Source organism: Ambystoma mexicanum, chromosome 4p, assembly GCF_040938575.1.
Source record: "Ambystoma mexicanum isolate Mex_15411 chromosome 4p, UKY_AmexF1_1, whole genome shotgun sequence".
In the NCBI taxonomy this organism is placed as follows: domain Eukaryota; kingdom Metazoa; phylum Chordata; class Amphibia; order Caudata; family Ambystomatidae; genus Ambystoma; species Ambystoma mexicanum.
Genome location: NC_090927.1, coordinates 972420067 through 972492155, shown reverse-complemented (window position 1 = coordinate 972492155; position 72089 = coordinate 972420067). Strand labels below are relative to the sequence as shown.

The 72089-nt window shown below is 48.0% G+C and overlaps 1 protein-coding gene across 1 annotated transcript; it reads right to left on the bottom strand.

The window, feature by feature from the left end:
* Nucleotides 1-27401: 27401 nt before the first annotated feature.
* Nucleotides 27402-60073, bottom strand: SESN1 (sestrin 1). The gene is made up of 10 exons (XM_069606544.1): nt 59863-60073; nt 50743-50808; nt 49657-49857; nt 47844-48026; nt 37139-37384; nt 36830-36974; nt 35801-35913; nt 33831-34021; nt 31866-32010; nt 27402-28601 (listed from the first exon to the last, which is right to left on the bottom strand). Exons 1-10 carry the CDS (start codon nt 59965-59967, stop codon nt 28515-28517), a joined length of 1482 nt encoding a protein of 493 aa, XP_069462645.1. The 5' UTR covers nt 59968-60073; the 3' UTR covers nt 27402-28514.
* Between the last annotated feature and the right edge of the window lie 12016 nt (nt 60074-72089).

Genomic DNA, 72089 nt, shown 5'->3' with positions numbered 1-72089 from the left:
AGGGGGGAAATCTGCCGAAAAGTCGCGCTCAAACCGCCGGCGGGAAATCCGCCGGCGGTATGAGCACGAAATTTCCCCATTGAGCCCAATGGGGAATGGGGCATTCCCGAATGGGCTCAATGGGGAATGGGGATTTCCAAATCCGCCAAACCCGTGATCCAGCGCTAATAGCGCCGGTGGGTTTGGCGGTAGGGCAGATAACGCCAGCGCTATTGGCGCTGGCGTTACCGCCCAACTCGTGATGAGGCCCTTTGTGGGGAGACCTGTCGGTGTTGATGTCCTCACATTCATCAGAGACCCAGCTAATTCTACGCAGATGAGCATGCTCTTGCATGGTATTGTGATGCAAGTAGAACTTTCTAACCACCAGAACTATCTGAGAAGATTTTAAACTTTCCACCGAGGGACAGATCGAGAGAATAGTGCAAGAGATTTCACTTTTTGTTATATCAGCATGTCTTCGAGAATGAAGCAGATTGGAGGCACTGATTGGGAGCTCGTATATTTTGAACATGAACAGTAAAGTGACTTGCTGAATTATTGCCTGATTTGGACACTTCCCATAGCCTAGCAAGAGAACTGTATCCAGAGATAACAGACAATCCATTGTTCAGACAAAGGGAGACAATTGTTTAGTACCTGCAACTCACAAATAGAACCTGCAGAATCCAGAGATAATATTGTTTAGAAGTTGTATTAAAAGTTAGCAAATTGAAAAGCCGGAGACAGGGTCAGCAGAGTATGAATGTAAAAAGGTTACTGACAACCACACACATGCAAACATTGAATGCACACACACCAGGCCTGGTGTCAATAACTGCAGAACCACAATCCGAAGCCTGGGAGAAAAAGAGACTGCCTACTATGAGAAGTTGCACTACAAGTGAAGTGAAAAGACAAATGGAAACAACTGAACTCCTGAAGAGACAAGAGGAGTTGGAGAATAAACCAACAGAGACAACATTAACAAGCACACATGATCCAATGAAGGGGACGAGTACACGTTTTACAATACAGCCATATACTGGACCAATGTCAGAGTGGATTATATGGGCATTTCTAAACAGAAGAAAAAAGATTTAAGAGGACAAGGAAAGAACTGCCAGACTTTTGTCTACTCAAATGGTACAGATGAGGAGGCCTGCACAATGGGCCAGGATACCTGAGAATCCTCCAGCAAGAAGAAGCCATACTGATGCATTCAGGGATGTAGTTATAGCAAACTACATGAAAACCTTAAGGATCAAGAGAAGCCTACAAGGAGATGACAGTGAACTACACGACTATTTGGACAGTACAGCACACTTGGGAAACAACATCTGGTACCAGCACATGAAAGAAGTTGGAAGACGAGGTTCAGAGGGGAAACGCTTTGTTTGTGCACTCCTACCGTACAGCATGGGGAAATCATAGATATTTGTAGCTGTAGAAATCGATGTCCAGACAGCACACTGTCTTTCACACGTAGTAATGTGCAAGAACCAGAGGCCAATTCATGGGTAATGATGCCTCACTGAAATGGGCAACTGAAGAAACGATCCAAATGAAGTTGATTATGTCCAGGACATAAAAACAAGAAACAATGGAAAGACAAAACACATTGTGATCAGATATAAGAAGCCTGGAGTTAAAGGAGCAGACATCAAAAGAGAAGCGAATAAGAAGCTAAATGTCCAAGGAAAAACTCCAGAAGAGGCTCAAAGTTGGAAGAACAAAGGCCAAATGCAGATTTGGGGAACAGTGCTTTCACCAGACGAATGGGAGAAAGGAGTAGTGATTTGCAGAGCATGGATGGTCATTGGAGCCTGCAAAGAAGCCATTGAAAATGCACAAAGGATATGCAAGCCATTGTGGCCAAGACTTGCAAAGCTGCTGACATGGGTCGAAGATAGAGGAGGACCCCTGCAGATAGTATCACTGGAATACTCAAAATTGTGCTTCAGGAATAATGGCACAAGGAAGATCGGAAAGAATCAGAACTGTGGACGATTTTTTGATGCTCCAGGAATGGTGCATGGAACTGCAGTAATTAAGGACCATTACTGGGCATGGGGATCCAAAGCATACATCAGACTGCTGAGAACCTGGGGAGGTATATGCACAATAGTGAATGTCCACATTCCGGCGTTGATTATCCTGAAGAGTGACCTGAACATTGACAGTTTCCCGAAAAGCAGATGTTCACCTGAGGAAGAAGAGATCTGTGGAATTGCTGACTTGAATGAAGAGAGAGAATTACTTTTCTGCCAAATCAGAAGAAGCTTTTCATGCAATCCCATATGAACACAGGCTGTTCAGCCTCACTTCATCAGTGTTCACGACAATCTTCATGCCGAGATTCCAAGTTGGAGCAAATACTTAATGGTTGCAGATAACCAGACTGGAGTTACTGCAGACCATCAACACGACAATAAAAGGATTCAATGCAATCAAGGAAGAGTTGAGGGCGATCCGACTTATGACTCTCCAGAACAGATATGTACTTGACATGATCACAGCTATGGATGGAGGTGTTTGTGCAAAAATTGAAGAATCATGCTGCACCTTTATACCATCTCACGATGAAGAAAATGGAACTCTAACAGAGGCCATAGGTATGCTGACGAAACTACAGAACAGATGATTGATGAAACTGACGAGGTTGACAATGACAGCTGGTTTGGATCACTATTCTCATGGGTTCCACAATAATGGCAGATGCATTCAAGGTACTAGGAGCCCTGCTAGTGATGATATTGCTAGGATTCTGTGTTATCAAGATAATAATCTCTCAGTGCCAGAAAACTGCAAAAAAAGCCATAGGGATGAAGATCATGTTTGATGTTGAGTCAGGATGGAAGCCCAAAGACCTCACTGATGAAGAAATAAGAGACTTAGTGAAGGCAAGCATTCATGCACCAGAAGGAACAAAGTTTCTGTATCCCAGGAAGAACCAAAATTATGTTGGAAGATGGGTTTACTGCAGCCCAAATGGACACAGTCAACTGATGACGTGGAACAAGGACAAACACGTGAGAACAGCAGGAAGTCTAAAAGGAGCATAAAGATATGGACCCCAAAAAGACATTTCTTCAGACCATCATGTATAGACCCAGAAAATGAAGAAAGGATGGACCCAGGCGATGAAGTGAAGGTGAATACAGAGAAACCAAAGAAGATGGATCCAAAGAAAGAGGTGAAAGTGGTCGATGAATCGCCCAGAGGGGGGAGTGCAGAGGAGGTCCCAAGTACAGCCCGCACTCCAACCATCCATTTTGAAGTACCAGGAATGGTCATGCCGAAATATGTGACGTATGATGAGCAAATAAACCAATAGAAAGCCGCAGTGGGGCTCTGTCAAGTACCCATCAGTAGAACAATGCTTATTGAAGTACCGATATCAAGGAAACCATGGACAGTCATGTACCCATTGAGAAAGCCATATCAACAAATGAAACAAAATGAAGATCGTCTGAGTACAGTCCCTGAAGAAACCAAAAAGGCCTTAATGGAAGACGAATGGTGACATCACGAGAACCCGGACTGACTCACATGTAGAAGATATGATGACCAGAGAATGACATGAAGAGACGAAACGCCATGGGCCAGGGACATCGTGAACCTAAGGTGAAAGGACAAGGTCAAATGTAAGAAATTTAAGCCATGAGCATGACGAAGATATTGGACCAGTTTACGCATGTACATATGCTTGGAACCGCAAGAAAGCTAATGAAATTGTGCAGCTTGCTATGCTTAGTAGAAAGATAGTGCGGCAAGCGCCATCTATACATATCTACCTCAAACAAAGCACTTTATATAAGTATACTTCAACTTTGCACAAGAAGCAGAATTAACCAAAGGTTACTAAAGGCCACACGAGAAGAGCTTCATATTTAGCAAAATCGAGAATAAGCGGCAGAAATTTAACTCAGCAGAGGCAAATTGTGCCAAGAAAGCCAAGGTCGTATCAGTATAATAGACGAACAGTAGCTGCAATTAATTGAAGCTAAGAACAGAATATCCTGTTTCAGGAAGGTCAAGATAAGAAACTGAAGGCAGGTGGTGGGTATAACGAAAATCAAATACACGAATTACACAAAGAAGAGGAAAATTCACGGTGTCTGAATCACGTGACCAGCCAAGCGAGAAGAAGCGAGACTTTCACACCTACGCATGGCAGCAGGCCAGGTGAAGATATCAGAACTTTTCCAGACAGGAGATGCGGTCTCGAGGCCAACCACAGTGAAATAATTGACACATGGCCACTAAAGTGATGATTGTAACAATAGTTGGAGGAAGGCCGGGGAGCTAAGGGGCACCCTGCACCTGGCCAACCATTCTGCGTGCTGCTAGGCAAAATGGAAAAGTATGAGTGGGGTTGGTGCCAACCCAATCACAATGGACCAAGTAATCTAGGGTCCTATAGTCAGTAGAACCAATGGTATGTCGTACTTTTAGTGACATCTACAGTAGGCATTTTGAAGGTAGGGCTTAGATGTCCCACCTGACAGTGTTTATCCAATCCCCTTACTCCGTTACCATATACAGATATAGTACCTATATTAAAGTTACCTTTTCTGAGCCAATAGAATTGCATGCCAACGTTTTAAGCGTTAAAATGTCAGTGATGATGAGTTTTCAGTATAAATGTTATGTTTTTTATGAAGTTCATTGGAGTTGTGAAGCGAGAGAGAAGATCACGCATCTGCTGATATTCATGAGACTCCCTGTTTTTTGTACTTGTCATTAAACGGACTCCCTTTGCCAAACAGTTGAGTTGTCATTATTGATTTGGTGTTGTAGTATTAATCTGCACCCCCATCCATCTCAAGGGTGCTGCTATCTTATCTTAAAGTGCTTCTGGGCTAACCCCGACTCTATGGGCCGGTTGGGGGTCCCAGAGTACACTGCTAATACCAAGCGAATCTCCCCCCCCATCAATACTCCCTCCCACCACTCTTCTGCCACTAGTGCACCGGTTTGTTTTACATGTCCTTCTAGGAATCTCGTTCTAACCCCTGTTATAGCTTTACAAGAGGTTATTAAATGAAAGAGTGTTTCCACACTCCTAGTTTCTCCACAGTATCTACAATGTGATTCTGACTCTTCGATCTGTTTCCTAGCCAATTGAACTTCCCTTGTTGGCAGGATATTTAGGTGGCATCTCAAGAGAAGGTCTCTGTAATGTGCTGATGGAAATCTTTGGAGATAACCTGGAGGTTGGTTTAAGCCTTTCCACTCCATGCTCAGTCTAGGTCGCAATCTATCTCTGCCTCTTGTCCCCATGGTTGCAATCCAATCGAGGGATTGCAACTTTTTTTCTCTTTTGTTGGGTTGGACATGGGTAGGTCCCTTGTATTGTTATACCTTTCAAGGTTGACCTCAAATTAATCCATCCACCGTCTCATTCTATTATCTTGGTCAGCCTCCCTTGATTTCAAGATAGAAAATGGGGCAGAACTGTCTGAGATCGTACATTTTCTATACAGTGATATGGTTTTCCACAGTGCTATTTATTCCATGGATTGAGGCTGCAGTTCTTATCTAAGGGCACACACAGGCAGCAAGTTTGGCAATCTCAAAACCTTCCACCAGAATACCCCCTCCAACAGTCCCCACACTTTCCATGATAGATTTAACAGAGATTCAGCTCTGTATGTCAAGATCTGCACCGCCTTCTGTTTATACAATATGAGTGGGAGAGTTGAATAACTCCCATATCTTCAATGCAGGGCTGCCCCCTGAGTTGCATGCTTTCCCAGCTTAACTCTTAGTATTGTGTAATGGCCTTTTCTATCTAGGTTTTTATTTACCCCTATGCCCAAATAAGTCATACGGTCCACTGTTTCCAGTTTTTGATCTTCCACCCTTCATGAGACGACATGATCAAAATGGTAAATTTTCCCCACATTAATTTTCATGCCATTCTCTTTCAGGTAGATATTGAATGCATTAAGCCTTCATTGCAGACCAATAGGTGTTTAGTCAATAAAGACCAAGTCGTCTGCGTACAGGATCCATGGAACCTCAGTGGAATGTATCTTTGGAGGGAAGGCTCGGATCTGTTTTTGAGATTCCTTCTGGTCTGAACTAAAGAGGCTAAAAAGCAGGGGTGCCAGAGTGCATCCCTGCTTTAGCCAGCAGTGGGTGTAGATTTTTCTTGACAGGCCCCCGTCAGCTGACAGTCTCACATGGATCGATGTTTCTGTATGTAGGGCTCTAATTGTCTCTTTCAGATCCACAGGACATTTCCAATCTGCAAGCTTAGACCACAGGCATTCTCTACTCACCCCGTCAAATGCCTGCTCCAGATCCATGAAGGCCAAGTAAACGGTGGTCTTGGACTCCATGGATCTCAACTTCAAAATATTGACTTCATGGATCTCAACTTCAAAATATTAAGTATAAACAGATTCAATGAGGTCCCTACTCCCCTTACAAAGCCCGTCTGTCTATGGTCCAATCGGCCTGCTTTCATTGCCCATGCACTCAGGTCTCTTAACAATACAGATGCAAATAGTTCCCCCATTGAATCCAGAAGGGCGATAGGGCAATAGTTCTTCGGATCACCTTGGTCACCCTTCTTGAAAATAGGCAATACAATGGCCTCACGCCATGAGGCCGGCACTTGCTTTTTCTCCAAGATCTGTCTGAACAATTTTACCACTAAGTCCCCCCAGGCATTTACATTCCCCTTTAGTACCTGGTTTGACAAAACGTCCGGACCTGCTGCCCCTGGGAGCTTAGCTTACCAATCATAGCTCTTGCTTCCTAAACATCAAATTCAAAAGACCATCTCTTCTCCCACCCTCATTTCACCCATTCCTCCTCTTTGATGCAATAAGGTTGTATAATGGTCTACCCATCGCTCTTTTAATACTTGCCCCATCTTGTGCGCTTGTCAAAAATTGCCCCCATTATTAATTAGGTCCTACAGATTCCTTGTGTTATTTTTACATACACCTTTCAGCATTTTTTCAGCATCTAATTGCATCCGTCTTGCCCTAGATTCCTGGACTCATTTATGGTAGCTCTGTTTACGTTTCCTTATCTTTTCATCTGTAGAGACCCATCTACCACTCTGCAGCCTTCTAATATCAGATCTGAGAGCTGTTCTCGCCATTACTAGATAATGATCATAGGCATGTTTTGGTAGCATGTTCATTTTACCAATTGGATTTATTTCTTTGTTGTAACTCTTTGAGGATCCAAGCATATTCCACCTTGCTTGGATTCTCAAATATGAAATGCTCATAATGCATGTCATTTCTGGGGACATTGGCTTGCTTAATTCTAAGCCTATACCCCCCCCCACCCCTCACACACATTAGCTCCACTGGAGCCATTACCTTCCTCTCCTTTATATGACCTGTAACATTCCAACTAATGGCTAATAGATCATGATCGCTTTGGGTCTGTTTTAATACTTCAAACCTCTCTACTGCTACGGCTGAAACAAAGCAGTAGTCCAAACAAGCTCTATAAGCCCCTCTTCCCCATGTGCATGCCCCTGGCCTGTCACCTTTGGTTTGTCAATTCACAGTTACCAGTCTCAATAGACCATCTTCGTCTCTTTTCTCCAGCAGAGTCTCACTTAGTGGCCACCCTTCCTTGTCCATTAGGCGAATATTCAAGTCTATGCATGTGATGATATGGGTTTTTCCATTGCAATCAGGGCCTCATCCACATGGCTCATTATTGATTTGATGAAGTCCTCTTCTCAGCACATATTGACACTCCAGTGTACGTTTATCAAGAGGAATTGGACTTTCAGCATGGAATTCCCCCTGCTCATTTTCACCACCTGAACAAATGGGTTTGGATTTACTATGCTTTCAACCATCAGCCCTTTATCAACCTTAGTCGTGGTCAAAGGTCCTGAGTAGGGCCTCCCCAATGGACCTTCACATGCTGTGTTTAGATGGATCTCGTAGCCTTCACATGATGGTTTGGGCCTTATTCAAGTCCCTTGGAGGCAAAGAATATCAAATTTTGCCAGGCTCCAGGATTTCTTTGAGAAAAGAGACCTAAATCCTCTTGTATTCCAGGAGCCGATGTGGAGACCTTTGTCTTCATATTTCCAGTAGGTCTATTGTTGTTGGAGATTCCACAGGGCCTCTGCTAACCAGTCTGAATTTTTCAACATGTCCTCTTGTTGTTGATGATCTTGATGTGTTATTGGGCTCCTCTTGTTTTGGGATGAGTTATCAATGGGGAATTTCAATGGCAGAAGGGATTTCCTTCTAAGTCTCACCTGATTTTCCTTTAGTGGACTATGCACGCTGTCTTTCTTTTTTGTGATTATTAAGTGGCTAGTCACATTTGATTCAATGTTTCTTCTCAATGCCACTCTCCCCTTCCTTTATTTATCAGTCTCCTCGCAATCACTTAGCTCATATCCCAAAGGTAGGAGTTGGTCACTGAATTCCAATAGTGCTTCTTTGATCAATTGGGATTTGAGGTTTAGCATGACCCATTCCATTCTACTCTCATTCACGAACTCGACTACCCGGATATCTTGAGTTGTTATATATCTCATCTTTGGGATGTGTTGGAGGAGCTTCATCACATTTCCGCAATTCAAGATAGGTGCATCAGATCCGGGTAGTATTCTCTCAAGGCACACACTCCTGTCTCGATTTCTAAATTAGAGGTCCACTTCTTTTTTTATTTGCAAAATCTTTGAGAGCAATTTGGTTGTTCTGCGTGTTTTTTTTTCTTTCATTTAATCCGAGATGGATTCTATCTCCTCATTCTCAATTGGAGGCCTCAAGGGTGTATTTGTTGCGGCCATGGGGTTCATTGATGTTTTCTCCCGGGGCACCGCCATTTCTCTTCTGGGGCGTTTCGAAGTTTGGGCTGTGTCGGGGGCATAGGAGTTCATATATTCCTCAAAAAAGCCCTGGATCAATTGGACTTTCTCTTACTCCCTGTTTTTATGTTCTTAGTTTTTTTCTCCGTTTTTGTCAATTTGTGCACGGGTTAGAACTTGCCCCTCTTGTCCCCCCGCGGCTTGTGTAGAGTGGAATATCGAAAAGATATTCACTTTTGTGGATGGACCTTGAGTCCTCCTGGCACTTTCCTGCCCCCTTCCCCCTTCTTGGATCATGCTTGATTCAAGCAATATTTGTGCCGATGGATTTGGCATCTCTGATACATTTCTGTCCTGAGATCCACTATTCCTTCTGGGTCTTTGTTCTGACCCCGTCTGGGTTCCTCCCTAGGATGTTTGATCGGACGATTCCACTCTCATTTTCCTCTTTCCACTGCACTCCTCCGTTCCAGGTCCACTACCTCATATTTCTCCTTTCTCATCGCATGATCTTTTTTCCATTGGGCCCACATCTATTTACAATCTTCCAATATTGCTTCCATTAGTAGAGATGTATCCGTTGTCTCTCTTCTTGTAAGGTCACACAGTCGATTTTGACACTTGATTGAGTATTATGCTTCTTTATCCTCTTTATTATTTTCCTCTTTCCACTGCTCTCCTCCGTTCCAGGTCCACTACCTCATATTTCTCCTTTCTCATCGCATGATCTTTTTTCCATTGGGCCCTCATCTATTTACAATCTTCCAATATTGCTTCCATTAGTAGAGATGTATCCGTTGTCTCTCTTCTTGTAATCTCACACAGTCGATTTTGACACTTGATTGAGTATTATGCTTCTTTATCTAAACTGTCTTGGACTTTGTTTACATAACTTTCCAAGAATGTAATTTTTGCTTGAGCCATCGCTATTAGTGTGGCTTGATCTTGCAGTGAATTATTGAGCGTCTCATAGAGCTTAGTGAAAGGGGCTATCGAGATGGTGAGCGTTGCCATCACTGTGTGCTGTATGTGGGTCATCGCCTCTCTCGATGGGTTCCATCCCCTATTCTGGTGCCCCTCCTCAAAACTGAGCTCCTCCTGGATGCTCCTCAGGGAAGAAGAGGACATACTGCAGCTGGTTGAAATTGATCTATTTCCAAATATAAATTTGTCTCCTTCAGAACGGGTCAGCGTATTGTTCCTATTTGCCTTTATCTCCTCGTTCGTGACCCTCTGGTCATGTTCATTTTCACTCCTTTGCTGTCTTAGAGGATTTGGTTTTTTTGGAGATTCCAAGCTTCCAATTTAATTATGAATTTTCCCGAGTTTGAAGTTGCATTGTTCCTTTCTCTCTAGCCTAATGGTATTTCTGGAAATTCTGCGGGCTCCACTTCTGTGTTACTCTTTTGCACATTTGGCATTTCATAATTCAGCACCACAAATAGATCATTTATGCTGGATAGGCTCTTGCGCTTCTGCAAGGAGATCTTTGCTCGAAGATCCAATAGATCCTTTGCGGCCTGCGCAGTAAGGTCACAGTTCTTTAGCTCTTGGTTTAGGGACTGCTGGAATGGTATTCAGGTTCACAGCTAAATGATCATTCAGTGACATGCCGCTTGTCTCTCCTTCCTCCTCTTGTAAACCTCCAGTTGCCCCCACTTTGCTCCTTTTATCCCCCCCCCAGGCCTGTGGCATCAGAGTCCTCCATGTCCAGGCTCTTTTTTTCGAGCCTCGGGTTTCCGCACTCTTCCCTCTCCATCCTCCTCTCTTCCGGGTTCTCACTTGTGTCATTTACTCGGGCAATACAGGGATGTTTTTGGAGAGGGGCGGAAGACAGATGGTTTTCTTTTCCCTCTCGACCTCTTCCGATCAGGGCCCCATTCTTGCCTGGGCTGATTGTAGGTCATCCACGTTTGACTTAGGGTACCCATCAACACAATTCAGGGCGGAGCTTGGTTGGCTCTCTCTCCCCCTTGCAGTGGTGCTAGCCACATTCCCCACTCTCCCTTCCAACACCCCGGCTGGCTGACCCGCAAACTCTCTCGGGATCTCTCCTGTGGAGTCGCTTAAGCAACGACGGCCGGCCACAGTACTTGCCCTATTATTAGGGATTGCTGCGCTCAACGGATTTGATTCTTGATCTAATGGAACTCGCAGCCTTACCAGGCTTTGCACATTCCCTGCAGGTTTTCACAATCGCTGGTCTAACAGGCTGGTCACACCTCACTGACTCCTTAGATCGCCAAGGATTCAACCCCATTTCCGGTACTCAAGGGATTTGCAGGACACCACCTGTGTGTTACAATTTCTCTTACCAGAACTGTTTGACCCCGTCCTGGGGTATGGATTAAGCACAGCGCTGGTCCTCGAGTGAGAAAGCATTGGGAGACGGGACCACGGGTGACTGAAGGTTCCAGTAGGCAAGCGCTGCTGCAGACCGTAGGATCCCAACAACCACCTGCAAATACTGACAAACACCACTTGACTCCACTCGACAAACAACACTTGACAGCCCCTCAATGTATGAGCACTCTGCGTGCCCATCACTGAAGTCCTTCTAAAAGGACCATTGGCAAAGCCAACAGTCTTGGCTTGGGTATAAGTATTAGACATTTTCCAGGCACTGCTATTAGATGATTGGGTATTCCACAATGTTGCACCTGCTGCCATCAATGGCCAGTTAATAACACCATGGCTGTGCCTGGCAAGTGTTGTTTCCATGCCTATGCAAAAGCTCAAACTGTTGGCATTGCCTATGCTTGTTTTATCACATTGTTGATCCCAGCTATGATCTCATGAATGCGGTCATGGCATGAGAGATGGGAGTGGAGGGGACTCTGAGCTAAGATTGTTGTCACTTCCCACATCCACTAAATTTCATGGAGTTTGTTGGGATAAATTGGTTTATCTTAATTGTCTCTTTACTAACATTTACACTGATGATTTTGAAGGGTTTTGTTATGCCATATCTTATCCAGGGCCCCCTTGCTGTGGCCATTGTCCATTCTGCAACAATTAGGATAAAAGGCATTGGCAACCAGGTCCCACGGCCTTGGGCCATGGCCAAAGTCACATTAAAAAAAATTAGCCTAAATGGCCATGGCCTTCCGAAGTGGCTGATACCTTCTTCAATTTTAAATGACTATGTCCAAACTGCCACTTTGCATTAATTAGGCTGACAACAAGTAACCCACCAACCCTAGCCTTCAGCAATGGGACCCCATTTTCCTCCCCACTTCATTCATTTCCACAATATTTTCTCCAGAAAATGTCACGCGCAATCATAATGATCATTGTGGTGCCCCCTTGTATTGCCACGAGAATGGTGCTTGTGGAAACGCAGCATTTTCGGATTACAGCAATAATCCACAAAAATGCTTGAACATTTTAAATGTTCCCCTCCTCCATTGTCACCCTACATGTGCACCCCTACTCCTCTTTATTTCCTAGCACCTCCCCTCCACTGTGAAAATCCTTTCTGACTCTTTCCAGTTATCCTCTTCCCCCGCTCTTTCCCGGGATGCACTTTTCTTACCGATCACGTCTTGTGATTTTCCGACGCGATTGCTGTGGTTAGACGAAAACGCCCTCTCCACGTTGCCCACAGCCCACATTACGATGTGGAGCTCTTTTACCCTCTCTCCCCTAATATGAAACCTCCCGTTGGGATGAATCAGGGTGTTCTTTTCACACTAAAAATACCATTTCTCGGTATAAAGTTCAAACTGACATAATTAAAGTTAGACTGCTACAAAGTGGTTATTTACTTTCATAGCTAAAAAAGCATAGAAGACAGATAGATGCATAGATCAGGAAGGAAGAGTCTTCTAATAAAGAGCTGAATGGTGGTCCGACGGGCTGCATGACAATATTATGCAAATATAGCAATGAACTAAGAAGAACAGGGCTAAAACAATTGGCCCATTGTGCAAGCAGCCAATTTTGAATTTTCCAAACATTTATTTGCGTTTCAAAAAGGCAAAATTCTGCCACAATATTTAGTCCAAACTGTTTCAACAGAGGCATGGATTTTGGCTCCAGTAATTGATCATTGGCCATGTACAAATGGTGTGGCTTGATAGTTTACGATAAAAATTGCATAGTTTGAAACTAATGGAAATGGATAAACATAGAGGGGCTCATTACGACCCGTGCGGAATGGGTTAACGGGTTCCGCTAATGGATGCGGATCCGGTAACACCCTTCTGCACGATTAAGGGTTCCCCTCGCGGGACTCGGTAAGGACGCCTGGTAAAACCAGGCGTCGTTACCGGGTCCCGCGAGGGGAAGAGGGAGCTAACAACGGGCCGGTCGTAATCGGCCCATTGTTAGCTCCCTCTCCCATTCCCATTGAGCCCTATTGGGTCCGGGTTCCCAGAGGGAGGAATTACCGGGCCCTCCGAACTCGGAATAGCCCGGTAATTCCCCATTCAGGGAACCTGGTAAAGGAGCCCAGAATCTCCATAGACGAACTAATTTGAGGAGCGTGAATGTCATTTATGTGATTTGATTAGTCTAGCAAAGTCCTTATGTAGGGAAAACAAAGCGGCAAGTGGACACTGCCGATGACTTAAAATGGTTGGTTGTTGAAAAGTTACTTACAGGAGCAAAAGGTGGATCATCAGCCCATAAGATGTCACAACGAGAGCAATACTGGATATACATTTTATGGGGGTTCGATGAAGGCCTTAATGAGAAGGTGGAATGGATAGCATTAATATGGGCATATGTTTATTTATGTTATTTAATCCTGGTTAAAATCCTTATTTAATTCCTTAAATGGCTTCTGTTGAAATTCAAGATGGCATTAAGAGGTTGTTTATATTTTCAGAATGATAACTAAGATTCAGCCTTCCAGTTGTTGTATGTTATGAGTCACGAGATGTTTCAATAGGTACTGCATTGATTCTGGTGTTTCAATAATGGCTCAGATGTAGGAAGCGGTTGCTCTTGGAATTGAGGTAACTTATGTTCACTCTGTGATAAAAAAAAACCATGTGAGTGATTCAGTGAGGCTTTTTGAACTTCTCAGGGATATTGTTTAGCCTAGAGCCGCAATGTGCATGTATCCGTTCCTCTTGAAGAAATACCTCAGAAGTTATACTATGGATCATAGAGCCAAGGTGATCACTGTTGGTATGTTAGCATATGGCCATGGTAGGAAGCAAAGCAAAACAAAATGTTACCTAACTCGCCCAACCATGTGCCCAAGGTGAAAAGCCAGGAGAGACAAGTCTAGAAAGATTGGAGCTCAAGAGAGATGTCTTCCAGCGATTCAAAGGAAGAACTACACAGATCCCCAATGACCAGTGGTAAATCACAGGGCAGGACATGGTTCACACAGGAGGCCCTTGCGTAACGGGCAACTTATTTCTCAAACTACCGATACCACGACAGGGCCCTCTAATTGGCAACATAAGGGGGAAACAGACAAACAAAGGGAAACCCCATCCCTTAGGAAGTCCACACTCAAGAAGAGCACAAGAGAGAGTTTCATTTTTTGGTGAACAAAACGAATTCCAGTTTCTGGAGTATGCCATAAACACAGCAGGTTACCTGGAGTTTTGAATGGCAGCGCCATGCCATTTGGCGTGTCCAATTGTGCAAGTCTCCAATATTCAGTGGCCAAACTATCAGGTGTAGATGACAAAAGGCTAATGTTGAGAGAAGCCACATCAATAAAGACAGATTAACTGGAAGCAGCCAAATAGGTACAGGTGCCATATGCAGCAAAAGAGGAAACCCTTAAACAGTGGTGAAACCATAATAAGTGGGACACCATTTATAATGATATAATTATAATTGGTTATTTATAACGTGCTTAATACCCAGAGGTTTCTAAGCACGTACCCGGGGATCAAACCTGTGTTGCTCCACATCATCTTGCTTCCAAGGCGAGCGTGTTTCCCCTGAGCTACAGATAAATATACTTATCTAGAGATGCTCGGGAGCACACATGCCAAAGGCCATCTGGAGCTCATACCAAAAGATCCCCCATGCTAGAGAGGTAACATGGAAGAAGGGTGTTGTTCCGATCTATGAACAGGTACAGGGTTCAAGTTCTGAACTTTCTGAACTACTGGGAGGTGTTGTGGACCATGACATGGCTCAAGGCTAGACTTAAGGATGCTATAAAACGCCTACCCAGGACTCTGGGTGCCAACTTCAGCCCGAAGGGAAGAGCCTTGAATTGGTAATGCTTCCCCAGAACGACAAAGTGCAGAAACTTGCAGTGTCCTTTGTGAATGGGGATGTGGAAGTATGCACCCTCCAGATCCAACGACAAAAGAAAGTCTCCATCTTCCAGTTGTCCGAGCACGTGTTGAAGAATGACCATTCGGAACTTCTGGGACTTTATGTATTTGTTCAGTCGTCGCAGGTTGAGAATGGGCCTCCAGCCCCCGGTCTTCTTTCGTACAAAGAAGTACCTTGAATACACTCCGGAGCCCCAGAGACGCCTTGGAACTAGCTCTATCGCCCCTTTCTCTAGCACGGCCCGAACCTCCAGCAGCAGCTGAGGATCGTGGGTTTCCTGCCGGGCCACTGGTGGTATTTGGGGACACTTCTGTTGAAACTCTAGTGTGTCCGTGGGCGAGAGCATCCAGCACCCAATGGTCGGTGGAGATGGTCTTCCACACGCTGACAAAGTTTGCCAGCCTGCCTCCCACCAGGGTGCACTGGTGGGGGCCCAACGTCCCGACTGGTTCATTCTTGCTTGGAGGTCAACGGGCTGCCTCGGGGTCCCTGGCGGCGACGGCATCCTCCCCCGTAGGCCTTGGAGCGGCTTCTGTTGGTATCTTTGGCCGAGGAACGGGAGGGTTGGGGTAAGAAGAGGAGCCCCCACCGTAACCCTTCGAAGAGCGGGGAGACTTGCCTCCTGAGGACCAAAAGGATGGCCGTCGCTGCTGTAGTGTGCCCAGGGCATGTGCCGTCTCCATGTCTGCCTTGATGGCCTGTAGAGACTCATCCACAGCCTTCCCGAAAAGATTGTCTCCGTCAAAGGGCATGTCCAAAACCTTTGTCTGGACCTCCTGACGAAAGTTGGTGGCCTTGAGCCAGCCACAGCGGAAAAGGCCAACGCCATTGTCCATCTGGCGGAAACCCGCATCCGCAATGTCCGTGGCCACCGTGATGGTGTGGTCCGATGACACCTCGCCCTCTTGTAGAATATCCAGCACCTCTGACCTCTTATCATCAGGGAGAAAGTACAGCAGAGGCGCAAGCTTGAACCACAGCTCCTGGTCCTAGCGCGCTACGATAGCGAGGGCATTGGCGGCCTTGATGGTCGTCGCTGCAGAGTATATAACACTCATTCCATCACTTCCAACTTCTTCCCCTCGTTGTCAGGAGGGCTGGATGCTGCCGAAGACGCCGAGCCCAACAACTTTTTCTTGGCCGCTGCAGAAACCACTGAGTCTGGCGACGGCTGGGCTAGCAAGCACTTGGGAGTGGAGTCCGGCACTCTGTACTTCTTCTCTAAATGGTCCCTCTTCACTGGGGCCGTAGAACTGTTCTTCACGAGCACCAGTCCCTCATCCCTAATGCCATCCAAGAGCAGGACTGAAAGGATGGTCTTCCTCTTAGTCTTGCAGCGCTGGTATAAGAAGCCCTTATGCTGGAAGAGCTCTGATGCTCTGGAGATCATCGCGTGGAACGATCCTATTTCTTCCAGTGGAGAGGATCTGGGCGGAGGCGACGGGAGGTCCCCATCCTGCCGTCGTCGTCCGTGCCTCTTCCTCTTCTTGGATGGTGGTTCCCCCGTTGTCAGCAGGGGGGTTGGGAACCAGCGCCATTGGGGGAGCGGGCAGTGGCGTCACCGGCATCCACTTCTGTATCTCAGATACAAGTGTATTATGGGTGGAGAGAATGTCGAGTGAAAGATCTCTTAGTGGCAGCTGTGGTGTAGAGACAGGCAGCTTGGGCGTAGGAGCAGGGCCAGGGCCCTCGTCATCCTTAGGCTCTCCGTCGCCTTCCTCGACAGGATCCCTGTCGTCATTGGCGCTCTCATCATCACCCTAGTCAGCGCCCTCGTCATTAACCGCGACTCCAACATTTTGCTCGTCGCCACCCTCCTCTTGGATGGTCTGGAGGTAGATGAGTTCCTCCTCCTCAGCCGAGGAGATATCTGTGCCCTGGCGGACTTCAACACCTCCTCCCCCTTTCTTCACATCCAGAGGGGACGGTCTATGGGAGATGACTGGCATCTACTTCTCTGGGGTCTTCTCAATGGGCTGGAACACAGTCTCCCTCCTGGGAGGGAGGGACACTCTAGCCTTCCGAAGGGCGTCCTGCGGGTGCGCCCCCGCTGCCTTCGAAAGGGACGCTACCACCACCTCGATGGAAGGAGCTGCCTTCGTCTGGGGCACCTGGGCTTTCACGGTCAGGCCAGGCCCCTTGTCATGCTTGGCCTTTGTAGTCGCCCCAGACACCTTGTCCTGTTTGGCCTTCTCATTAGGAGCGGGGTCGGAGACCCGGTCCCCTTTGGCCTTCTCCGCTGAGGGCAGGCCGGACCCCATACCCTGTTTGGCCTTCTCCTTGGTCATCTCCGGGGCCACCTTCAGATTGCCCTGGTGATCCGACTTCCTCTTGGATGACGAACCGGAGCGTTGACTAGAGATCGATGCAGCTGGGGATGTCGAACGCGCCCTGGCCGCCGAGGAGCCCACCGCAACGGCACTCCCAACAGTAGCAGACTTGCAGTGCTTGGCCTTTTGTTGGACCCCTATCAGAGGGGCACCCTCAAAGGACTTAGAAGCCTGCTCAGCTTTCCCAGATCCAGGAGAAGCATGCTCTTGGGAACCACCTGGTGCAGAGGCCTTGGTCTGCAGCCACTCCTCCAGCCGTTTACGCCGATCCTTCAACGTATGTTCCGAGAGTTCACGGCAAAACACACAGCCTTCCTCCTTATGCGTTGGGTACAGGCACTGGGAATGTTTCTTGTCCATGTAAACATTCTGCAAACCGCAGTCGTAGCAAAGCTTGAAAAGGGAAGGGGAATCCTTCTTCTCGTCCGACATGATCCACGAGGTGTAGGCCTTGAAGAATCTTCTGGAAGCTTCCACAGAGAAACTCAACGAAATCCGCCCTTGAGGGGCGCTGAAGAAATCCAAAAAACAGGTCCACGTTAATCGGAAGGATGATCCATGGAGCGTGAGGCTCGATTGACCGAAAAATAGAGTAAAACTTCCAAAAATCGAAAAAAACATAGTAAAAGCTCGAGAGCTAAGCATGAGGACTCCCAACACTTGAACGTGCTGTAAAAATCTCAAGATGGCAGTCAGAGGAGGGGAAGAGAGCAGTCATTGGCTGGGGGCAGTATGACCCAGAGCTCAGTGATTGGTTGTTAGGAGAAAGACAGTTCAGAAATGAAACTGAAACTGATTTTTTCTTTTACTGAGGATTCCCAGGTGGACGACAGGGAATATTCATGAGCATGTGAATCCATGCCAGACCCCATGCTGGAGAACCCCTGAAATTCAGCTAAAACCACCTTAACTTTGCGCCCCGTTGCACAGCCTATGACCACGATGACATCGCAGATTACATCACTAATTACATTATAACAGTAACCAGCACTAAGCATGTCCTTCAGCCATGGTCAGTGGGCATGGACAAATATATGTTAACACATTAATGGGCCACTAGTTATGGCCTTCGTCCATGAACACTGTCCACGGCCTTCAATCGTGCCCACTGTATATTTTAAAACACTAATAGGCCACCAACAATAGCCTTTGGCCTTCATCAGTGGCTACAGCCTTCAGCTGTGCCCACTGTATATTATAAACACTAATGGCATGGCCGAAGTGGTCTGGAAGTGTTCTAAAATATGCAGTGGCCAAGGCCGAGGCCACTGATGTGGAAAAAAAAACAATGGTATAACAAAGCCTTGGAAATTCAAGGAAAATACTTTAGTTGCAGGGATTTTACGGTGAGCAATACATTGTAAAAAAAAAATGAAATTCAAGGAAAATACTTTAGTTGCAAGGACGTTAAGGTGAGAACTTATTGCAACAAAACCCCTGAAATTCAGCTAAAGCCACCTTAACTTCACGCTCACAGTTGTGCAGTTTATGACCACAATGATGACATCACAGATGACATCACTAGTGAAATCACTAATTACATACCTATGACATCACAGGTATCACAGATCACATCACTGGTGCCCACTCTATTTTAGAACACTACCAGACCACTAGCCATGACCTTCAGCATTGCCCAATGTCAATTTAAGAACACTACCAGACCACTACACATGGCCTTCGCCAGTGGCCGTGGCACCTGGCCGTGCTCACTGTCCTTTTTAAAACTCTATCAGACCTCTTGCCACGGCCTTCATTCGTGTCCACTTCATATTTTAAAACACTTGCAACCCATCGCTCAAAGACGTTCATCAATCACAGACTGATTTTGCTGAAGAAGAAAGTGTGCAAAGTGAAATGTACAAATGTAGTTCAATTCTTCTTACACAAAAGTGCGCAAAACAAAATAGCATTGGACTTTTAAAAAAAAGTAATGAACACCAGAAAAAAAACTGAGCCTTACTGTTCCAGTAAATATGCTGGGAAAGTATAAAAGGTGCTCACTTTTTAAGCCCAGCAATCTGTAGTGAAATATTCCCTGGAAAACAAAATCCCGATACGAGACAAGTGCTTGTGGTATTGTGGGTAAATGTCTGCACTGGGAACATGACAACCGGAGTAAATACTGGTTATTTGGCTACAAGGATTTTACTCAGGTTGTTATGTTCCCAGCTTGAGCAAGCTTGCCAACCTAAAAAAAAAAACAAACAAGAGGTTTTGTACGACCTCTGAAAAAAGGTTATGCTGTCCAACCACATGTGTCCTTTACTTGTATCCTGAAAAGCAACCACGATCAGGGGAAAATAATTGCACCAGTGTCAGCATTGCAACCTCTCTTGCCACTTCCTTGGCAAATACTCATGACTTACTTGCCCTCCCATCATTTTCCCTCCTCGCCCTCATGCCTGGCTTTCGACAATACCCTGCTTTATAAAGATAACCTGAAAAGTACACATACCATTGTGCCACTCAAATATATAAATCCTTATAAAACTATGTTAGGCAAAAAAGTGTACAACTGTGGCATTATTTCACCCATCTTGATTTAGGAGACTACAAATACCATAATTCAATTCAGCAAAAGGATAAATAATTGTCCCTCAGAGAGCAGTGGGAACATAGAAGATCTTAATAACTTTTGATTCAAGTAACGGATTTGACAGAAATTTCAAAAGTGATTAGAGGGCCCCCCATACTGGAAAGCTTAGTAAAGATATGTTAAAACATAAGAATTTTATTAAGAAGACAAAAGAAATAAATGTTTCCAAAGTTGCTGCCTACTTCCCATTTATTTTCACATAGACAAAGGTGGTCAATTTTTGCCAAAGCGCACAGCCCAAACCACTGGACGGATTTGGACCAGGTCCGAAACAACTTGGGCACGAAGCATTGACTCACGATCCATGCTTGGTTTGGGGTTATTTAAATATGTGATGAAAAAGGGGGTGCCCCCTTCTCAAAAATAGATAACTATATCTCAGGTATTTACCCAAAACTGGGTGTTTTTACAAATGAAACAGCCGCCATCTTGTTTTTCTCTCAATGTGAGGTGAGAGATATTCGAGGTTATAGCCGAGAATATGGGAAAATGAAACAAAAGAAAAGGTAATTTGCAGGTCAAAAACATGCAAATGCCATCAAGTGGGGGAGGGTGGTTGGCTAGAGGGCTCCAAGTGAAAAGTGGAAGTTGGAGGGGGTCCAGGGTTGCAACATGAAGCTTTCTGTAGCCTCAGCTATAGTCCCAAATAGCTGACATCGCCAAGCAAACCGCGTCACAGAAACAGTGTGTGTTGTGGGGGGGGGGGGAGAGGCAGCGACCCGGGGAGTGGGGGGAGCTGGCACAGATGAAGGGGAAATTGGTGAGGGCCTGGGGGGCAGGAAATCATTTTTTTCTACCAGCCATTTTCCCAATATGCTCAGCTATAAAGGACTACATATAGCTATGGTTAAGTGTAGTTCAGTACCTGCGGTTACAGGTTTTTTCTGGGGTGGGGAGAGATATTCTTACTGCTATATTGATATCCGGGTGAAAAATCGCTAGCCATGGCAAGTGCCACGATTGCATCCACATCTCCCATCCATGCAGTGACCAGGACAGATCCTGCTTAGATTTGAAGCGAGGAAGGGGCCAGCCTCCTCGGGAAGGCACTTTCTTTGCTTTGAAGCTAAGCAAGGTCAGTCGGTTAATGCATGAATGGGAGACTGAATGGGCATCCGAATATATATATATTTTTTAAACCATGCTATTGCCAGTCCTATGAAGGTTTTGCACTGAGAGACCATTTTTTGCCTTTTGCTGAATTGCATGCTGGTAGTTGTAGTCTTCCAGTCAATAATAAAACAAATTGATATTTTTACAGCAACAGTGGGTTTCCCATCCCTGCAGTCACTGGGACGAACCCTGCTTAGCTTCAATGCGAGAAAGGGGTCAGCCCCCTAAGGCCATGTTGCCTAATAGTTGAGCCCACCTTAGAAGACCACTTAGAGAAACATGGCCTAAGGGGGCTGGATCCTTCCTCGCTTTGAAACCAAGTAGGGTCGGTCCTGGTTACTGCATGGATGGGAAACAGTCCACAGTCCCGAATGCCATGTGTTTTCTTAGTTTTAAATATCTCATAACACCCAGCATCCGCATTTTTTTTTCTTTTTTAAACCGTGCTTCCGTCAGTCCTTGAAAGCTTTGCACTCAAGAGACCCTTTTTTGCCTTTTGTTGAATTGCATTCTGGCATTTGTAGTCTCACAGGCAAGATGGGGGAATATTGCCATAATTGTACACTTTTTGCCTAGGATTTATATATTTGAGTGACACTATGGTATGTGTACTTTTCAAGTTAGCCTGATAAAGCAGAGCACTGTTGAAAGCCAGACAAGGGGGTGAGGAAGGGAAATGATGAGGAAGGGAAATGATGAGAGGGCAAGCAACTAATGAATATTTGCCCAAGAGGGTTTGCAATCCTAGACACTGGTGCAGCTATTTTCCCCGCAATGTGGCTGCTTTTCACGAGGGCGGACACAGGTTGGCAAGCTTAGTCAAGTATTTAGATGCCAGGATTTTACTCAGGTTGACATGTTCCCAGTGCAGACGCTTACTCACAAGACCACAAGCACTTGTTTCTTATTGGGATTTCACTACAGATTGCTGGGTTTAAAAGGTGAGTACCTTCTATACTTTGCCAGCATATTTAGTGGAAGATTTCCTCTGTTTATTTTTTTGGTGTTCATTACTTTTATTAAAAGTTCAATGCTATTTTGTCTTGTGCACTTTCATCTAAGGAGTAGGTCTATTGAACTACATTTGCATATTTCACTTTAAGATATACGTTCACTTATTGTGCATATTAATGGGTGCCAGCTTTTGATTTTCGCTATGGTTTCAAAAGTATGTGAGCATATGTTATTCTTGCAGCTGGTCATTTTTTCCACTTTTACGTGCTGCTTAAATGCAGTTAGTTGTGCGATGTATCACAACGGTCACCAAGAGACCAGCCATAAAACAAGTGGCTTGTAGCACGCTGCTTAACCAAAGTGTTTGATCCTCTGCAAATAATGTAATCTCACTGCACATTGCCTAAAAACATTGTGAGTTCTCAAAGCTTGCAATCTTTTATACATAACAATACCACTGTCAAAACAGGGCAAAATCAGTTTTTCATTGATGAACTTCTAAGCAATGGGTTACAAGTGTTTTAAAATATAGAGTGGCCATGCCCACCGGTCTGGTAGCGTTTTAAAATGGACAGTGGGCACACCGTGACCGAAGACCATGCTAGTGGTCTGAAAGCGTTCTGAAAATCTATGGAATAAAACCCTTGAAATTCAAGGAAAAAGAAATGTGTTGCAGGGACGGTTCGGTGAGAACTTATGCAACAAAACCCCTGAAATTCAGCTAAAGCCACCTTAACTTTGCACCCCATGTTTCACAGCCTATGATTACAATGATGACATCACAGATCACATCACTGATGACATCACTAATTACATTACAACAGTTACTGTCATTAAACATGGCCTTCAGCCATGTTCAGTGTGCATGGCCAAACATATTTTCATACATGAATAGGTACTAATCATGGCATTCAGTTATGGAAAGTGGTCCCAATCTTCACCCGTGTGAATTGTCCGTATGTTATTGATCTTACTTGGTTTTGTAACAGCATCACAAACCCAAGGAATATCTAGCAGGAAGGAAGGATGTCTATTATGTAGATATGTGTCTTCCAGAGCTACGTGCACGGTAGATTGAAGGTTTTGTATACAGAAAGGCGAGGGGCAGATAAAGATTTCACCTTATTTGGGTCTATTCTATGTCAAAATGTTCTTGATGGCTTCTGTCCGATTTTAGAAACTGCTTGAAAACTGAGCAACATGTGCCAATTTCCTTTTTTTGACAACCTTTTTTGTTTTTTTGTAAAGGGGGGGATTCCACCCATCATGCCCACCTTTCTCTACCCTTGTGCCCCTCCACTTTTCTTTTTATCTTACGTTTGGTACCATTTCCCTACTGACCATATATGTGTATAAGTTGATCGGAGCAGCCATCAGTCTAGAAGTGTTTGCCTTTGAGCAGAGGCGCCAGAGAAAAGTGCGAGCAGCAGCTGCTCGGGAAAAGGGTTGGCTGACCAGCTTGCTTGAGTACCAGGCCACCGATCCTTATGGGGAGTTGCCCGGTGGTGGACAGCCATGAGAGGAGTTCTCCAATCACTTGGCCTTGAGAGACCAAGCCACTAAGAGTCCTGTGCTGTGTCAGCACAGGACCAGGCCAAAAGAAGGCTGGACCAGAGAGAGGCCCATGACGCGCATGAAGAACTAATGAATGGGAGCTGGTTCTACAAAGGAACGGAAGCAGGGCGGCAGTCTTCGATAAAGGGAGGCCCATGCCAAGTGAATTAGAGTTCATTGGAGAGTGTAACAGAAGGAGGTGCAAAGGCGCAGTCACTGAAGACCCAAGATGAAGAGTAATTCGAGGACCGGAGGAGGGAAAAAAGACAGGCAAGGAAGATCCAGGATGAGGGAGGAAGAGAAGGTGACCAGGAGGAAAGAAGAAAGTGGAATTGAGTGGCAAAGGTGAATAGAGTTTTAGTGGTCAGAAGAAAATGCCAGATGATGCGAGAGAGAGGACGGAACAAGGTCAGAGAGCCAGGTCATAGAAAGAATGTTCGGGAACCCTGAAGTTGGCCTTAGGAAAGCAAATAGGTAGAGAACATTAGGTGAGTGGAGCAGAAGGATGCGAGGAGATAAACTGGAAGCATAAGAGAAAGAGAACCACCACAGAAGAGAGCTAGTTGTGGGAGGGTGTTTGTGGCTTGGGAAAGGTCTGAAGAGGAAACCCTGTGGAAGGAAAGAGATGTATGAATAAGGAGGAAAAGAAAACGAGATATGCTTCAGAGAGAATGCATGAGCAATGATGAGGGTTAGAAACTGCTCAAAGGTTAATAGCCAGGTTAGAGAATGCAAAGAGGAGGTGAGATTTGCCTCCCAGCAGGGAGAGTGGTGGAGGCAGCAAGAAAGGAAAACCCTTGGTCAGAGAAAAGCCCAGGTGAGTAAAAGAGGAGAAGAAATAGGGAAGACACCTGAGAAATGACAGATGGGGAGAATGTTACAAAGCCACAAGGAGAGGGAGTTCATGTGTACTAATAAGGAAAAGAAAAGACAAGTGAATTGGCTCACAGAGGGGATGAGGAGGACGAGAGGAGTAGTGACGGAAATAAAGATAGACATGTGGAGGAGAGGGAAGAAAAAAGGCATGGGGGAGAATCGAGGGAAGAAAAGAATGAGAGGAAGAAAGGAGACGAACACCAATAAGACAATATGAGATGAGAGGAGTTTACAAGGAAATTACAAATGCCCGGAAGACGAAACTCCAGAAAAGGTGAATGAAGAGGATACTGACTTGAATAGAGAAAAGCAAAATAGGAACACGAATTAAACTGAGGCAAAACTTAAAGAGAAAACCTATGGTGCAATGAAGAGCTTAGTGAAAGAGGAACCCGGACAGCGAGAAGACTAGCCTGAAGAGTGTCCAGAGCACACATACAGGTAGGAAACCAGAGCCATATAGCAGATACATGTGCCTTAGTGTGCCAGTTAGCGGAATGGAAGCCATCAAAATGTAAAGAAAAACAAGAACCATCCGGAAAAAAGCCATAAAGCACATTGGCCTTAGTTTTACATATCATTTGTAATTATTTTCTACAGGACACAATCCTGACTGGCATGTGTACAGAATGTTCTTGGATTGCACGTGCAACTGAAGTCATGCAGTGATGATTTTCTCCAGATTCTTGGGAGTTCCATGGCAGCCCCACATTGCAATGATAGTTGTTGTAATCTCTAGGATCCAACAATGCTTTTTCAGAGTCGGTGTTACCAGGAGTGTGCAGGAACTTTGGGTACTTATGCCTGTACGAATCAGTTGATGAATGCAGTGATCCGTTTGCAGAGGATGTCAGCAAGGGCTACAGCAATGGCTTGTGGGTGGGGGTGTTGGGAAGAGGGCAGCCCCGTCCCACCCCCCTTAACGCTTTAGAGTGAGGGGAGATGCATTTGAAGCATTACGATGGGCCAAGGGTGAGGGGGGACGGTTTAAGGACTATCTCCCAATATTAAGGACCCCACTTCAACATAATCAAATATAATCAACCTATATAGTGTAGCGAAGGCGAGCAACATTGCTATTTTGCGTAGATACTAGTAATCATAGGTAGAAGGCAAGGCATGCGCAGCGAATGTGGCATTGCATGCAGTAGGCCCAAAGTACGAGACGAGGGAAATCTTCAGCAATGCCCGAGCTCCCATGAGGACAGCCCAGACCCTCAATCGCCACAACAGCTAGTCATTGTTCTAACAGTGTTGCAAAGATGTGTTTTTTACTCAAGAGGAATGTGCCCTACACGGCTGTGATGGCAGTCTGGCGCCTGGTGTGCATGTCATCTCACACTGGCCAGAGCATGACCCGGCCCATCCCCACATGAGCACGAATTATAGGCTGTATAACTGTCTAAACCAGAGGATCCCTGATTTCCATGGCACCAAGTGCCCTTTGACCACCAACTCCAAAGTAACAAGTCCTGAAATGTTCAAAGAGGACGGACAGGGAACATCATTGAGCGACAATGGTGTGATTTGTATTGCGAGGTGCTAGAAGGGATACATTATAGTTCAAAATGAGGGTGGAGACCTTGGAACCAGATTGTGCAGGAGGGAGTGAGTGAAATGGGTGTGTGAAGGATAGAGTGCCCTAGAACCTCCTTAAGGCCTGCCATGTGCACAGTATAGTGATAAAGTAGCATTGTGTTAGGAGTGTAATTTGTTCTTTGACCTTCGACGTGAGAAGGTGATGAACACTGCAGCACCCATGTGATGGAAGACGGATGGACTGAGCTTTAACCAATGACCTGGCATCTCTTATGGAGCAGGCGATTTATTTATAGGCGCACACCAACCAGCAGCCCGGGTTTTTACTTTAAGTATTGTGTCATCTATGACAATGTTTTCTTTTATAAGATTCTGCTTGTACTACTTTTCGGCAAAACGTTCTTAGCAGTAGAGTTCTTTGCTGTTGCTTTCATCTGCGTTTGAGATTAAAACGCGTTATCCTCACAAGATTGGCTTGGGCCTTCCTTCCCTAGCGGGTTGTATTCTCTCTGGTGTGAGTGTTCAGGGACTTGCCTTCAGGGGTCATCCAAGAATTTGCTTGGTATGAGCTCCTTTGAAGGCTGGGCATCGGTTAGTAGCGTGTGCTTCTGAGAATTAGAACCTATTTACTGGGTTGTCCTCTGCTTGGGGTTCATGGGAGGTGTAGGGATGTGTCAGATCCCCGTCTAGTCTGGCCAACAGATATCCTAAATATTGGCTCCAGGTCCATCATTTTGTTTGTGGGGCGGGGAATGCAGCATAACGTAATGAGATGAAGGTCTGCACCGCCTGGAACTGCCCCTTTCTTTTTTGGTGTTGAACATGGCTTTGTGATACACAGTTTTGTTGTGTTTGAGGGTCCTTTGCTTTCTGCCAGGGCATTCCTCTCTTTCGTTCCAGTTTATTAAGCGTTCCAGACTACCACAGGGTGATAGGAGTGGGGTTGATTTTGACCCAGGATGGCACGGAACGTTTACAGGGCTGTGTGCAAGAAGTCGATGCCAGGAGCTGCGTTTTTCTGTGCTATGGTTTCTTTTAGGGAATCTATGAAATGGGCAGAGGAGAGAACCTTCTTGTTGGATCTTCCATAGATGTGTTCTTTCTAATGCTTAAGGGTTCTAGATGATGCTAAGAACTTAATGGAAGGGAATCTTAAAAATCAATGACAATGTGATCTAAACTACATTTGTTTTCGAAACCACTCTGTAAGGAAGGTATACTTTATAAACATTAAATAAACTGATGCAAAATAACAATTTAAGAATTTAAATCAAGCAATTCATTCTGTAGGTATGACATATTGTAGAAGATCTTCCGAGAAGTCCTACCGTCCAGGTAAAACGAGTAATTTAACACATCACTGTATATATTTTAAAAGGTGCACAATGCATTTTGTTAAACTTTTATTTAAAAAATACTATTAATACTGACAGACTGCACTCCTAAATTCAACAAGAATTCAAGGTGTCATACTTCCAACGGACGAATACTTCCATAGCCTTTCAACGACAAACATTTTTTTTAAAACACGGATAGCACTTTAAAAAAAATAATCAAGTTTTGATTGATTACACATAAAAAAACAGATTTTCCAACTTTGTAATTGACCAGCTGCAAATGGTTAAGCCCTAACATTTACAGAGATTACAATCTGCCTTTCACACCACTTTCCCCCTGCTCTAGTTGCTCCTTACAAAGTACAGCAACACAAAAAAATAGGAAGCGGGTTTGTCATTTCCACTTAGGCGGCCCGATCTTCCTTACTCGCTCGTCTACCCAAGAAAAAAACAGTTAAGAGGTATTTTGCATTTCATGTAGTTACATACTCTTAAATTCTGAATACATCAAAATTTAAGAAAAAAAATTCTCAGATATAAGCGAGATTCAGGGCATCACGGAAAAAAATCCTACAGCGCGTACTTTGTTCAGCCAACCTACAGTAAAAACAAAATGTCTTCTATGTAATTCCTTTGTCTTTCAAAAAAATCATCAATATAACATATGCACAAAAATGGTAGGCTCAGACAGCAGCAGTTTCCATGTATTATTTATAGCTTTTTCTGGGCAGCCAGCAGCCTATTTGTTGCACCAGCAGGAGTATATTGTAGCAGCACCATCCTCTTTTGTCTCACTCACATTTCCAATATCTCTCGGTGTTTCAATGTTTGTCGTCATTATCAGCGACGACGCATGGCCAAGTTCGACGCTAGCAATATGGCTACTAAAAAGCCACCGCGCTTCTGCTGTGCTCTCAAAGTAGATCACGAAATGCAGGCATTTGCTTCTCTTCAAGCCTCCTCTCTCCTCCCGACGGCAGGCATTCAACCGCTAGCTTCCCTCCATGGCATTGCCACAGGGAGGGTTGGGGGGCTGCTGAGACTAAGGGAGTTATGGCACAATGGACATCTTAAGTTTTAGCGGCCAACTGGTCCTCAGACCAACAGATTGCCACAGTAGCTGCGTTTCTTGAACATTCAATCATCTTCCGATGACCCAAAGGAAATCAGGTCATGTAACGAGTAATAGCTCTCAGAGCATACAGTAGTTCGGCTTGAATCCGAGCTTCCATAAGAAGCAAATTAACATGAACCTGAAAAGACACAAGAGGGAGAATGTTACCGTTTCTTCATAGAAACAAAGTGCTTTATGCTTGCCTCCTCTAACATGACCCTTTTAGACCTTCGGGACAGATGGGGTCAACAGGTTACATGTCTTTATAACAAAGCATTTTATAACGAATGCACATAACGAAAATTATATAACGACAAAACAACACTTTTTTTGCTTTTTTAGGGTGCGGGGGTAACCCCAAAACCGTTTCCCACCCCTAAAAACCTACCTCGACCGTTTCCCCAGAAGATTTAACGCTTTTTACCCCACCCCCACATACATTTTCGTTATATATTCATTCGATATAACATTTTCATTATATAGTCTGTATACCGGGTCATACCGGGACATTCTCCCTGCCCAACTCAGGATGATCGAATCCCACACAACCTTCCGTAAAGCCTTCAAGACTAAGCTCTTTCTTTGACTCCCTCCCTCTATCTCCACCACTTGAATCTGTATTGCTTACTGTACCTGACACGTAACCCATTGTAAACTATGTAACTGTATTAATCCATTGTACTGGGCCGCTATCTTGTAACCCTTAAGCAAGCCTGCATACATATTCTTCTCAGAGCCTCTATGCCCGTGGGTTGTAGCGCGCTATACAAATACTAAAATAAAATTAAAAAAATAAAATAAAATGCACTTCATGTTTAGACAAGTTATCGGGAGAACGCCACACTGCAATCTTCTATTTTTCCATTTGAAAGTACTGTCCCTACATTATTTTTTCCAAGCACAGCTTGAACTTGAAACATCACACAAATATCCAGAATCACTCCCCCAACCACCTCAAAGTAAAATCTGTCGAACCTGCCCACCTCCCCGGAAGAGAGAAGCAGCACGCTGGCTCCCGAGGCCACTGCAGCTCTGATTCAAGTTAAGTCCTGCAATCCAAACTGGACTGCGCTCTAACGGAAAGTTGCACAGCAAGTTTTCTTTGTCTTAAATTAAAGGAACGTGTGATTTTGTAAAAGTTGGGGATCACTTACGCTGGATGCAAATAATCATTAATAGTTGAATAATATAGAATGTGGCCATTACTCTTTGTCAAATAATAGGTGAGGTGATTTCTGGGGTAAATACCGCTCACAATGACCGCAACATGTATTTGGTGCCTCTCCATTGCCACCTCCCACAATAGAGGGTGGAACACTAGACTACTCAGAATTCTCACCCACATGAATGCTCGCTCCTTCACTACATTTTTGGACGCAAGTTAAACACAGTGGGCCTTACTAAGGGATTAACAAGTGTTGCCTGGACCTAGAGGCAGCCGTTCACACCTCTGATCGCAGCTCGAGGAATCCAAGCGGTTACGAGTCACAAAACCACAGCGCAACCTGCAGATAATGCACTGGGCACGTTAGGTGTTTCGGTTAGCCCCCTACCCCGTGTTTCTCAAATGTTCCTGTGTTTGTAAGCAGAGACCTGAAGGCAGGTTTTAGTGTTAGGGTTCACGCACCTGTGTAGGGTAGGAGGGACCTTGTGTTTATCTGTGGCAGATACCCATCCTGGATAGTCTGGGTCCTACATTCTGGAACTCCCTCCCACCGCCAACAACTCTTCCCAATAATATCCTTCTCTTGACACAACTTCAGAACCTTTACTTTGATATCTCGCCTTTGCCACCACAGATTTCCATGAGGATTGAATGACCAATGCCAAGAGTCTAACCGCCACAGTTCACACTAAAACCATTGTTAGCCTTCATCCCAAAAAGATGGCAGAGCTGGCTACCAATTTAGTGCAACTGCAAAGGCTTGAGTGTTTGGACAAAAGAATCCTTTGCAAATCTAAATTCATTGACAGATTTCCCCTCGGAGCCAAAACACATGTGTTCCCAGTAAGAATGGGTTCAAAGATTTGAAGAGTACATACAGTACTCTGTGTGCACTCCAAGGTCCAATCTAACTTATTTCGATGTATGAATGAAAACCCATGAGCCCATGTCAAGTGGAACCTGGGTCACTATATTTCTGTTAACATCCGACATATCAGAGGGTCCCTACTTGATGCATTGGTGTGGCACAACAGCCACCACACGTGCCCATTGCATGTTGCTTGCACCCACTGATTTAATATTAAGCATTACTCCCTATGTAATAGCAATGTTTATGAGGGCACTGCCTGTCCTTGAGTTTGTGAGGGATCGCTGCTGCAGCAGGAAGACTGCTGGCGAAGATCTACTCCGGGGATGATTATGTAACACTCTACCCTTTTCAGACCCTGGAGTCAAAAGCTGTACTTACATGGGACCAGGCCGTAGACCCACCCTAAAGGCAGCCCATGTTTATCACAGCTTTTACAATCCAAGAGTGCACCCCCACCCATCCAAGGAACCTCAGAATCCTCTTGCAAAGGGCAGGGTCTGAAGATCCCACCAGATAAAAGTTTGGTCAAAAAAGTGCACCTCTGTCTATTTGCACCGGTGGGTTTACCGCAAACGTTTGAGAATTTTTGGGCGAAACAATTTTACTGAAAAAAGACTGCATTTTTATTTGGTGGGGGGGGGGGTTCACCCCCATACCACTGTTTCCCCATGCTTTTAACCCTCTCAAACTCCCCCCATTTTGACCACTTACATCCCACCCCACATATATTGTTTAAACATTTTATTTTGAATGAAAAAGAACGAAAATAAGTATTTTTTTGGTTCAAAATGCCTCGAACAAAATGTTTTTCGGTAAAATCATTGGATACCCACCAGCGCTGATGCAGCAAGGCAGAGCAGCCTTCAGTGTGTTCCTCACAACATCTGTGGGCAACACCCTATGCCGAATAAAAAAACCACTGCAATACGCAGCTCTTTTTTCAGTAAAATAGGCCCACAATCAATCAACAGTTTGACTGAAATGTCGGCTTAATAGAAACACTCCGCCATTGGTGTTGCTGGTGGCATGGGACTTCACCTACTCTCAGGAAAATGCAGTTTATTAAGTATCAAAGAAAGCCAGAAAATGGAAGGATCTAGGTCACAGCAGGGCGGGCACTCGCACAGATGCATCAAACGCAAAGTAGAAGAGGGACTATCCAAAAGGCATTTGTTGTAATCATGGGCACATCTTGCAAACCAAATTAGGCCTACAATAATTGCGATTTGGAGCGACTCCGTAAAACGTAGCGGAGCAAATTAGGATAATTTAGGGAGAGTGGATGTGTTAGCCTGCCCAGAGCTCGACTGACAAATCTACAAAAAATAAAAGCTATTGAAGAAGATTTCAAGGGTTGCTTTTCTTACCTTCTCGGAGTGCTTGAACTGCCTCCAGAAGCTGTCATACATTCTTTTTGTGGTCTTTTCAGGAGTACAGACCACAGTTTTAATATAAACCTTGAAACTGCGGTCCAACAGCAGATTGATTTCCCCATAGTCATAATCGTCATATCTGTTGAAAAACATCATATAAAATTACTGCTTTACTCAATCTAGGGCACCTGCATTTGCACCGTCGGAGAGGTAGGTAATGCGATCGATATCACAAGTCAAGGATCAGTTGCAAGAGTTTAGTCTTGAGTTTTAGGATCTTTCTATCCCACAAAGCAATCATAGAAACTAATCTGGAAAAATATTGCTTTTTTGCGCCCCATCATCTTTGTTTTTGGAGTGACATGTCCTCTACTCCTTGGCCTTCATTACAGTTTTGCCGATATCCCACCGGTAATTCCAGCCGTTTCCGCCGCCAGATATCCCAGTATTACCGGGATGTTATGGGTGGCAGAGACACCGGTAAGTTCAAATTCCATGGAGTCTCTTAGCACTCCATGGATGGAATTGCTGGTATTACCGGGCAATGATGTGCTGGTAGGGACCTGAGCTCAGTGCTACATGATGGGGGACACCAGGCTTCAAAACAGACATAAATGGTGCATTTTCTGAAAGGTGTACATAAGGCATGCAGCGGAGGCCCGCAGGGTTCTATACCGGACCATGCAGTTCAGCGTCTTCATAAATGATGCGTTAAAACAATGCATACATCTTTACTGATGTGGAATGGTCAGGTATGAAAGAGGAGAAGCTCAACCAACAGATGTGGTTTTCATTACAGGGCGGAAAACAAGCATGTGTGTGGGGTGGGAGGTGCGACTAGTTACCAAATGCCCCAATGTCAGCAGGAGCACATTTGAAGCAGTTGTGTGTTTTCAGCCAGCACCACCGGTTGCTCTACGGCATGTAGTTGAGCTTTTTTCCCAGCATGTAGCTCTCTTTTCTAAAAAGGCAGGACTAAATAAAGATGCTCGACATGATATGAGCCTGTTGGTAACTCGGATGTAACTCAATCAAATCAGGATTTAGTAAATCGTGCCCCTCGTTTGCAGAACAGAGACAAAAGGGCTGCCCTGAAGACCGTAAGAGATTTCCAAAGTTTTTCAAATGGCATTATTCTTAAGGTGAAAACAGTTACGCTGAGGAATAGCCTCACTGCAGTTTCTGTCTTTCTAGCACCAGGAATGTTTTTTTTTTAACCCATGTATCAATTCATACAGATTCACATCACTGATGAGTATCATTTTTTTTCTAGAAATAACTAGTTAAGATTGAGTTCTGGACGGTTCTGATTCTGGTGCTGAGAAGGAACATTTCTGGACTATGACAGACTTTGGTTCCAGTGCATTCATAGTTATTGCACAACAACCATTTATTTAAAAACTACCAATTAGCTGTATTCTACTTATCGAATCTTCTATTGTGAAACATATTAATCTTATACTGACATTTCAATGCCGATGGACTCCTTTTATTGTATTTCTTAATCATAACGTTCTATCTATCAACTGGTGTTCAACATTTTGGTCCGAACTCCAATGTCGTCAAGCCCCCATGAATTTTCCTCGATAAGTGTTTTCCACGTGACTCGCTCCTCCTTATCGCCTGGTCACTTCTTCTATTGCAATTATCCATTTTTATAACGTGATTTCCACTTAAGATGAATTTTCAATATGAATCGCTACATTCCATTTCACTTCCTTGTTCCTTTCCAATATGCTATTGTAGCTATTTATATTAACTGTACTTCTAAAGAATTTCTAGAAGCATAAAGAAGACGGGCAATTAGCAATAGCATTCTTTTGAAGATCCCACTCCGGTTTGCCTCCAATATAGCCATTTACCCAATGTATTGGCAAAACCGTGATACAACACTTGCAGCACGCCCACCCATATACAAACCACACTAAGAACATCTAGGTACGATTGCCATGTACCAACCTTATTCCGAACATGCAATGGATATAATTCCAGATGGCCCGTCTCAGCATTGAGGTGTCCACATCTTTGTGCATTCCCATTGTATTGTAAGTTAGATTATAGGCTATGTGGAATTTGTTATCGATCAATTGGCCCACATCTGGATAGAGGCGATTGACTAACGAGTAGCCATGGTCCTCCCAGCTGTAGTCCTAAACAGCAGAAAAAACAAAGAAAAACACAAAATTAATGTTGATATAACTTGCTTAAACCATACAGTTCCATTCGGGCCGTACTAAATAAATATTTTTAAAAACATGATCTATGGTAGCGGTAACCTGGGTCTGCAAATCTTTGGCTTGCCAGTGTTTTTGATTACAACTCCCATCATCCCTAGCCAGCATAGTCAGTGGTGAAGGATTCTGGGTGTTGTAGTCAAAAACAAATGAGAAATGCAGGCTACAGACCTCTGGCACAAACAAATCATTTAGAGCCACTAGAAGTGAGATAATCACGTTTGTTGGAGAAAGAAACCCCTATGTAAGAAAGATTAAGGGCCTCATTACACGGTAGGTGGTAAACCATGGTGCATTAGCACCATGGTTGCCGCCGGTACCATACCGGTACCACCATGGAGGAAAGGGGAATTACCACCCCATTCAAAGGTTGGTGGGGCAGTAATTCCCCCTTTCTCCATGGCCCTTCCCCATTCCCATTTTTGCCCCATAGGGCATAATGGGAATGGGGAAGGAGCTAATTACGGTACCGCAAATTGCGGTACCGTACTTACCGCGAAAGTCCCTTTGTGGGTCCCAACTATAACGGCTGGTCTACACCAGCCGTTAAGGTCGGGTCCCGCAAAGGGACCTCGTAGTAAGGCGGTAAGGGTTAACGGTCAGCGGTACCCTTACCGGTGACCGTTAACCCTTACCGCCTTCCGTGTAATGAGGCCCTAAGCCTACATGCCAATAAAATTACATATTAATAAAAATGCAGTGGGGTTTGGGTGTGCAGTCACACTGACCAAGGCAAATGTAAAAATACCTCTTGCAGGGCAGCTTGAGAAATGGGGTTTTGGAAAGCAATTCTATTGGAGTGGTTGCAAGTTCCATGCCTCTAGCAGTACATCTAACAAATTAATCTGAGATCCTTTTCTTTTTTAAATCAGAAGCCCACATTCGGCAGACCTTACGTTCGAGAAGATGGACTGCCTGGCACAAGAGGGAAAGTCCAGAGGATCAATGCCAACCAAGTCTTTAAGGACCAGTTTGATGAACTTGAAACAGACCAAGATCACGTGCAAGCCGCTTTTGCACATGACCTGGGCTAGAGCCCTGCAGCAAGAAAGGACACCTCAGCATTTGAGCAGCAATAAGGGCAGGGATATCTGCTTAAAGTGCACCCCCAAAGTCCAAGAGTGCCGAGGTGAGCACCAACGACAGTCTAAAACTCGCAAGAGTGGGAACACAACCCAATTACCAGACTTGACCTCTGAGGCCGGGTGCGCATGCTCAAGGCTTTGACCAAAGAGGATGCCAATGTTGTAAATCTGGGATCAGGTGTGTGCAAGTGAACACGGACTCGATCTCAGGCAGTATTGAAAAACAAGGACCAGACATCCTCAGCCAACGTGTCATTCTATGAGGTCAACCGTGTATGTACGCTCATGCTGTGCTTGAAGGCAATGTTTCCCCAGATCCAGCCCTTGAATTATTGCAATGATGCACCCACCGATGGAGTCGGGCATCACCATTCTGGGCGTCTGTTCAAACCGCTTCAAGTCAAAGACCAGTCAATCTTTCAGCCAATTTGAGATATCCATGGCCAAAACATAGGCTACTTCACTGACACAGGCCCCATCGCATTACGGTGACGCCATACACTTTTCTGAAGGAACAGCATGTGTGAAATGCAACACATCTGGGCCACATTATTTAATTTTGCGCGCTCTTCGCGTGCGTTCGCTTGATGAATATTTTTGGGGGATTTACCTGAGCCCGGAAGGTTGGCACATGCATCCCACGTCTTGAGAAATCTTTATACCCATAGCTGGTATCTTCAAAGTGGCGAGACACATTTTTCCTTGGCATGGCTTCCTCGTCGTCTAAAAACGGGAAATAAGGCATCAGCATGTCTCAACACAACAGACATGGAATACAATGTACTCGTCTCATGTGCAGCCCCACTACCCAGCTGAAATAGACATGCCTCTTAAACTAGTTTGCGGTTTCACAGAAATAAAAACACAAACCAAATATGCATGGAGTAGAGCGCAACTCAAGATGGCAGACTAGTGCAATCCGTGCACAGAGACACCATGTAGCAACAAAAAAACCCAAAATATTTGCCACATTGAGTTAGTCTCATATATACAATAGCAAACAAGTGGAAAGATCTAGCAATAATCAACCCCCTGCGGACTTCACAGCCAAGGCACTGTTACCATCCCGTGAAACCTGCAACGAGGGGTGATAATTGCCATTAGAAATCTGGGTTTAAAAACCGGTATGCTGGTAGCAATGCTTTGTTTCAAGGAATGTGTTGTGCATTCACTGCGATCTGTTAATTGAAATAAATACTCATCCTATATGGCCTCCATGGAAATGGAAGGCGGGGCTCCATGCGGCACCACACTTCCATTTCCGTGATGGGCAGGGCGCTTTGGTGGAGCAGTGCGGTGTCCCGGGGAGCCAACAGGTAAGCCTGCGAAGAGAGGGAACCCAACAGAGGGTGGCGAGGGGACAGGTGGGATCACGTAGGAAGATGGCGGGGCGGGTGTTGAGCACCACGCAGCTTGTTCCGAACCCAGGTTTTGGTTATGTGATGCAGTCCGGGTTTGGAGCAACCTGATTGGCTGCTGCGACTGTCTCAAGTGGTAATGGCGGTTACAAAACACTTGGCAGTATGTCAACCAGTTAAAATAGAAACATTAATAAACTCGAACATGGCACTGTCACAACCCAAATTAACCCCCCCCCTTTACGGTTCACTTCCACAATCCAAACCCCACATCTAGCTACCTGAGAGAACGAGCATGCTTTCTGTCTTTTCCCGCTCAAAGCGGGTCGCCATCTCTTCTTGGCTCGCCTCTTCATCGTCTCTACATTCTTGAAGCTGTTTCATTTTCTCCATGAGGACCTCAACTTCAGAAGAAGAATCGGAAGTCTGTAAAAGAAACAAATTACTGAAATAGAATGTTCCAACAGTCTGCCCCATTTACGAATGTTGGCACTTCCTTTTGGCGCTAGATAGGTAAGGTGGCAGGGGATTGTTAGCTTGACATGACCAAGAGGTCCAACATGCAGTATGATGGTCATCCCCATACTTACTTTAGGACTTCCCGGGGGGCTGTTATGCATCTCGTCCACCCCATGATTGCCGTTCACCATATCATAGATGAAGTAGTTGTTGGCGATGGGAGGTGGCCGGATGGTTTGGCAAGCGTCACGATTCATCTTTTGGGATATCCCACAGCCGAACGTGAAGGAGGAAAGCGAATGGTAGTGTGTGAGGAGGACCACGGCATGGATTAACTCGGCCAAGGACCAACTGTGCTCTTCGGTCTTCAGAAGTTTCTGAAAGATGCCAGCTGGGTTACTACACTGGTACAGCAGCTACATAGCCAGAACTTTAAATCACAGATCAAGGAATACAAGATTATTTGTTTCACAAATCTCCAATGATTTCCACTCACTTGGATAGTGAAATGCCACATCATCCACTCAATTGTACGACTTCCCACTTTTTTCTGCACCCATAAAATGTAAGGGCACACTGCACACCTCCCCCTCCACTTTGTACTAGCCAGGCCTGAGTGCGGTCCTTCAACACATATATCAACACATACAAGCCCTGCAAAACCTATATAAACATCTGTACATTATTCACTCGTAAAAGTCTAGTTGTGACATCATTGCTCACTTACACTATGGAAGTTAAATTACTACTGTAATGACATATTATGTCACACAGTTAAATGGTCATTGTCACAGATTGTTTGCATAAGGACCAAGATGAAGGAACAAGTTACTTACCTGCAACTGTTGTTCTCCAGCATGGGTCTGGCATGGATTCACATGCTCATGAATATTCCCCGTCGTCAGGCTGGGAATCCTCGGTAAAGAAAAAATCAGTATCAGTTTCGTTTCTGATCTGTCTTTTGTAGTAGTAACCAATCACTGATCTCTGCGTCATACTGTCCGCAGCCAATGACTGCCCTCTACCTAAGCCCCGCCTCTGGCAGCCAGCTTCAGATTTGGTAGCACGTGAAGTGGCAGTAAGACCAAGTGAAGAGCCGCAGAGGGGTAGGCGGGAGGGTTTGCATATGAATCCATGCCAGACCCATGCTGGAGAACAGTTACAGGTAAGTAACTTGTTCCTTCTCCAGCATGGGGTCTGGCATGGATTCACATGCTCATGAATAAAGAATACATAGCAGTACCCACATGCACAACCACGGGAGGTGGCAAAGGCTCAACATTAAGCATTACATCAAACTCAACATTAAGCAATTCTTACCTCCTCACCAGGCTCACCTTAGGCGAACAGATTGCGCAGCACTGCTTGGCCGACCCTGGACTCCTCCCTGGAATCCCGATCGACGCAGTAGAATTTCGTGAAGGTGTGCGTCGACCTCCACGTAGCAGCCCTGCAGATGTCCAGCAAGGGCACACCAGATAGGAACGCCGTGGTAGCTGCGATCGCTCTGGTGGAATGGGCTCTCGGACGGCCAGGCAGCGGTCGGTTTGCCAACCGATGACAGTACATGATACAGCCGGAGAGCCATCTGGAAATGGAGGCCTTTGAGAGAGCCTTCCCCTGATTGACAGGTCCAAAGTTCACAAAAAATTGTGACGTCTTCCGAAAACACTTCGTGCGGTCCACGTAAAACTTCAGCGCTCTAGCCACATCCAGCGAGTGCACAGTCCTTTCGGCCGGCGACGAAGGCGACGGGAAGAAAACAGGCAACACCAAGGGTTCGTTGAGGTGGAAGTCCGACGGCACCTTGGGCATGAAGGAGGGATGCGTCCTGAGCACTACCCTCGTGTCGTGAAAAGTCAAGTACGGGGGCTTGCAGGAAAGGGCCTGGATCTCTCCCACTCTTCGTGCGGAGGTGATGGCCACCAGAAACGCTGTTTTCCACGACAAGAATATCAACAGAGCCGAGTGCAGAGGCTCGAACGGAGGTCCCATGAGCTTGGTCAGCACCACGTTGAGCTCCCATGCCGGGGCCGGAGCCTTCACCGGCGGGAACGATCTGAACAGTCCCTTCATGAATTCTTTCACCAGACGATGAGACCACAAAGACGTCCGGCCCGTGGTTCTGGTGTATCGGGAGATCGCAGCAAGATGAATCTTGATGGATGCGTGCGCCAGTCCAGCCTTGGCCAGCGTCAGAAGGTACGGCAGTACCTGGGTAGCCGTAATCCGTAGAGGGTTAATCTTCTGTGCGTGGCACCAGACAGAGAACCTCTTCCATTTGTGTCTATAGCATTTAAGAGTGGAGGACGCCCTGGCCTTTGCAAGAACCTCTCTGCAGTCAGCCGGTATGTCGTATCCTCCAAACTCTAACGCTGCGGGAGCCAGGCCTGCAAGTTCAGCGACTTCGGGTCGTGATGGAGGATGGCGCCTCCTTCCCTGGAGAGAAGATCCGCGTCCACTGGCAGCTTGATTGACGGGGACGCTGACAAGTCCAGAAGGTCCGGGAACCATATCTGCCTCGGCCACGCAGGTGCGACGAGGATCATCCTGCACCGTGACCTCTTGAGCTGGTTGACGAGCCGGATCAGCAATGGCAATGGAGGGAACGCGTATAGAAACAGGCCCTCCCAGGGGAACGAGAAAGCATCGCCCATGCTCCTCAGCTGGGGAAACCTGCTGGCGAACCTCCGGCACTTGGAGTTCGTCGCCGTCGCGAACAGATCGATCTGGGGTGTGCCCCACCGTCGGAAGAGGCGGTCCACTAGATCCTGCCGTAGCTCCCACTCGTGGCACGAGCGCAGCTCTCTGCTGAGCGAGTCGGCGATGGTGTTTTTTATCCCTGCCAGATGAAACGGCACCAGAAACATCCCTTGGGTGACGGCCCAATGCCACAGATCCTGCGCCTCCTTGGACAGGGCTGGGGATCTGGTACCGCCCTGCTTCCTGATGTAGAACATGGTGGTGGTGTTGTCGGTGAAGATCCTCACCACCTTGCCCTTGAGGGACGGGAGAAAGGACCTGAGGGCCCAAAACACTGCACGGAGCTCCAGGACGTTGATATGGAGGGACTTCTCCATCGGAAGCCAAAGGCCTCTCGCGTGCAGATTTTCGGTGTGCGCTCCCCACCCTTCCAGGGAGGCATCCGTGGTCACTGTCTCCTGGTGGCTGGGAGTCCATGCCCGCCATCAGATGCGCGCGGGTGCCCCACCACCGGATTGTTCGTCGGAAACTCTCGTCGAGTGTGATCCTCCCCTCGAAGCTGCCGGTCGTCTGGATCCAGCGCGCGTCCCGGAACTCCTGCAACGGGCGCATCCGGAGCCTGCACAGGCGGATGAGATAAATGCAAGAAGACATCATTCCGAGGAGGGACTTCATGGACCTCACCCTGGCCGCGTCCGCGACCAGCATCCGCTGCACCATGCCCAAGATGACCCTCGTCCTTTCCTCCGAAGGAGAGGCCAGAAGTGACACTGTGTCGAGCTTCGCTCCCAGAAACAGTGCGTCTTGAGCGGGCACCAGGTGGGACTTGGCGTAGTTTATGGAGAATCCTAAGTCCGTGAGCAGTTGGACGGTCCTTGCCGTGTGCTCCACGGCGAGCTCCTTCGTCTTTGCTCGGATGAGCCAGTCGTCCAGGTAGGGGTAGACGTGGATCCCCTCTCGGCGCAGCTGCGCCGCCACTGGTGCGAGGCACTTGGTGAACACCCTGGGTGCCGACCTCAATCTGAAGGGGAGGGCTCTGAACTGGTAGTGACGCCCTTGGACCACAAACCTGAGAAACTTTCGGTGTCCCTTTAGGATGGGAATATGGAAGTAGGCATCCTTCAAATCCAACGACGACAGGAAATCGCCCTCCTCCAGTTGACCCAGGACGTGTTGGAGGGTGACCATCCGGAACTTCTGTGCCTCGATGAATTTGTTCAGCCGCCGTAGGTCCAGGATGGGACGCCATCCTCCCGTCTTCTTCTTCACGAGGAAGTATCTTGAGTAAACTCCGGAGCCCCGAAGCCTCTTTGGGACGAGCTCGATGGCGCCCTTCTTGAGCATCGCCTTTACCTCCAAGAGAAGTTGAGGGATGTGATGTTCTTTCCTGGCCACAGGGGGGACGCGCGGGCACCTCTTTAGAAACTCGAGCGCGTGACCCTGAGCTAGGGCGTCCAGCACCCAACGGTCGGTGGAGATGGACTCCCACACGCTGACGAAGCTCGCCAGCCGGCCTCCCACCAGGGTGCTTCGGTGGGGGCCCGACCCCACGGCCGGTTCAGTCCCGCTTCGACGAGGCTTTGCCGCCTTGCCCTCCTTGGCGACGACGGCGGGGTCCGCCTGACTTGCCTCGTCTCCTGTAAGCTTCCTGTGACGACGAACGGGTCGCTTGACGGTAGGTGGAAAATCCGCCGCTGGAACCTTTGGAGGCACCCTGCTTGCCTCCGCCGCTCCGAAAGGGCGGCCGCCGTTGCTGGAGAACCCCAAGAGCCCGGGCGGTCTCTGTGTCCGCCTTGATGGCTTGAAGGGAATCGTCCACTGTTTTCCCAAACAAGTTGTTTCCGTCGAACAGCATGTCCAAGACTCTGGTCTACACGTCCTGACGGAAGTCAGTAGCCTTGAGCCATCCACGCCGCCTAAGGCACACGCTGTTGCCCAACTGCCGAAATCCAGTGTCAGCGATGTCCGTCGCAATCGTAATGGCGTGGTCCGATGCCACCTCTCCTTCCTGCAAGATCTCTAGGGCTTCCGCCCTCTTGTCGTCTGGTAGGAGGTCCAGCAGGGGGGCCAGTTTGTACCACAACTCCCTGTCGTAGCGGGCTACGATAGCCAAGGTGTTGGCCGCCTTAATCGTCATTGCTGCCGACGAGATGACTCTGCGTCCCATCGTGTCTAATTTCTTTCCCTCGCCGTCCGGCGGGGAGGTTGACGTAGAGGCCGAGCCCCCCCCCCGCTTTCTTCCTGGCCGCCGCGGAGACGACCGAGTCTGGGGTCGGCTGTGCCCGAAGGCACAAGGGGGCCGCGTCCGGGACCCGGTACTTCTTCTCGTACCGATCCCTTCTAGCCGGCGTCGTGGATGGGTTCTTGAGGAGGGCGAGGCCCTCATCCCAAATATCGTCTAGTAGAGGTACAGCGAGGACCGTCTTCCTCTTGGTCTCGCGCCGTTGATAAAGGAAACCTTCCTTCTTCTTCTCTTCCGGGCAGAGCTGGAAAAGCTCGGATGCCCTGGCGATCATGGAGTGAAACGATCCAATCTCGTCGGGCGGGGAAGCCCGGGTGGGAGGTGACGACGGGAGATCCTCGTCGTAAACCTCGTCGTCTGTACCCGTCGCGGCCGTGTCAGTCCCCGTATCATCCCCACGTGTCGTGGACGGGGAGGAGGGCTGAACAGGGCGCGATGGCTGAAAAGGAGGTGGAGGATGAATCCTTCTTCTCTTAGGGGGAGGGCTCCCAGAAGGGCCTGGCTCCGGGTCCCCCGTCGGGAGCGGTTCCTCCGTTGGTGGTAATGGCAGTCTCGTCCTTATCTCCGAGCATAAGGACTGTATAGCCGACAAAATGGCCGCCGAGTTGTCTTGCGGCACTGGCTGAGGGAGATCCGACGGGCGATCAGGAGCCCCGTCGGCATCCTCAACGCCCTCGTCGTCTTCCACGCCAGGGTCCCCCCCGACAGGATGGCCTTCTTCCACGCCAGAGCCGTGGCCTAGGACTTCGATCAGCTCCTCCTCAGAGGTTGAGGCCGAGTCCACGACGACCTCCTGCCCTCCCTTTTTCTTCTCCGTCGGAGGTTTCACGGGGGTCCTGTCGATGTGCATGAAAGAGGACTCCCTCCGCGGTGGCAGGGAGATTCTGGGCCCCGGGGTCGCCACCACTGGTGTGGCCTCCACAGGCTGAGCCAGGGCCGCCGCGACAGTCTCGATAGAGGCCTTGGCCGGACGGATCAAGGCTTTCACCACCTTAGGTGCGCTCACCGCCTTCTCCTTGGGGGGAGGGTCACCACCTCGCTCCCCCTCCGATGGGGCCTTAGGGCACGACCGGGGTCTCTCCAGGAGTTTCGCCGGGTGCTCGGCCTTCCTCTTACCCGAGCCAGAGCGTTGGCTCGTGGTTGATGGCGCCGGGGAGGATGCGCCCTGCCTGACGCCCGTGGAGCCCGACCGTTCGGCGCTCCCGGTGCCAGCGGACTCGCGGTGCTTGGCCTTCTGTTGGACCCCCGTCACCGGGGCGCCCTCAAAGGACTTAGAAGACCGCTCGGACTTCTTCTCGCCTGACGGGCTCTTTCCTTCCAGCCATTTGGCGAGACGCTGATGGCGGTCCTTCATGGTCCGCTAGGACATATTGCCGCAAAATGCACAGTCCTTCTCCACGTGCGTCTTGTCCTCATGTAGGCAGTAAAGGCAAAGGGAGTGTTCGTCCTCCTTAAAGACATTCTGAAGCTGGCATCCAGGGCAGACCCTGAACAGCTTTCCGGGCGTCGAGCTTCCCTTCTCCTGGGCCATGTCCGAGATGGGCCTGAGAAACTTCTGGAGTCCTCCAAAAGCGTGGCTCGACGAAATCTTCACCCTTGAGGGGCGTAGACGAATCCGACACGGTTCCCTGTTGATCGGATGAAGAAACGGTGGAGCTTGAGGCTCTTTTGACCGAAAAAGAGATTTTTTTCTGAGAAAAAACGTGAAAAAAATAGCACTAACGCTCGAGAGCAATAGCACGAGGATCCCAACACTTGAACGTGCCGTAAAAATCTGAAGATGGCTGCCAGAGGCGGGGCTTAGGTAGAGGGCAGTCATTGGCTGTGGTCAGTATGACGCAGAGATCAGTGATTGGTTACTACTACGAAAGACAGATCAGAAACGAAACTGATACTGATTTTTTCTTTACCGAGGATTCCCAGCCTGACGACGGGGAATATTCATGAGCATGTGAATCCATGCCAGACCCCATGCTGGAGAATACATATTTCTTTGCAGCCGAAAATGTTCTGCACATTAAAAGACATTATTATCTCTTCAGTAATAATAGAACATGTAGTGCCACAGAAAAAAAAGCTCTATCGATTCAACCATTCCTGTGGCGCTGTGTGGGTGAAAGCAGTTTGAGGGGGTCGCCTATGTGTTCTGTTGTCTATATTTTGATGAGTATTTTTACTCCCTGTTTTTCTGCGTTAGGAGTATTTGCCTATTTTTAGGGAGTAAAAGTGGCTGATATGCCCCTTGTGATGGTTTAGTGATGCAACTGTATGATAGACCTGTACCTGTCGATTGAGCAAGAATATCCCTCTCTGAAGATTGCACTGGACCCGCATTATTATCACCACGAAGACCAGGTTCATGCGGACAGTGAACCAGTCCCGTAAAGCAGGTATGTACTGTGGCACACATCATTGCAAACCCAATACAGCTGCCCAGGAGGAAAGTCCCAAATAAAACGAACCTCATACGCAGCACTTTACTGCACCTTCCAGCTGTGCTCAAGAGAGCCACTCGGGACAAAAACCTCAATCCAGTGCTCTGTGGCCTTGCAATGCTTAGCAAAGCGGGCACTGCTGGCTCCTCACACCTGCTTCATAGAGGTAACAGAGCGGCCAAAAAACTCCATGCCATTGCTGGTTCAGGTCATTCTTATTAGTACAGCAATTTAATGATCTCTTCCATTTTGCAGCATAAGCTGATGTTGGGTTTGTTTTCATTGGTTTTTAAGTACGTGTATACTTTGTTGCAACAACTGTAGGGATCCATTGTTTGAAGGCAGGAGTTTGGCTGCCAAAATGGCGGCAGCTAGACTGGCATGCTTCATGCCCTGCTGATTAGAGCAATGTTCTTTAATATGGCCACAATCCTGGAACACGGTTCACTCTTGGCATACTCGTTGAACAATAATAATGTAATGTCATGTAATGGGCCATTTATAACGCACTTAATATCCAGAGGTTTCTTCTAAGCGCGGACCCGGGGATCGAACCTTCTTGCTTCCAAGGCGACCGTGTTGCCCCTGAGCTATCCTCCCGAGGATAGCGCTTTCGCCAAAGCACTTTATAGAGCACAATTTGATATGCAATTAAAATAACACACTTGAAATGGGTACTCAAGAGACAAACTCAGACCCGTAGATCACACGCAGATTGCAGATATGTGCTCCTTCCGGTTCAGCCATTTTAGCAGTACTTAAGAGACTACGGTCAAAATGCTTATCCCTCCATTCAAAGGTTCTGTGCCATTTTTAATGTATAAGCATCCAAAAGCATATAGATAATTAGACTATAGTTAGTCGCCTCACAGTTCTGCAGTCTTCAAAGGCACTTCACTTGTGGCTTGCGTTTCTTTATAGTCGCGTAACTCCTCAGTGGCTAGCAATAACTTGGATGGTTAAATGTTCCCCCTATTTACAATAATGCATGCTGCTTTAGAAAGAAAAGCCCCACGCCTCATCAAGGCTGCAACACTTATCAGTGGTGGATTCCACCACCTGTGTTTCCAAGGTGCCGCTGTGGAGTTAGTGGTAGATTCCACCACCTGTGTTTCCAAGGTGCTGCTGTGGAGTTAGTGGTAGATTCCACCACCTGTGTTTCAAGGTGCCGCTGTGGAGTTAGTGGTAGATTCCACCACCTGTGTTTCAAGGTGCCGCTGTGGAGTTAGTGGTAGATTGCACCACCTGTGTTTCCAAGGTGCCGCTGTGGAGTTAGTGGTAGATTCCACCACCTGTGTTTCCAAGGTGCCGCTGTGGAGTTAGTGGTAGATTGCACCACCTGTTTCAAGGTGCCGCTGTGGAGTTAGTGGTAGATTGCACCACCTGTGTTTCCAAGGTGCCGCTGTGGAGTTAGTGGTAGATTCCACCACCTGTGTTTCCAAGGTGCCGCTGTGGAGTTAGTGGTAGATTCCACCACCTGTGTTTCCAAGGTGCCGCTGTGGAGTTAGTGGTAGACTCCACCACCTGTGTTTCCAAGGTGCCGCTGTGGAGTTAGTGGTAGATTCCACCACCTGTGTTTCCAAGGTGCCGCTGTGGAGTTAGTGGTAGATTCCACCACCTGTGTTTCAAGGTGCCGCTGTGGAGTGGTGTTTCCAAGGTGCCGCTGCGGAGTTAGTGGTAGATTCCACCACCTGTGTTTCAAGGTGCCGCTGCGGAGTTAGTGGTAGATTCCACCACCTGTGTTTCCAAGGTGCCGCTGCCGAGTTAGTGGTAGATTCCACCACCTGTGTTTCCAAGGTGCCGCTGCGGAGTTAGTGGTAGACTCCACCACCTGTGTTTCCAAGGTGCCGCTGCGGAGTTAGTGGTAGATTCCACCGCCTGTGTTTCAAGGTGCAGCTGTGGAGTTAGTGGTAGACTGCACCACCTGTGTTTCCAAGGTGCCGCTGTGGAGTTAGTGGTAGATTCCACCACCTGTGTTTCCAAGGTGCCGCTGTGGAGTTAGTGGTAGATTCCACCACCTGTGTTTCCAAGGTGCCGCTGTGGAGTTAGTGGTAGACTCCACCACCTGTGTTTCCAAGGTGCCGCTGTGGAGTTAGTGGTAGACTGCACCACCTGTGTTTCCAAGGTGCCGCTGTGGAGTTAGTGGTAGATTCCACCACCTGTGTTTCCAAGGTGCCGCTGTGGAGTTAGTGGTAGATTCCACCACCTGCGTTTCCAAGGTGCCGCTGTGGAGTTAGTGGTAGACTCCACCACCTGTTTTTCCAAGGTGCCGCTGTGGAGTTAGTGGTAGATTGCACCACCTGTGTTTCCAAGGTGCCGCTGTGGAGTTAGTGGTAGATTCCACCACCTGTGTTTCCAAGGTGCCACTGCGGAGTTAGTGGTAGATCTAACCACCTGTGTTTCCAAGGTGCCACAATGGAGTGGGAGTGCATGAAGATTTGAGGCCCTTCCTACTCATTTGCAAATGTTACATTGATTCATGAAGGAAGTGGCTAAAGCCCTGTTTTAATAAATGTAATATTAGCTTTTACTTGGAAGCACTGTTTTTAACAATGAATTTTAATACAAATGTTATCTTTAGTCTCTTCATTATGCAAGAGAGGCCCCGATTCGGCGGTTCAAATCACAGGGTTCGAAATAGCCAGGAGCTAGGAGCTATTTTGCTCCTTGTTATAGCCAAGGGGGGGCCTGGTTAGCTTTAAACCCACAGCTACCAGGGTCTACTTTTCACTCCTGTGGCAAGTGGGCCCATACAAACCTTGCTATGCAATATTGACTGTGTATGTTTGGGAATGTATATAAAAGATAATAAAGAATACACTAGGGACATTTAGAGCATATTACATGGTATAACTTGGACAAAATATTAGAGTTTGCATCTGGTGCAAAGTTAGATTTGCTGCACTCTATGTACTAGCTCCTGGTTCTCCAGAGGTAGTTCCTGCCGAACTGGTTATGCCTGATACCCAGGAGCTGCTTTTTGCTCCTGGTCAACAAATCCCAATTTTCGACCCCTAAAATCATCATGAATGATGCCTTCTCCGGGGTAACAGGAAAGGGCTATAGCATGGACTACACACTCCTGTGCAGATTTTTAATGTTTAACTTTATGATGTCTTAATGATTATCTGTATGTGTTATCTTATCGGCTAGGTTTTATGTATTTATATTATTTGTATTTGGTGTTAATGGAGAAATCCAATTTGATAAAGATTACAACTTTTTATTCAAAGCAGACTCAATAGTTTCTTGTAGTCCCAGTTCAATGAGAGATCACCCCGCTTGACAGACGAGGCCCCAAAATGCATCACTCAATATACACTTACATTATGCAATCCAAGGACAAAGTTCAGGAATGGAAAAGAATAGCATTCGTGAATTACCAAACACATCATTAACTATATTTGTCAAGGAAATGTCAAACATGCTGTACGCTTCCCAAAATCTAAGACATACCTCAATATGCTCTTTGGTAAGGAGCCAAGGACGGTGGGCCAAAATTCTGTTCAACTCGCCCAGGTTTTGGAGTTTTGGGGGCGCATTGCTGAGGCCGTCCAGCCATTTGGGGTCTCCACCAACATGGATGAAGTCGCTGGCATGGAGGTTTACGAGATAGGAGCACTGGTGTCTTGCCGCAGCCTGTAGAAGAAGATGAGGTGGGGCATTGATTAAGCGTATTCAAGGGAAATGGAGACTTGCAGTCAGACCCCATGATCGAACCAGAGAGGGTGGATGCAGTGGTACCCGTAGAAATGTTTGAATATAAAAACGGAATGGCATATTTGTTCGAATTTCGGCTGTATGAAAATTTCGAACAAATATGCCGTACAGTGACATTATAGCGAACAAGGGTGATAAGGGTGTCCCCCGCACCCTTGTTTGCTATAATGGCACTGGGGGTTCTCCCCCCCCTTCCTGTACAATTAAGTTTTTTTTTTTTAAAAAGGACCCTGCGGAGTCAGTTCACAAACAAGTAAGGGAAGGGAACTGGCGTCACAGGAAACAGGCAGCGTGTAGCAAAGATGTCACCAGAAGTGGATGTCTGCAGGGCTTTAAGTGGACCAGGGCCAGCCAGGCCTGAGCCCCAGCAGGCTCCGAAATCTCGTTTTGAGGCGGGGCCCTGCCGGGGCTCACTAGTCTCCCCTGGCAGCCCTTGCCACTATATGACAAGGATTTTTTTCTAAAGCCTGAACCTCTCGCTCGCGTGCGAGAGCTCCAGGCTTAAGAATAAAATGCCTTTCATCCATATGGTGGCGCCGCACCTGCGAGGCATCCCGTAAAGCAAGAGATGCCCGTGGGCCGGCGCCACCATTATGGAGAGAACCGTGAGGCCGCTGGAAGCAGAGGCCTTGTTTTCTAAATCCAGAAGCTCCTGCGAATTCGCTTCAGTCTTTTGGAAAAAGGCCTCAGTTTACAGTGGACTCACCCTTTCAGCCTTAATGGTGACGGTGGAGAGGGGCAGCACCATCATTAAGGCTGAATAGGCGAGGTGCTGTCCCCTGCCAGGCAAGTCTATAGAAAATAAATGCAGAGAGCTGATCTCTACAAAAGGCTGCCTGACGGGTGCCAGAAGCCCACTTAGCCTGGCCTCGTGGCGTAACGGGCCAGCAGGCGACCCCTGCCGTTAGGCCACGCCCCCTTGGTGAGCCCTGGCTCATTTAGCAGTGCCACTTAAGGCACTGGATGTCTGTGAAAAAACGAAAGTAAAAAGTCAATGGGGGAAAAAACACGAATTTTTTCATGTAAATAAACTTTTTTTCTCTGGCTGACTTTTTGCATTAGATTTTTCATGGACTGCCGGGTGCAGTGGCTATGTCTAACCAAGGCATAGCCATCACTTGCTCAATCTTAGTTTAAGGCAGCAGAAAAACACTTCATAATCACAAATCTATGGGAACCCGACGACTTGCTTATGCCTTTGCCAACACTACTGTTTAACAGTCCACCAATACGGGGAGCCAATGACTTTCTCTGCAGGACAAAGCTACTGGAAGGCCGCTCGTGCCAGATGTCCACCCACAATCAATAGGCAAGATCTCTATGGATGAGAAATTTAAAACAACCTCTTTGCTGCTGTAAATCGCACAATAGAATGGCAAATGTCCCTGATCTTACGGGGACGATCTCTGGAATAAGTTGCCTGTTGGTGTGAGATCATGAAACGCTTGCCCGGGGTGCCCATCTGCAAAGCCTACTAATCAGGCTGGACTACAGAAGCCAGTCCTTCCCATTGAAACCACCGGTGGGTCGAACTTCTCTAGGTACTGACCATTATTCCAATGTAGTGCCGGTAGTGCAGAGGCAGTGGGCCGTCCATCTGCAGAAGGTAGTGTTGGGTCTTTAAGAAACTTTCCAAGTACTGCGGGTGGGAAACCATCACAAGGGTAATATTGTCCACGCTATCCAAGTCTTCAACGGCATTGGCAAACATATTGGTAAGCGTTGCATCTTCGTTACCAAACTGTAAGATCTGGGGAAGAAAAAAAACACACTCCGGTTACAAATGCCCACGCGGCGGGGTCATGACGCAGTTGTGCATGCTACGTTACCCCCGCCCCCGCTTTGCCACTTTTGGGATTATTCATTCTTTTTGCATCAAGTAAAAATAACATCATGCCACAATTGTCATGAAAGCCCATATAGGCATGGCTCTAAAGGGGAGGTAGTTCTGGCATTTAGCCTTGTAGATGCAACTAGGTAGAGGGGGTCAGTATGCATAGTTCACACCAATGGAGAAGCATGCAGTACAAACACATCAACTGTCATACCTTTAATAGCAGCTGTTCTCTCTAATGATGAACAAGGCTCACTGCGGTCTTTCGCAGGGCTGTACAACAGCACAATCCATTGGGTACATGGGTGTGTTGGTTCACTCTGTGGCAAAGAGATTTCCTCTTTCCACCCAAAAGCTATCTATCGTCCATGCTGCCAGCCACTCTGGTAGTATGTGCCAACCCCAAGATCCAAAACCTGCAGTTCTTTTTTTTAATTTATTTAAATGAATCAAGTTTGACTCTTTCTCTTATTCCATTATAGGTTCTTTTTTTTTTCATCGCTGGCCCTTTGGAAACCACTGTTTCACGCCAAAGCCTCTAAAATTACTTATTTGTCTGCAAGTCCATAAACACATTACTGCATCTAGGCAGAGCTGTAAAAATACCAGAATCCCCAAAACGCCCCTGCGCTGTGCCTCACTTCAAAGACTGCCAAACCCTTGCGATTATAAACTTGGTCCAAACCATACTGTAGGTCCGCTGTAGTTCACCAGCTAAATGTGGGCCTACTCGGGAAGGCCATTCCTTAAAAGCATAACAGGGTTCTGTCCTGTGATGGCGTTCCAGGAAAAACAACATACCTCATTCTTGGGGATGAATCGGCTTGGTCCGTGCCCCAGGGGCCGGGGTATCCGGATTCCAAGTTCCTAGAAAAGAACATGGCAATACTTCAGTCCGAGTGTGTGTGTGTGTGTGTGTGTGTAAACATAATATAAACGCTTGTTGTGCGCATTTCTCAAGCAAAGCTACAGATGGATCGAACTGAGATGTGTAACTCACACGTGCGTGATCAGCAAGACGTCAAATTGGCCAACTTTACAGTGAAGCTCTAGTCATAGCCGCCCTCCGCCCATAAATGTTCAGCCCAGCCACTAAAAAAACGTGCGGTTTGCCTTTAGCGCTTGGCTGGGTGTCGGAACATAAAGTTCTGTACTCGGCAGCCAGCACGTGGGCGGTCAGGATATAGAAGGCTCGCTCCCTGCCCACAGCTGCGCATCCGCAGCCCAGCCTCCGGGTTCTTATCTTCTATCACCGGCCCGGAAGTGAAACTGCTGCGGCCTAAACCTATATTGCAGATGCGAAACCTCAAGAAATGTTGGCTGCATTACATAATCCACCTGCGCAAGACAGCTTTCGCTAGGTGCGCTTATAGAAGTACGCAAAAGGCCCCCTTAGACTGGCCCCAGAAGGGCGGCTGCTAAAAGCTGTGCAGCTACAGGGGGCGGAGGGCCAAGCGTACCAAGCAGAGAGGCGCGTCCACTTCCCAAATGTAGTGCATCTTGGCTCAAGAGCAGCGCTGAAAGCAAAAAGGTACTACAGCTGCCCGGTGCTGCTTTTCTAACACTGAACACTACAGCCCAGAGGAAGATGGCAAACCCAAGTGGACCCTCACCAAACTGTGCGGACAGCATGACCAAGAGAAAATGCGTAGCTGCACTTTTCTGTATCAAAACATGCATGGGTTAAAACAATTACTAAGCAATAATACAAAACAGCGTACAACTTTCTTAATAGAGAAGCCAAAACGACAAGATACAACGTGCAGGGAAAGCGGAACAAATGTAAAAAATAACAAACAAAACAATTCTACGGGGAGTCCAAGATTTCTTTACATTTTGCTATGTTCCCGTAACTATTTGTGGGAAACGTTTCAGATCAGCCATTTGCTGGAGTCCTGCCCTCTAATGCACAGCCAGGCTTTCCGCTTGCTTCACAGAAATATTTTCCTAATCCCAAAGGAAGGCAGAGTTACAATAAAACGGTTCCAGAGCTGGGCAGAGGGTTGCGCACGCTGCCAACGCGTGGCAAGAGGTAACGTGAAATTCAAGATGCTGCCTGCGCGACGGGGCCGAATTTGCAAATTGTTTTTGTTCCAAGTCTAACTTCATATAATACACATCCAGGTGGCACCAGAGAATGTGCACACGAGTAAGGAGAACGTTTCTGCAAAAGGAACCAACACGAACAAAAGAGGAGGGAAAGAAACCAGACAGACACACACCTGCAAATGTATCTGACAGGTTGATTGGTTTTCACCAATCGAGAAAAGAGGACACGAGTGGAAAGAGAAATGCTTGGGGGTCCTGCATTAGTAATTCGATCAACTGAAAAAAATCTGATTGGGTAAAGAGTGATGACATATTAGCAACCAAAACGAGCCGGTCCAATGAAATCCCGGTTGTTGCACAACAGGCCACTCTATCGAAGACACTTTCCAAGTAGCTGCTGACCCACTTTGACAAAATAGTGCTTGATGTTAAAACAGAAGCTCCCAAATGGGGAGCAAATTTGCAAGCAGAAAGCCCAATCTACTTTCCCTTTGCATAGAAGCTTAAAAGCAGGTCAAGCGTCAGGCTCAGTTTGTCCAGCATTCACTTTGGGGAGCAATCTCGGAAGTTTTATTATATTCCGCCCAGGTAAACCCAGAGAAGCAGAAAACATGCACTCACGAAAATGATCTTTGGAGAAATTGAATATGTTGGCCAAGACTTGAAACCTAATATCAAGATTAAACAGAATTAATTGTAAAAACCGAGGGAAAATTCCACTAGAAAACTACAGTACGAATGTACTTTCGAATTGTGCAGGACTAATCAACTCACACGATTCTTATTCTCATGTTTGGAGCTGCAATCAAATTAGAACACATCATGTTATGACAGCACACAAGCGCCAAGACCTCTTCATGCAATTCCCAACAGCCGTTTGGTGTAATTGTAGAACAAATCCTATCACAGTGCCCTATGTGTGTGCACAATTCTACTGAAGACAACCAAAAACAAGACAAAACGGACATTTAGCGGCTGCGTGCCAATTCCCGCCCGGCAACCCCAGGAGATCTAAATCTCGCCCCAAAAAGCTCAGCTTTTTCATCAGAGCTTTGAAGTCACACAACTAAGTGCACTCTTCTTCTAGGGCACAGGCAGCATTTCACCACCAGTGCGCACCACAGCAAAGTGGCCACTGACTGAAAAGAGGCTGGCTGCTTGCAGACAGCCGGTCTTTCCCCGAGCGGCAGGCGCTGAAAGATTGCAAAAAAGTCAAGGTGTCAGCAGTGTCACTGCTTTGCTAATGAGTTATGTTTTAACTTGCACGCGCAGGATTCAACTTGAGTAACCACACTCATCCCAATCAGCTAAGAAACTACAAGGGCAGGTATCTCGACGAACTTGCAGCCAGGCGCAGGGTCTTCTTTTAGCAAAGGACGGAGATGTCCTCCCCGCCAGTTGCCTAGTACCATTCGTGGTGGTGGAGGTGGTACCAGGCATAGCTAGCAAGTGCTGAACAGGAACAATCCCTCAACCGTTACCTGAAGGAAACGGGTGAATCCATGGGTCAAGTCTTCAGTGGTAGATGATGCCTGCTTCGAAACTATCTGGCCGAAAAGAGGCGGACCCTTTAATACGGTAAAGATGGCATGCCTTTGGCCAAGGCTGAGAACAGCCTGTCCCCTTGCTGTTTTTGGAACCCTCACATCCGTGGATTTATGTTCTGGACACTAACGTGTAGTAGAAGTTGATCATGCATGTTCGTCGCCTTTCAGGGGCTTGACAGGTCAGTGGCGAAATACTCTTGATTGGTGCCAAGTGAAACGTATTAAATGTTTGACTCTATAAACAGCCTTGGGTGCTGGAAGTGGGAACTGGCATTTCACCCAAAGGCAGAAGCCACTAGTGTTAGGTTGGCAGGATCTCAGATTCCGTAGTCAATTCGTTGTCAGATGCAGTGTGAAGCTTATATCCCATTATATCCCTGTTGCCGCTGGCGTGGGCAACATAAAGCTGGCCACATTCACCACCAAATCCTTTTCACCGACTGGGTGGTACTTTTACTGTTCCAACACATTTTTTGGCAGATACCCCCGTGCAAACACCACCCCCCCTCCTCGGAAAGTTCATTTTCCCTCAGACATTTTTTACTTTTTTTGGAACCCGAAACACTATAAAAAACGAAATTTCGGCGGTGTACGATATTTCAGGAGGAAAAAACATTCACTATTTCGTGTTTTTTTTTTTAATGGCAAACAATATAGAAATGTTAGTCAGTGAAAGGAATGAACTTGACAGTTTCGCTCCTCAGGCGAATTGAGAGAATTTCTCTTGCAATGTGTCAAGTCTTCCTGCGGAGCGAAATGCAAACATTTCACTCTCCCCTAGTTGCCACAAAAAGTTCAGCCATCAGAAATAGCCTAACTGGGCCACGACTCACACGTGGAGCATGTTCAGGTTATCCAGAGCTGCTCAGTCAGTCACCCTTGGTTTCTACTTCTGTCCTGTATGAACACATACCAATGACCGCCCGCCAGTATGTGACGCACTTGCATGAAGTCGGTGGTGTGGCTCTAACATCCGGTAACTCGCTCGTGTAGAGCACGAGACCCTGCCATTCTGGCTACACAGAAAGGAAGCTCAACTGCACAAAATCCCCTGCGGTGTCTTTTGTGGCCGGAGCACCCCCGGCCACGCTGTGCTGCGATTAGAGCTTCTGCTTTGCTGTTATTACTGTAGCTGCATTTCTTTCTCTACTTCTTTAAACAACAAACATAAAAAAGTAGGGCAGGTACAGTGCTTAATTGGTAAAAAAAAAAAAGATAATAAGCGCCAGGGCCCAAACATGTACTAGCACTCCTGTGACACTGTGGGTCGGCAGCTTCTCGCCACTGCTGCCACCACCCCTAGCTGCACCCCACAGTATCGATATATTTGGGGTTACAGTACAGCTGGCACCTGCTCGTTGTGGTTGATGGATGCACTGACTATCACCACTTCATTCTTAAAGTGGGTCTTGAGATATAAAGTGCTGGGGCTCAAAAATAAGTGTCAGGACCGAGCCCTGGCAAACACCCCCACAAATTAAGCACTGGCGCAGATTCCAAGAGCACATCAGTGGAGATGCTATCGACTCTGGGGTCTAGTCCTAACATAAAATAAGTTGGGGGATTCATTAATATACCAATTAAGTGTGGTGTCACCAGAAATCAGCATATCAAGGTGCCATCTGAAAAAAGTGGCGCAGGCTTCTCAAGGAAAGCGTACCCTCGACTTGAGCCCTGACTCTGCCCATATATGTAATAGCGACGCTAACCCGCAGCACGCCCTAAACGCCAGTCACCCAATCTGGGAAGAGGCCGGTCTCGCAAGCCAACTTTCCCAGTGGGCCACCTAATGTCAACGAGGCATTATGGATTTGTGTGCATAGCTTGAAAGTGATTCTGACAAATCAATGCGGAAAAATACTAGTCCCGTTTTTTTTTTTATTTTGAGCGGAAATCAATTGATGGAAAGAACATGCAAGATAGGAAAAAAGGGTATTTTCCCTGGCGTTAGCAATATTCATCTACATGTGAGGGTTGAATTATTATTTATATTAAAAATGTATTCAGCATATGACCTATTAGTACCCAGTGAGAGTCAAGCAGAATGCAATACGCTTGATTTTCGGCCGGGATTCCAGCCGCCTTGTCCACGGCCAGGGGGCGTAGCAGCCCCTCAGCCAATGAGGAGGCTCAAAGCAGGGCCATCCCCGCGGCTGAGATGCTGCCTTTGCCCCCCGCCGGGGATACGGGTAGGGGTTTTTCCCCCTTCCCTCCCACCTCCCTCACTTAACTTCTGCCTTCCTTGTCCACGGCGGGCAGCCTCCAGCCGTGTAGAGGCTCGCAGCTGGGCCATCCCCGCTCCTCCAAACTGCTGGAGGCTACCATTACCCCCCGCCGGGGATTCTGGTGTGTCTTTTTTCCCCTACCCCCCAACCCTACTTACTTTAGTGACCCGGTCACACAGATCTTGTGGGCCGGGGTACTAATTAAGCAATATGCCCCGAGCGGCGGGTGCATTACCGAGTCAGGTAATGCCCCGTGGCCCATCGAATGGCATTCTTCTGCTGAGACATATGGGCAAGCAACCACTCTGGGGCATGTGTTAACAAGCCCAGTGATGATTCTGGTCCAACGGGGACTACCAAAATTGACATAGGCAAACCTCACCACTTGATCTTTGTAAATCCCCCTGGATTGGGTGAAAAGTAGAAGGCTAAACTGAATATTGGGGTCCACACAAACAAGAGTGTCCAGTCCTAAAGCAGATGGATCTGGTCGTCGAGAGCAACGCGCATTGACAAAGCCAACAGTTTTGTCTTTTAAATAGGTATGGGATCATTATTTGCTAAGCACTAGCATAATGTTACTAGCTGGTCATCAGATGACAACAGCTCGCAAATGATGTGGTTACTTGGCAATATGATAGCAGTGTCTGGCAAATGCCCAATATATATCCCTATCCAGTTGTGGAACCATATGCTCGGCCCTTCATGTGGTACCCATGTACCCATTCAGATTCTAATGTAGCCACACCATCTCCGGCTACTGGCATCGTAAGGATCAGAGGAGCTGAAGGCAAAAGAGGGACCATTGCATGAGTTCTGAGCCATAACCAGCCTTGGAGCGTGTCCTGAAACATGCGTCCCCCGTGCCATCGCACAACTCTAGGGAGTTATTGTCCACTTCCTGCAACAGAACAGCAAAGCTGTCCCTCAGGCAAAAGTTTCAACAAGAGCTTATGGCATCCTCTACTATGAAACTGATTTTGCAGACATGCAAGAACGTTCCCTAGGGTGCTTCTGAGAGGCAAGGGAATTAGGAACCCGTCTGATGGGAGTGGGGTGCCTCCCGTTGAACTGGGCAATACCCAATCTACCCATGGCAGCCCAGTGGCACCAGGAATCAAACCACTCTATTCCTGCTGGCCTAAAACACCTGCTTCTCAGGTCCCCAGCAGAGCAACCCAGTGAAGGTACTGGTACGGTCTCTCCTCGGTGTGCCAGCCGATTCAATTCACGGTGCCAACAAACAAGTAGCTGTAGTGTGCACTGATCTGACGGCAGCCCACTCCTCTGCAGCGCGACTGCCTAGTCTTCAGCTGCTGGCCTTAGCAGCCCCCTAAGTGCCAAAGGGCCACCAACTCACAGCACGTTAGTCCAGACCACTGGTTGTGCGTCTTTCTGGTGAGTGGCTTCCTAACATTTAATACTAGCGCAAACCCCGCAGGAAAAGAAACACCTTGTAGCATATCGCCCAGAAAGTCGCCTGTCTGAGGGATCCACACCTATTAAAAAAAAATCCTGTTCCAAAGCCCTGAAGTATTGGGAAGACTGTGTAGAATGGTACCCAGCAAGACCTCTGGGCATGCGGTGCCCATCAACAAAGATACAAGAGGTTGGTTTCTCTGAAGGCGGTCCTATGGAAGCCATCCCACTGTGGAGGGCGCTAGCCTGTCAGTGCTGTACAGCCTAGTCACTCACCAGATGTTCTGGACTACGACTCCCATCATCCCCCACCACTGACCGTGCTTGCTAGAGCTGACAGGCGCTGTCTCGTCAAAAACACACGGAGGGTCAAAGATTGAAAATCCGCGGTAAATTCTCATCGGGAGGAAGAAAAATAATGCGGTGGGCGCTGATAAGTCGCACAAGGTACAGAATCAACCCACTGTTTAAGTTCTGGAGTTAAGACAATGCCAATCACACCAGCCATCGCATGCGGGTGCACATTCCATGTACGCACAAATTACAAATATCTGACATTGGGGGAATTAAAAATGTCACAAAGCACAGCACCCCCGTTATGAAGGGGTACCCCATGCTTAACAGTAGTCCCATGCACAGTGAAATGACTCCATCTGATTTTGCAAAAGAACGAATCGTGAACTCGACATAATAGAACAATGCAATGATCTGTCTTATGTTTCCAGTGTTGGAAAAAAATGCTGGACTCCACCTGGCCCCTCTCGTCATTACAAAGAACTCCAAACAGTATAAAACACAAATCCTACATCTGTAACTAGTATTAAGGAACACCCCTGGGGTACACACGTCAGTGCGTGCACCCCCCCACGCAAACTATATAAAAAAATGATAAAACATGAGGTAATGTGTTTTCGCAGCGCAGTACAGGTCGGCTGCTGGTGACGCCTGTTGCGCAGCAGAGAAGACGCTTGCCTGCTGCAACATGACGTCACCTGCGCGGGGGCCAGTGCTCCGACGCGTGTGCTGCCCCACACAGCACCGGGCATACATGCCCAAGCATGCCAGCCCAAAATCTCCTGACTCTTGGGACCCACCCCCCTGGCAAACACAGACGCCTCCTGCATTTAAATGTGTAATAGGAGCTCGAAAACAACCGGGCACAGACAAAGGGCAAGCCCTGCCTCGGATGCCACGAGCCCCCAGCGAGCCCCGAGGCACGCTCCCATGGAAGGGGGTCGGGGGGGCACGCGCGTGCGCCTGCCGATGACTTGCCCGTTTCTGTGCCAATGGTTTTATTGCAAATGCGGATATGGGGGCAGTGGGGGAGAGTACAAAACACCTCAACAACAACATCGACACTAAGTCCATCGAAACTTTGTCCAAATCTCAGAGCAGGTTGCAGCTCTAGTGGGGGTAGTCTGGGATCCAAGCACCCCCGACTACGGGCACCGACCTTGATTTTCTGGGGTATTTTTATACTAAGAGTACATTACATTTCAAATATAGCCCACTTAGTTCAGCTGGTTGTGCAGTGTGTGTTTTTGATTGTAATGATGAGAACACACCCCAGCCCCCCAAAAAGTGCATGCCCGGAGCTTTACAGAAAGACAAGTGGTACATACACACTGCACCCTTCCTCCCCGCTATTAACACCCCAAACCCATTCAAGTCGAAAGCGCCTTGAGGTGGGGTTTAGAACGCACTTCTAAGCCTGTTCATTCATTCTGGCAACCGCTGCCAGAGATCCGAAGGGGTGGCGAGCATCCAGGGGCTGCTAGAGAGATGATGTAACCAGCGGCGCTGCTGCAACATATGTGTTGTTTTTGGGGGGGGGGGGGGGGTGTTGCACCAATCGCTGGTTAGTGTTTTTTAAGTGCGACATTAATAAATAAGGATGTGGGGTGAGGCATGGATGGCATCGCAGAGAATGCAAACAGATACCCGTGTGGCAAACCACCACAAATGAAAAGGGGGTTTCACAAGGAGGGCGGGTCCAAGTTTAAATTCCTTTGAACTGTATTGAGATATTAATTGGAACCAGCGTCACACCGGGGTGTGTAAGTGGAACACTGGGCAGAAGGCACCTCAAAAAAAGGAAACACGGACCAGTGCTTCTCACTTAAAACTTCACCAATTGATTTTGAGTTTCTAAAACACAGCAGCACACTATTTAACAAAATAAGGACAGTGCGCCCGCACTATTGTGAAAGGAACACGGCTATACACTGCGCCGCCGCCTGTCCGACACCACCACTGGCGCGCAGCCCCCGCGCGCAACCGACCCTCTTTGTCTCACGTCTTCACAACAACTTCTCTGGCGCTGGCTTCCCTCGAATGCTGGACCCGCCCACAAAACAGCAACGTTCACGCCCCGCCTCAAACTTTCAGCGCCACGGGCGGCCTCTGGCTGAAGGGGAGAGGGGGGCAGTATTCGTGCGGGCTTGTTTTCCAGAGACTGGCACGCGCGTAAGACTGCGCAGCCTGCGCCTGTTTGCCGCCTCTGTGCGCAGCCTGCAGCTGAACTCGGAATCTAAGGCGGCCGTGCATGTGGGGGCACAGTCCAATTCGGAAGCAGTCTTCTAACCTTAGGTTATAACATAACTCGTTGCATGCACGTCTCCCACCCACCATACCTCCTCCCTCTGCAACACGCTCAGAGCCTGGCGGTGCAGTCCCCTCACCTTGGCCCCACACACCCCACCGCCGCACAGGAATCCCGTGGCGGACAGGGCAGCCGCGTAATTCTCATTCCCTGCAGTGGCCATCCTCATATTGACGATCAGCATCGGTAGCGCGTGCGGTGCTTGCCGTCCGTGTGCTCGCCCTGTGTGGAGGTGGTGGTGGTGTCCGGGCTCAGTGCGCTCTGCAGCTTTACTCTCGCTCAGAGCCGCACTGCCCACCCAGAGCCAAGGCAGGAAAACAGAGCACTGCGGCCACGCCCTCGCCTCTCATCACCGCCCTGCCATTGGTCAGAAGCCAGGGAGGCGCGGCAGTGGGTGGAGCCAAAGCGACCGTTCTTGGGAAAAACAAGGCACAAAGATCCTTCTGAGCTGCGGGGGGAGAACTCTGCTGCTGCTGGTAAACACTTTTGTTACTGCTCTGAGGGCGGATGCAGGCCAACAGAAAAATGAGCAAACATATCTCCTTTAGCAGAAGCAAGATAACGGGAGCGAAATGCCTGACTTTTTCTGCAAGACTGTTGTTATGTAGACCAAAGATGAACTTGTTTTTCAGCAAGCGTAACACACTACAAGACTTGCCTTTTATCTGTCGCTTAACAGCACTTTCAGAATGTTGGCAACGATTCTATGCCACTGGTGCCTGGTGACACTTTTATGTGAAGGGATTCCAACAAGGACCCTATTGGTGCGAGCCGAACCATTTTAGGGGGAGGTGGTGGTAAACGTTTTTTTTTTAACACATTTTAATTTATTCTATTGGTTATTTGTAAGGTGCCTATACAACAAATGGCGTTTCAAGGTGCCACAAGACAAAAAGTGGTGGTGGTGGGGGGGGGGGGGGGCAAAGGAGAAAGGTAACAATAACGGTCCTACTAGGCCTTGTGATATTCAGATCATGCAAGTGTAGAAACACGAAGTGCCAGGGAGGGGGCGGGGGAGTGCTGGTCTGGGCAATGCAAAGTGCACAGGTGTTATGGGAGGTATACAGGAGTGAAGAATGAGGGGGGGAGAGGGCAACATGGACTAGGCAAGTGCTAAGGGGGCCAGGAGGGCAAGTGCCAGGTATTGTATCTGTGTAGGGGGAGAGGGTCCCCATGCTAAGTGCTAGGTGGGGGGAGCTGGGCGGGGGGGGGGACTGGTGCCCTGTAGAACTCAAAGGGAACCAGGCTGCCAGTCACTGAGGCAGACAGGTGTTAGCAGGGGAAAGGAAGAAGAGAAAAGGAGGATCTTGAAGAGCTTCTGGAACTTAAGGAGGTCTGTCTCAAGCCCTAGAGGGGGGAGGGAGACCATTCCAGAGGGAGGCTCCTGCAGAGGAGAGAGATCTACCCCCCACTCTCTGCTTAGAGAAGCATCTGATCGCAGGGCTCTAGCAGGAAGGTATTTAGGGAGAGAGAGTTGGATGTAGTGGGGTCCCAAGGGCCAGAATGCCTTCTGGATGATGCAGAGGGTCTTGAACTTGATCCTAGCAGCAACTGGGAGCCAGTGGAGAGATTTTAGGGCTGGAGAGATGCAGTCCTTGGGGTTGAGGCCAAGGATAAGTCTCGCAGTCCTATTCTGGTTTAGTTGGAGGGGGCAAAGGGAGGATAAAGGAAGATTGAGGAAGAGGCTGTTGCAGTAGTCCAGCCTAGAAAGGACCAGAGCGCTGGAGACATTGAGTTTCTGGGGGAAGGTGAGGAGAGGGAGAATGCCTCTGAAGAGGTGCAGCTGGAAGTGGGCCTTCTTGGCAAGGTCTGCGATTGTGAGGACAGAAGGAACAAGAGGAGCCAAAGATGGCACCAAGGTTTTTTGCCTCACAAGAGGGGGAGTGGAGGGGACCCAAAGAAGGCGGTAAGAAGGAAGGAGGGAGCTGGGACCCCGATGAGAAGGATCTCAATCTTACTGGCATTAAGACAGAGATAATTGGCAGCCCACCATACCTGAATAGCAGTCAGACAGTAAGGGATGAGAGAGGAGGAAGTAGAGGGAAAGCTTGAAGGAGAGCTGCGCGCCATCTGCATAACACTGCAAGTGAGGAGAGAAGGAGGAGATCAGGTGGGCCAGAGGGGCAAGGTAGATGTAGAAGAGCCATGACGAGTGGATAGAGCCTTGCGGGACGCCGCAGGTGGAGAGTGATAGGGGAGAGAAAGGGGCCAAACTGAACCTAGGACAGTCAGTCGTAGAGGAAAGAGTTCAACCAGAAAAGTGCTAGGCCTGCGATGCCAAGAGTGTCACAGAGCCAATTCGTGAGGGGGGCATGATTGACTGTGTCAAAGTCTGAGGAAAGATACAGAAGGATAAGAACAGGTGGAGAGGTGGAATCGAGATTTGAGAGCAGGTCTTCACAGTGTTCAGTAGAGTAGTTTCCGTGCCTCTGGCTGCTCTGAAGCCAGACTGGTGGTTGTGGAGACAATCAATAGATTCAGTTTGTTGGATCAGTTGGATCAGTTGGGAGATGGCCCGCTTATCCAGGAGTTTTCCCCAGAAGGGGGTTATGGAGATAGGGTGGTAGTTAGCCAGGCAGGAGGGGTTGGCAGAGGGCTTTTTGAGGGGAGTATGCACAAGGGAGTGCTTGAGAGGTAGCGGGAAGGAGCCAGTAGCAAAGGAGTGATTGCAGAAATTGGCATAGGCTGGTGCAAGGGAGGCAATGTTGTCCTTGATAGTTCTGGAGGAGCAGGGGAGCAACTGTTTGCAGGAGACTTTCATAGAGAGGACTTGGGAGTGCTGTGGGAGAGAAAACAGAGAGTAGAATGCAAGGGGGGCAAGGGAGGTATGAAAGCTGTGGAGGGAGGGTGGTAGAGGCGAGTGAGGACAGGATGTCCTAAGTTCTGGTTAAGAAGTGGGAGACAAGTGAGGTACAGAGGGCTAGGGATGGCAGGGGAGAAGTGGAGAATGCAGTAGGATTGGCGAGTTCCTTGCCAATTTTAAACAGTTTGCCTGTGTTTGTTAGGGGCCCCAATGATGCAGACTTCGATATGGGCCCTCTTCTTCAAATGCCTTTGGAGCAGGCGGCAGGCCAGTTTGTCAGAGGATGTGTCAGATGCTCGCCACTTCCACTCAGCAACTCTGCACTTGCGTTTCAGAGACGTTAGGTTGGAGTCATACCAGGTGTTGCGCTTGGAGGCAGGCTTCATGCAGATCCTCATGACAGGGACAAGGATGTCTCGGGTGTTGGTGATAGAGAGGTGAAGATTAGCGAGGGCAGAGTCAGAGTGGGAGTCAGTGGCAGGAGTGGGACGGGGAATGAAAGTGGCATAAAAAGCAGCAACTGACACTCACTTCACCAGTCGAATGGCAGAGCAGGCAGGGGCTTAGCCGGGGGACCTAAGAGATCCAGGTGAGAGGACAGGAGAGCATGGTCAGACCAGGAGAGAGGTGTAGTGAGTGGGTTGGAGAGTGGGATGTCTCCTGAGAGGAGAGCAGCTAGGGTATGTCTGGCTAGTGCGTCAGACCAGAGGGATGAATGGCGAGGGAAAGAAACTCACATAGGCTGCGGAAGAGACCAGTGGATGAATCGGGAGAGTCCAGATGAATATTGACGTCTCAGAGGAGGAGAAGCTTGGAGGTGGAAGCAAGTAGAGAAGAGGTGAGGTTAGACCACTCAGAGAGGAAGAGGTAGACTGGACCAGGGGTCCTATAGATGGTGGCGAGTGTCAGCCAGAGGATTGGAGAGTCAACAAGCCTGCAAACAAGGCATTCAAAGGAAGGGAAGGTCTGAGTGCAAATGATAGTAGCAGGGACCCATTCAGGGAAGATCAAGACCACTACGCCTCCCGACGGTTAGGCCTGGGTTTAGAGAGGATCTTGTATCCCTCAGGGAGGAGTGTGTCATAAGCAGTGACAGAGCTGGCAGTAACCCACGTCTCAGTGAGAGCAAGAACGTCAAGGTCAAAGTCTTCAAGAAGGAGACAGATGTCAGAGGAGTGTTTAACAGTCAGAGCTGAGGGTAGCGAGGTGAAGCTGGTCACCACCTTTTAAGGTCTTCTGAGGAGGGGTCCAGGGAAGTGGTATGGCCATCGGTGGTGGAGAAAGGGCAAGAGGGGTGACAGATGGAGGAGAAAGGGCAAGAGGGGTGGCAGACAGAGGAGTGGCAGGAGAGGTGAGGAAGTTGATGAGAGACGGAAGACGCCTATCAAGAAGGAGGTGGTTGGACTGAGAGCCCTGGGCCATGACAGTGCCATTGTGATAGACAATGATGCACCTAGAAGATGTGAAGCATGCCAAGAGTTCTTCCCATCTGGTGCCACCACTGATGGGCGACGAAGAATAAGGGGAGAGGACAGAGAGCATCTGGGGAATCCATAGTTCTGGAGTGGAAGCAACGAAGAGGATGTCTATGACAGTCTGCCCGGAAGAAGCATCTGCATAAGTGTCCGCGATGGGCAGGCCTGGATTGGAGACTAGGAGATCTTTTTTGAACTTCTTCACCTGGTTGCCATGGTGCATTTTACAGAAAAATCAGAGAAACATTGAGTAAAAAAGCCCTACTGTGTATAATTGGTTCGATAAAGGAACTTTTTTAAAAGATGCAATAGTTGCTAAACTTCCAAAACAAAGAAAACAATGAATTTGAAGTACAAATGCATTACCTCCACCCATCTCTTCCTTGTCCCAGTCCATTACTCTATGAAGGAGTCAGCCTTGACCCCAGTTCCTCAGAGCATTTTTTTCCTGATCTCATCCCACTAGTATAAACATGGCATCCTACCTTCATAACTCCTATTTGTTTGGCTGGATCGCTGTCCATGATGGTGTTTAAGCTGGAACATGCTGGGCAAGGTTGTTGCGGCAAGGAGGATCTTGCCGGCTTCTACTGGGCTAGGGCCAATGGTGAAGCACTGTCGACCCATATCGTGGATGTGAGGAGCAACTCCAGGGTACCCTGTTTGTGTCGACGAAACTAGGGCTCCTATGTGTCGGAAATGCCATAGGTCCAGCCAGCTGGGCAGCTGGATTGGGAGGCAGATCCCAGGTGATGTTGGAATCTGGGTATGAGGGGAAGAGGACGGCGCATGGGAGGGACGCCTCTTCTCCCTGCCAGTGACGCTGCATGCTGGAATGAAGATGGAGCAAGTAAGCAGGATAATGATACAAAGGGGGATCGGCAGGTAAGGCTCCCTGATGGGCAGGCCATATTTCTGGTATCATGTTGTGTGATTGTTGCCAGTAGGGGGGTCTCACAAAAGAAGCAGGAGGCACCGGGACACGCCAAGTGAATGAAGTAGCTCTACGTTCTCTGCTACACATGGGAGGCAGAGAAAGAAGGCTCTTGCTAAGGAAATGCTGAGTCACATAAGGGCCTCCTTTTCATCAAGAGCAAAGAGTTCCTCAGTGGAGGGTGATCTGTCTGGGGAGGTGTGATGCTGGAAATGCATCAGAGAGACAGGGCCTCCGTATCCTTGTCCTTTACTGCTTTTTATTGTGTTTTCTGTCATGTTTTCCACGCAGGAGTTCATGTGGGACTCCTGGCGGTGCAACTCTCTCTTTTGGTTTGGTGTACAGACCCATGGATACCCTTATGGCACCCATGGGGGGAGTACTACCCTGTGCCCCTAGTCTATGTTTTTGGGCACCTGTGTGTGGCCCACAGAGCAGGGTATGGGCTGGTCACAGCTCCATGCTGAAATTGCCAGGTGCTCTGAGTATCCTCCATTTTGGGATTCCCAGGCCCTGTCATTGGAATCAGTAGATTCCTGATGAAAACAAGATAGCCCCCGTGGCCTCCTGCCTTCCATCTAAACATAAAAATGTACCCTTGCTAAAAATTCTTACAAACAAATTACAAGCGTAATGGACAGAACAACACTGCCCCCTCAGTAAGCTTTTCAGTCTATAACATGACTAGCTAATGATATGCCCATACCCTTTAAATGGGACCCAAGCCACTCCAAAATGGCCGACAGAAACGAGGACCATTAACAGTAACAACGGACTACTTATAAGTGTCCCCGTTGCTGGGCAACCGTTGCTAAAACAGAGCAAGAACCACTGCGTCCCACGGCCAGACACAAGCAGCCGCTCAAGTCACACGGTGAGTGGCGCCCCTGCAATCTCCCCACGAGTCTCCTATACAAAAGATACGCTCCAAATCTACCCACCGCATACGAACGCAAGCAGCGATATGCCATTACGGCTTCCGTGCACGCGATTACCATCACCAACTATGTCCATGCGCTGTCTAACAGAACGAAGCTCCCAAAGAGAACAAAGCCTTCTCGCGCTCGATCGCGAGCCGCAGCATGCCACTCCGGCAGCGGCACACGCGATCGGGACTCTGATAGGGCTCATTCAACAGAGCCATACTTCCCAAGAGAACAAAGTTTTCTTGCGCTCAATCGCTTGCTGCGGCATGCCACTCCGGCAGCCGCGCATGCGATCGGGATTCCGACAGGGCTCATCAAACAAGAGCCGTACTAATTAGCTAAGGGACGGGCAGCCGGGCACACATTAGCGTCCCGGCTGCCGGCCACCTATTACTACACAAGATTGTGCTAGACTAGCTCACCCGGCACGTGCACAGATTCCAACTAATCTTTCTGAGTGGACTTTTTGTGGACATATCCTGAAAAAACGCCTCCCTTTTTGTTGTCTTGCAGGACTTATGAGACGCACTGCCACAGCCGTACATCAAAACACCCGGCCGACCGCTTGCCAATGCCAGAGCTGTTTTAAAGGTAACCACCGGCAGTAAATGCCATAAAGAGTCTCATATAGCCAAAGTAGCCAAAATGACAGTTCAGATATTGCTAAATGTTCATTAAGTAAATTGTTTTTAAATAACCAGAAAGTATTCTTGAATAAGATTAAGATCAAGAAAAAGGAATTACAGTGACCTCAAGTCTTAAAACCCATCTTTGTTTTCTTTCTCTCAGGCAGATGGGATGATGGCCCCTGTGCCCCTCCCCAACCCTTGATCTCACTGAGACAAGTTATACATTGGGGTCCTGAAGAAGATGATAAGTAGTAATCATCGAAACCGGTCGACCACCTTTTAACCAAGGATATCCTAGAAACCAACCAGGGATACCCCATGAACTAGACCATATAACATTGTACTATGGATGAAGTTCCTTGTTTTTAATTCCTTATGAACACTCTGTTTGTCTCTTTGAATAATCACAGAGTGATCTATAACTTGGGGACCACACACTTCTTATGAAGGTCAATAAAAGCTAAAACAGCTCCTCTCCGAAATGTGGCCTCAAGTTCCTTTGAAATAAAACTGCTGACTCGTAAATGGGCAGCAGTTCCATACACCCCACGCCTAAGGACAGAAGCCCCCATATATTATGAGGAATCTTCTGTGAAAATCAGTATGTTGCTGAGCAGAAAATTTTGGATGCCTTTAAGCTGGCCAGGCTGGCTGACAAGTGGGTCTCCCACCGGGTGTCCCCTAAGGACTTCAGTGGGAAGGACAAGGACAAAGAAAAGGGGACCTCTCAGAAAGCTGAGGAGTCCCAAAAGCAATCACAGTCGGGTAAACCAAAACCTTCCTCTCCTAAGACCCAAAATACTAGTGGGGATAAGTCCTCTGTGGGTGGAAATAAGAGTAGTGGTCCACCAGCTGCAAAGCAGGCTGCCAGTGGTTTAAGTACCGTACCCCGCATTCCTGGCACTTGGTGGCACTGTGGGGCTCTGGATCACAAGAAGGGGGACCCCAAGTGTAAAGGTAAGGCACTTGGAGTCCAGGCTGTCAGCCTGAGTTACCCTTAACCCATGCCTGAGGTTGATGCCACTGCCCTCCCTTCCTCTACAGGGATCACATTTGTTGCTCCTGTAGAGATTTCCCTAGTGTCCCTTGAGGCCTGGGACCAGTATGCAGAAGTACAGAACACCCATAGGTTTTTGAGACGTGTCCTCTTGAATTGCCAGCCTTCTACTGGTTTGAGAGACACTGGGGCAAGCATGACAGTGGTGAACAGGACCCTGCTCAAGCCAGAGGACTATGCAGGTGCTCCTCTGAGAACCACCAGGTTAGCTGGTGGGCCTCCCAAATTATCACCTGTAGCCTTAGTCACACTCATGATTGGAGACAAGACAGCAAAGCTTCCTGTCCTGGTTCAGGACAATGTCCCTGCTAACATCCTGTTAGGTAATGATCTAGTAGAGTTGGGGTTGATCTCCGATGGTCTCCCCCTGACAGCTGCTGCTGTCACTAGGTCACAGGTGACACAGGGTCTGGCTGTGACTCAGATACCTGAGCCAAATGCCAGGCCTAAGGCAAGAAGACAGAAGAACAAGAAGGCCACCTCTGTGAAGGGGGCTCCTTCTCTTCCTGCTGTTCATACAGCACCCATTGGGATCCATGCTCTGGACGGGCTGGGTCCAGGGGAAAACTCAAACTCAACTCCTGAGGGAGAAGAGGCAGAAGACCCTCCTGCGGGAGAGGTGCTCAACCCGGAGGACCACCCTGACCTTCAATGCCTGTTGGCTGAAGGGGGACCCTCCTGGGCGGACTTCTGTAAGGGACAGAGAGAGTGCCACTCTCTCGAGGGTCTGAGAAAACAGGCCCTGTCCCAGGCACAAGGAGAAGTGCCTAGGACATTCTGGATCTATTGGGAGGGTGAGCTCCTTGTTAGTGAGCCCACTAAGCCTGAACCTGGTGCCCTCAAGAGTTTGGTGGTACCCCAGGTTTACCGGCCCTTCCTGCTGCAGTTGGCGCATGAGGTGCCCTTAGCTGGTCATCTTGGTATCGCGGCCGCCCTCCATTAGGAAAGTCTTTGTTGTCTTCCGGGCCGGACAAAACACTGGCCCTCATTGGCTCAGCACACACACACACACCACGTCACTCCTACGAGCCACGTAATGCGTGTGTGCTGCACCAATGGAGGGCCAGCACTACGGCTGTCGTGGTCCATAAGGCTTGATGCTGGAAGGCATTTCAGCCTTGGACCACGCCAGCTGTAGTACGATTCCAGCGTTCCAGCTTACCTGCCGCTTACCTGCCTGCCTTCCAGCATGTCTCCGGTAAGTGGTCTGTTTGTGTTTGTGTGTCGGGTCTGTTTTGCTTTATGTTTGGGTGTGTTTGTTGCGATGGGGGGGTGTCGGATGTGTATGAATGTTTGGATTTGAATGTATTTTGTGTGTATGTTGAGATGCGTGGGTGGGGGGGTGTGTCGGATGTGTATGAATGTTTGGATTTGAATGCATATTGTATGTATGTTGAGATGCGAGGGTGGAGGGGGTGTCGGATGTGTATGAATGTTTGGATTTGAATGTATTTTGTGTGTATGTTGAGATGCGGGGGTGGGGAGGTGTGTCGGATGTGTATGAATGTTTGGATTTGAATGTATTGTGTGTGTATGTTGAGAGGCGGGGGTGTGTCGGATGTGTATGAATGTTTGGATTTGAATGTATTTTGTGTGTATGTTGAGATGCGGGGGTGGGGGGGTGTGTCGGATGTGTATGAATGTTTGGAATTGAATGTATTTTGTATGTATGTTAAGATGTGGGTGTGGAGGGGGTGTCGGATGTGTATGAATGTTTGGATTTGAATGTATTTTGTGTGTATGTTGAGATGCGGGGGTGGGGGGTGTGTCGGATGTGTATGAATGTTTGGATTTGAATGTATTTTGTGTGTATGTTGAGATGCGGGGGTGGAGGGGTGTGTCGGATCTGTATGAATGTTTGGATTCCAATGTATTTTGTATGTATGTTGAGATGCGGGGGTGGAGGGGGTGTCGGATGTGTATGAATGTTTGGATTTGAATGTTTTTTGTGTGCATATTGAGATGCGGTGGGGAGTGTCGGATGTGTATGAATGTTTTTTTATTTGAATGTTTTTTGTGTGCTGAGTTGGGGGTGGGGGTTCGCGTCTGTATGGGTGCATGTTTGTGTGTGTGCTGAGTTGGGGGGTGGGGGTTCAGGTCTGTATGGGTGCATGCTTGAGAGTGTGTGTGCTGAGTTGGGTGGGGGGTTTGGAGTTGGGGGTGTGGGGGGTTCAAGTCTTTATGGGTGCATGCTTGAGAGTGTGTGTGCTGAGTTGGGGGGTGGGGGGTTTGGAGTTGGGGGCGGTGGGGGGTTCGGGTCTTTATGGGTGCATGTTTGTGTGTGTGCTGAGTTGGGGGGTGGGGGTTCGGGTCTGTATTGGTGCTGGTTTGTGTGTGCTGATTTGGGGGGTGGGGAGGTTTGGTTGGGGGTGAGGGGGCCATGGGGTGGGGGGTTTGGTTGGGGGTGAGGAGGCCATGGGGCATAGTGTTTGGTTGGGGGTGAGGGGGCCATGGGGCATAGTGTTTGGTTGGGGGTGAGGGGACCATGGGGCATAGTGTTTGGGGGTGAGGTGGCCATGGGGCATAGTGTTTGGTTGGGGGTGAGGGTGCCATGAGGCATAGTGTTTGGTTGGGGGTGAGGGACATGGGGCATAGTGTTTGGTTGGGGGCGAGGGGCCATAGGGCATAGTGTTTGGTTGGGTGTAAGGGGGCCATAGGGCATAGTGTTTGGTTGGGGGTGAGGGACATGGGGGCATAGTGTTTGGTTGGGGGTGAGGGGGCCATAGGGCATAGTGTTTGGTTGGGGGCGAGGGGGCCATAGGGCATAGTGTTTGGTTGGGGGTGAGGGACATGGGGCATAGTGTTTGGGGGTGAGGGGGCCATGGGGCATAGTGTTTGGTTGGGGGTGAGGGGGCCATGGGGCATAGTGTTTGGTTGGGGGTAAGGGGGCCCTGGGGCATAGTGTTTGGTTCGGGGTGAGGGGGGCCATGGGGCATAGTGTTTGGTTGGGGGTAAGGGACATGGGGCATAGTGTTTGGTTGGGGGTGAGGGGGCCATAGGGCATAGTGTTTGGGTGGGGGTGAGGGACATGGGGCATAGTGTTTGGGGGTGAGGGGGCCATGGGGCATAGTGTTTGGTTGGGGGTAAGGGTGCCCTGGGGCATAGTGTTTGGTTGGGGGTGAGGAGGGCCATGGGGCATAGTGTTTGGGTGGGGGTGAGGGGGCCATGGGGCATAGTGTTTGGTTGGGGGTGAGGGGGGCATGGGGCATAATGTTTGGTTGGGTGTAAGGGGGCCATGGGGCATAATGTTTGGTTGGGGTGAGGGGGCCATGGGGCATAGTGTTTTGCTGGGGGTGAGGGACATTGGGCATAGTGTTTGGTTGGGGGTGAGGGGGCCATAGGGCATTGTGTTTGGTTGGGTGTAAGGGGGCCATGGGGCATAGTGTTTGGTTGGGGGTGAGGGACATGGGGCATAGTGTTTGGTTGGGGGTGAGGGGGCCATGGGGCATAGTGTTGCACTCCAAGAGTGAACCCAATAATAAAGCTAAAACAGGCACAGTTAGGAGATGTTCATCTTTGGCTCTTTGAGGAAACCTGACTCAACGAAGGCCATACTCCTCTTGGGCAACCCAAATAGCAAACTGTAGCAGTCCAAAATAACGGCATGTCCAATCTAGGGTCAATAAAATATATTAATTAATTAAAACAGGCGAGATACAATAACTAAATAGAAATAAATTATAACAATGGAAAATGTGTAGTACAAAATGTAATTTTGAAATGCAAATAAAAATCGTTACCCCTCAAAACATTCTTTTTCCATGTGTTTAGTACAAATTTGGGGTTTAAAAAGCCTCCTGTCACGCCCCGCCGACCGCCCAGCCCACATTAACTTTTAGGCCCACTATAGCCCTCATGTAAGGTACTTTCGGCCCTCTGTCAAAATCTGTTGGGCACCCCTGAGTAGAGGGAGTACATCTCTCTCCTGATCTGACGACAGAGCAGCAGAGGGCCCATAGGGCTTTGTTACGGCAATATGCCTCTCTGTTCTCACTGACACCAGGCCTTACACTGTGGTGTAGGCACGAAATTGACACTGGTGACAGTGTACCCATCAAAGCAGGTGCTACTGTATGTCAGATACAGGTAAGAGCCACATCCAGGCTGAGGTCGTCAAGATGTTGGGTCTGGGTGTTATTGAACCCTCAACTAGTCCCTGGTCCAGTCCTGTGGTCCTTGTCCCCAAGGAAAGTTCCCAGGCAGGTACCAAGGATTGGAGTTTCTGTGTGGACTACTGAGGAGTCAATGCTGTCACCAAAACTGACGCGCACCCATTGCCCAGGGTTGATGAGCTTGTGGACACCATGGGTGCTGCCAAATTTGGGGGCACCTTTGACATTACCTCAGGCTATTGGCAAATAGCTCTGACGGACCATGCCAAGGAAAATACGGCGTTCTCAACACCTGAGGGACTCTACTAGTTTAGGGTCATGCCTTTTCGGTTGAAGAATGCCCCTGCCACCTTCCAGAGATTGGTCAATC

Coding starts and splice junctions, on each gene's coding strand:
- SESN1 (XM_069606544.1), bottom strand. CDS start 59,967: ATGCTGATCGTCAATATGAGGATGGCCACTGCAGGGAATGAGAATTAC. Junction 48,027..49,656: donor GGCACTACATTGGAATAATG/GTCAGTACCTAG, acceptor CTTCTTCTACAG/GCTGCGGCAAGACACCAGTG. Junction 28,602..31,865: donor AGTTCAAGCACTCCGAGAAG/GTAAGAAAAGCA, acceptor GTGTCTTTTCAG/GTTCATGTTAATTTGCTTCT.